Here is a 72,089-nt window from a genome sequence, read left to right as displayed (position 1 = left end):
CAGAGTGTACCAGAGCTATTTTAAGAAAGGCGGTTCCTAGAGGCCAAAAACAAAGAAAAGATCACCTGTGTTCTTGCTGCAGAAAACAGACAACACAGACCAAAACAATTGTTAGCTACCTTTGGCATACTTCAGGAAACATCAGGAGACTTTCATGACATGTTAAGAACTGACTAATTTACTTTGTCAGAGGTTTTGTAAGAAAGCATCTGCTCTGTCAGATGAAGAGAGGACAGAGAAGAGTGTGGATCGGGAGGCACCTTGTAGGAGAGCCAACCCAAGTTGGCATTGGATTTGCTTGTCCAGCTTATGTAACTTGTCATATGCCTCTGGTTATTCTGTATAGAAAGGGTGCCCTAGGTCAAGAATCATCCTCTTTTTAATTTTGCAGGGTTACTAAGCAATATCACAGTTTGAGTTTAATGCGCTTTGGAAATTATTCAAGAAATGAATCCAGCATCCTGTGAAGATGCTGGATTCAGAAAGCTCAGACCACTCATCTTACCGGTGCAAGCCTGGAGTGTGTCCTCATTTGGGTTAATTTGACTGTGTGAACATTTCACCTGCAGCTTCACTGCAGGAGTAACATTTCCGCAGAACCAGAGGATTCGTTTTTCTCGTCCTTCAGCTCCATGATTGTGACATCACTTCCATGACAATTATATTTTAGTATGCAGCAGCACAGCCGACATCATGTCTTTCCATTCCCCATACAAGACCACTGATTTTAGCATGTTGGCTACAAACCTGGGATCTTCTGCTTGCAAGGCGTGTGGTTCTGCCCTTGATCTGTGAAATAAAATCCTCCTGAAAAGACATGGGTACATTTTGAGAATTTTCCTTGTCAGCTCTGCCCTCCCTAATGGGACTCTGAGTGGGACTTCTTTTGACAACGGAAAATGTTCCCCAGCTGTTTCCGGCTATGATTTGTTCCAATGGTTTGGTAGCTCTTGGGAAAAGGAAGGCGCAGGCAACTCCTGTTAGGTGGCTCAGATGGAAACTTCTGAGGGAAGTGTTGGAGGTCGCCAAAGAGCTGATGGGAGGAAGTGTTTCCTTTTCTTGGGCTTCCTGTGTACTTACTGACCAAAGTGGGAACTTACACAACTCTCCTGTGATGTGATGTGTGATTTCTAGATGCAGGTATAGCTCATGTGTATTGCCACAGCAATGATACACACTCACTTTTTATAGGAAAACATAAAGAGTATCTACTTCTCTCCACCCCATTGGTGTAATAAGTGGTGTAAGCAGCTGTTTCTCTTTTAATTCTATTACCAGCCTTTCCTTCATTTGCTGTACCTTAAGTACTGGTTTATTTCTGGTTCCCCTCCCCCCCCCCCGATTTTGTTTAGATCCTCAAGCTGACTCTTGTCCAAGCCAGACTTGATGTTAATATTATACTTTGATCTCACAGTGCAAAGATTCCTTATCTCTACCCCACAAATCTGTTACTAGTTAGAGACACTCTATGAAAGCAAGAAGCCACTGTTTTATGATTCAGAAAAAGGGAGGAAGATTTTTACACATAAACCCCAAACTACCAGGCTAGTGCCTATTCAGAACAGCTGCCTTTTCGGTCCTGGCACTTCAGCTGTGGCTTTGGGGTTAAGAGACCTTGAACATTCTCCTCATCCTACAGTAGAGCATGAGGAGCAAGCCCTGTCAGAGGTGTGACTTTGGACAATGTGGATATAGGTGACATTACTACCTTTGCTCCAGCCAGATGTCTTGTAGAAGACAAGATGAATAAACAGACAAGATGTCAGGTTTCAAAATTAGAAAAGGATGTCCTTTAAGAGTAAAAAGGACCCCAATTTCTTTTGGATCAGGAAGTTTTGCAACTCCTCATGTTAAAATTAGCTTACTTTTATTTGATGACGGTGCTTGGTTACAAACACAAGATTCATTTGTTCAGAAAGAGAAGCCTGATAGAAATGCTTCCTTTGAGACAGAATATTTTGAAGCCAGTCAGCTTGTGTCTGAAGTGAAAGGCTTTTGCCAGTGATCAGAGCTGCAAAATTTTATGTGACACAACCAGTAACCAGTGCTCTGATCCGGTAGCTAGAATTCATGACTTCACATGGACCGAAGGGCCATTTTTTCCCAGGCAAACAAGGTTATGATAATGGGGATTCCTTGCCATTCCTTGTTGCAAATGGCTTGCCTCACTTGTTACTTTTTAAAAAACAAAATGTCTGTGTTATCTGTGGCTATTTATTTCTTTTTAGTCTATCTTCCCAGCCCCTGCTTGTGTCATCTGAAGAGGCAATCCATAGCTCAGGGGCATAACCACATACTTTGTGTGCAAAAGGTCCCAAGTTCAGCCTATCTTGACATCTCCAGGCAGGACCAGGAGCGAATATGGTCTGAAACATGGAGGCCTCCACCATTCAGTGGAGGCATGGAGGAGCGGGTGGCCTGGCTCTGCTTTTTTGTCTTGCATAATTTGATAATGATGGGGGCCGATGTGCTAGGCAGTTGGCTAGGGTGGTCTTTTGGTTTCCAGATGATACCAGTTCTGATAATCTCCGATAATCATGTTTGGTTTGGTTTTACTATAAGGAAGACTTCCTAGCTTTTGTTTGTTTGTTTTTGTTTTGTTTGTGTGTGTTTGCAAGGGCCTGGGTGGCTCAGATGCAGAAGCTGGCCTAGCATGGAGCATTTCAGTTCAACCTGCTTGTCTCAGAGGTCTTGTAAGCTTCTGAGTTTCATACAGCTATTACATGGCAGTTGGACGGAAGGCATGCTTCTTAATATATTCTTTTTGGTTCACGTAGGAGTCGGAGGGGGCAGGAGGGACAAAGCATTGGTTCTAGCAATTTGCTATAGAATATTGGAACCAGATGCTCTTAAACCATAATTCCATGCAATTTGCCAGAATTATGTATCTACTTTAATCATTTGAGTCAGAATTAAGCAATGCATGGTTTGCATTACTTGTAGATATAAACAAAAAATGTGATGCGATTACAGCTAATATGAGGCAGATAATGACTAACAGGCATGATTTTGCTAACTGCCATCCTAGATGGAGGAAATCCATAGCTCTCTTTGCTAACATGGACTAGTCTGTCATAGAAGAGTCTTCAAAATGAGGCAGTCCACATGAAGAATTTTCTAATAATCCTATTATTCATTGGTCTGCTTTTAAAAAGTGCTGGGATTCATCAGTCTTTTGTTCCAGTTTTCAAGGGTAATAAAGACTGTACTTATGTTACTAAAAGGGTAACAAAGACTGTACTTATGTCACTTTAGACACAAATAGGCCTATATAGGGCTTGTCTGTGGAAGTGGGAGGAGACAGGAGGGGTAATGAAGGGATTTTTGTTTGCTTTTCTCTCAAAGGGAAAGAGAAAGCAAACTAAAATATCTCTTGCTGTCCCCTACTGTCTCCACCTTCTTTAATGAGGAAGCTTTCCATTTGTCTTTTATTTTTGAAGTGGTCCAGAACATCTGCACTGACCTCAATACACTTTAATTTTCCCCCACCTGTTCTGCCTGAGGAAGTATTTAATTTGCCAATATCATGAAGTGACTCTTCTTAAGCCACTTTATTATTTATTTATTTATTTATTATATTTCTATCCTGCCCATCTAGTCATTTCGACTACTCTGGGACTACACTTTGTGATATGGCAGATTCAAAGAGGAAGGCCCACTTTGGTTCATTTCCAGTGATTGCACATGCTGGAAATGAACCAAAATGGAGCGATCCTCCATGCACCAAAAAAGTAGAAGCCCCTGACAGTGGCCAGAAAGGTGTGGGTATGTTATTCCTTACTGCTATCACCAATACAATAGTTACTGTTTGGACGCAGAGTTCACCTGTCTTATAGACTGATCCCACAAGATACCTATACTGGACTAGCTATGAATAGTTCACTTCCTGTGACAGCTGCTAGTTTTCAGCAGCTTAAATGTTGAGGCTGGTTTGCTCCAGCAGAGTTGTTGTCTGATTGCGAGCTTTAGGAGCATATCAGCCCATCCCTACATTGGACCAAATGCCCATATAGTCACCCTCATATTCTACCTTGAATATCTCTAATTTTCACTTTAGACATTATAAATGTGTGTATGTGTGTTATGTATTTTAAAAAGACATGGGGGGGGGGGAGTTGCATGCACTTGAATGAATGGAGATGTGCTGTATATGCATTTGTATGTGAAAGAAAGTGTAGGATGACACACATCATTTTAACTGAGCATAGTTTTATTTAGTGTGTGCATACCTACCTCAAGCAGGAAGTCCCTAGGAGGTCATCCCTAATGAAATTTGGCTCTTGGACCACACCTCTTATCTAAAGAAATGGAAGAGGAAATTTGGAAGACTTGGAAAGTGTCCTGGTAATTAAATGACCCATAAACATAATGCTTGTGGCTATCCTATTACATGGCGATCCAGTTTTAGCAAATTATCAGCTATCTAGCCTGGCACAGGATAGGAAACAAAAATGCACCCTGGAATGATACGGTGGCAACAGGTGATTGCTACTTGTATGATATGGTAACCATAGAGACATCTGCTGTATAGCAATTGTACCCATCTATGCTATAGCACAGGATGCTGTGACATGATAAAGTAAGGGTGAAAGCAAGTGTACCATTTTCAGAACAGTAAGCAGGCTACCCCTGTTCATTCCAAACTTTGCTTTCCAGATTCAAGCTTGGATTTGGAATCAGCTGTGCATGGTGCTGATGGGCTGCCCCATTTGTGATGTCTCCAAAGAAGGCTCTATATTCTATTAGAACAAATTTGAACACTACAAAGAAGTTTGCAGGTAGAAGGCAAATAGGTAGGGCTCTGTCCTCCAGTCAGTGACATCTCAGTTGAACATAGGAGGTTTCAATAACTAATTGATTTAAATCTACCTGATTTTCTATATGCAGAAAACTAAAATGAAAAGAAAGTCTTCACTTGATACCCACATGTGTAAATCGAGGTGAGATTAAAAGAGGTATCTTTACCAGAGAAGGAGAGGGAGGGAGGGAGAGGGAGAGAGAGTGGGAGAGAGCGACGGAGAGAGCGCTGGTGGCTAGACCTGAAAGAATTTTTTCATTTAAGTTATCCTAGCCCAAGTCCAAATCAGATAAGATAATCATCAAGCAATCCCAGTAAAAAAACAAAATTAAGCTTATTAGTATTTCAGACAAAATTGAGAGTTAAATTAATCTGCATCCCACCCCTGATCATCTCAAATTAGTACAGTCCCATTTATAATTATATACAAAAGACTGGGTGCCAGGTTTTTCTTGAGACTTTTTGTACTTACTTCTAAGAAATGAAAGCTTTTCACCAAAAGGGAATTTCAGGCTTTTGACATCACAAAAGCAAGTTAATCAGAATGCTCACCAGTTTCCAATTCTCACTCATATCCTGCTCTAAAATGCAATTTTTTTTCAGCAGGATAATCATTTTTGTTTTGATTGATTAGCAATTTCCATTAACCACATTTGTCCCATAAATAAAATTTGGAATGAAATGGTGCATACTTCTGCCTCTGGGTGTGTGGGGAGAAAACACAGAGGGTGCAGTGAGAGAAGTGGGGCAGTGTAGGAAGAGTGAAGGGGACAAAGAAGTGTCAGATAAGCAAAGGGAATACAGTGGGTAGTTGGAAGGAAGACGACATATTTGTGGGTAAGGGAGAACAGCATACAGTTTAAGCAATTGCCAATGTCAAATAAGCACAGGGGGGATAAAACTTTCCATTGGTCCTACTTGAAGTTGCCACCTTAATCACAGTTGTCCTGGGATGGTGATTTCAGGGGCTGGGGATAATTGCACTCCAGTTTTTCTTTCATGGCATTTATTAAAAGGGCTCCAACTGCAACCAAAGGAGCTTCTACGCCCTGCCCCCCCCCCCCGGCACAGGAACTGCAGGGGAGCAAATAAGGCAAAATTTTGAATAAGTTGGTAAGTTTCCTAAGATTTCATGAAATCTCATAGAAATCAGAGGAGTCCTCTAGAAGGCTATTCTCCACGTGACCCCCACCTCTTTGTGCCAACAACTGCTGCCCAGTGGGGTTCTAGTTATGGGATGCTGGGCAGGTTCTCTGTCAACTGAAGTCCATACAACCATAATGAAATGAGAAATTAGTCAATTTATTTGTTGGGTCACCCACTCGGATGAGCAGGGGGATATTAAGGACTTTTCCTCTTTCATCCACAAACTGCAGCCTTATCTTCACACAAAGATAACTTTCCTCAACCTCTTGGCCTGACTGAAGAAATCTGGATGGGCTGCCTTCTCCCCCACCGGTCACTGAGAGCGGTCTTAGTTTCCATGGACACATATCACCTGAACATTGTGGCTAGCTCTCTGTGTGGCTAGTCAGGTGTTGCTTCAGGTCATCTTACACTCAGAGAAAACCCTTTCACAAAAATCTGATAGAAAACCCATAATATTGACAGCTCACATTGAGGAAATGTTGCCACGGGTACAGCAGGAGCGGAATAACATTAAAAGACAAGGAAAACACATTCTTTGAAGAAATAGGTAATCCTTGGATAGATAATTGAATGTGGCAGGACCAAAGGGCCATTGAAACCCATTCGGTTTGGCATACAGAATAATACATGCTTCAGGACTGACAAATAAGCTGTGTTGATGGGTACCAGTGAATCAATGTGCCAGAGGTCTGAGTTATAGCAGGCCCAGTCAACAACTAGGAACATTCAGAAAATTATTCTTTTAGACCTTTTATTTTATAAATAAATTCGTTATGCAAAAAGACAAGATATGTCCAAAACCCAAGAAAAATAGTCTTAATTTTCATTATGCTTTTAATATAGGGTCACAGCATTTTACAGCAATATTAAATATCATCGTCGTTTAGTCGTTTAGTCGTGTCCGACTCTTCGTGACTCCATGGACCAGAGCACGCCAGGCCCTCCTGTCTTCCACTGCCTCCCGGAATTGTGTGAAATTCATGTTGGTTGCTTCAATGACACTGTTCAACCATCTCATCCTCTGTTGTCCCCTTCTCCTCTTGCACTTTATAAGTGTATATAAAATGTTCAGCATAAAAAAGGATGTGTATACAGTATGTTTAAATGATTAAATTCCGTGTGGGATTGGATGTGAATGAAAAAAATGAGGCTCAATAACTGGGATTACCGCCTGTTCTGAATGGCGTTGTACTCCATGTGAAGGATGTTTGCTTGGGGGCACTCCTGGATTCAACATCACTCCTTGGATACCAGGAAGTTGCCCTTCCTAGGGAAGCAGCTATGGCCATTCTAATCTATGTGTAAAGTACTTTCTGACTATTGAAATGTGCTGTATGTAGAACGGTTTTAGAAATGTGTCTGAAAACTATAGCAAATGCAAAATGTGACAGGAAGACTATTGTCTCTAATGGCTTTAGAGTCCATATGCTAGCTTTTAATTTGCTTTTGAACTCAATTCAAGCAGTGCTGGCTTGTGATTTATTTATTTGATTTTTATACCACCCATCTGGCCACCCTGGGCTGTTTACAAATTCCATCATTATAAAACAACAATACAAAGAATAACCAATTAACAACTTAAAACAAAATGCAACGATAATGAAAAGAAAATGATTAAAATAATGAAAGGTATGGTGGAGGGTTGAAGGTGTACTTGTTAAAAGCACCGCTGTATCAAGATGTTCTAAAGTCCGGCAAGGCTTTTATAAATCCCTTGGTATACAGCGTTTCTGAAAGATTGCTTCTTCCTGTGCATAATACCTAAACTAAACTTTACAGATTAAGCATCTTCTGCTTGGAATTCCTCCTCCCCCCCCTTTAAATGGTACCAGTGAAAATGAGTAAGGAAATAATAAGACCATGCCTTTGGATACGAACCAGGGAAATTATGCAATCCAGAAAGAATGATCTTTATGTAGAAGCTGGTTTCTTTGACTCAGCCCTCAACTATGTGCAGAAGGGATGCCACAATGAGAGAGATCTCTAGCCTTCAGCAGCCTGGCTCATAGATGCAGATCTGTGGATTTCATCTGTGCTTCCATTGGTGAACCTCTCCAGGCAGCTCATGCTTGGAGTAGTGGGGAACTCTGTGCCCACATTTGGCCATGAGTCTACCAGCTGATCTCATGAATCAACCCATGACAGTTCAGTGGGCAAAATCCAAGTTTGCTGTGCGGTCCAAACCCCTTCAGTGAGAGATCATCAGATAGGAAATTGAATTCTAGAATGTCTCTGGAAAACTATTTCTGTTTCGCCTCCATGTGCTAACTTTACAGGGAGGATATCAGAAAATGTTTCTTGCTGATGCGTAATTCTAATCAAATTAGTGTAAATGTATGGAATTTGTAGTTGTAATTGTTGGAGAAACTTTGGTTTAAAGGATATTGTCAGGTATATGCGACTCCTAATTTATTTTACTGCTGTGTGAGAATTCATAGAGAGTGCAATGAACTTAAGGACGGTCTGCTTTAAGTTTAACATCATCATTTGAGAACTGCAGAGATAGCAAGGACCCTATGGATCATTGAGTCCAGCCCCTGTCAAGGAGGTACGGGGGTGGGGAGAAGGATTAAGCTCACAACCTCTGGCTTAGAAGCCCGATACCTAAGCCACTGAGTGGGAGTTTTAAGCATGTGTATATGCTCAATTGCTTCCAATCAAATCAATGGGAGTTAACCATACTCAGATTGGGTTAGCTTGTACTCAGAATGGCTGGAATTTTGTATAAGCCATAGAGTACCACTTCATTAGTTACCCTGCTGGGTTTGTTAATGAATAGCATTCATATAACCAAGTGGTGACTGATTTATCAGAAATAGTCTGTTTGCTAAAATTCCTTTGGTATTGAAAAAAACAAGATGGATTCTGGAACCATAGCTTGAAAATATTTGATTATGTGATACTAATGGACTTTTCCATATGAACTATGGCATTATGAATATTAAAATGTATTTTGTTTATTATAGGGCATACAGATGTCTCTCCCAAAGGGGAATTCTTCGCATGTCACTGAGCAGATCTGAAACTCCTTTTGTCCAAGTCAGTGGTGTGTCAGTTGTAATGGTGAATTCTGTTCTTGAGGATGGGCAAATCTATCTGTTTTGCATTGTTTCATATTCAGGTTTTTCTTTTAAAACCCAAATTCATTCCATTCCAGATACGAAGTTTGCAAATCTCTACCAAGCCTTCAAAAATGAACCACAACAAAATGCTTTCTTTCCACCAGTCATCACTTGGAGCTTGCTTCCAATACTGACCACAAACTCATGGGCACGGAGGTCTCCTACTCCTTAACTCCTTTACACCCGTTCATCCACCAAAGCCTTTTGCAGAGCATCTGGCTCTGACTGATGGATCTCAAAGTTCTAGTGAAAAACTAAGTAGATCTCATGTACATTTTGAATGCTAGTGGCCATGGCTACTTGGAAAGTGTTGATTAAAACAAATGTAAATACTCAGGAGATTATATTTGGCAGTAAAAAGTAAAATAAAACGGAGAGGTAGGATTATTGGCACGGAGGATCTTAGCTGTACTTTCAGTGTATCATTTCATAGGCATCATATTTCTGATAATCCTGAGGCGTAAATTGAACTTATGACAGATGGTTCAGGACAGAGGTGAGCCAGCTCAGGGGGTGGGGTGAAACATAGGGAATGAAAGCGGACAAAGCAAGCTGGCTGGTCTTGTAGACTTCACTGTTGACCTTTCTCAGGTCTTCCCTTTGCATTTTCTTCATACTGGTCTCCAGACTCCTTATACTGTATGTGGACTGATTATTTTGCTGAGCTATGCCTGTTCTCTGCTACTCCTGTGAAGTTCTCCCTAAGCTAAAAATCCTGTTACTTTATGAAAGCTCAGATCAGCTAACATTCCTTCCTTTTATCTGATATGAGAAGCATTACATGTTAACAATAACCTGCCTCTTGCTTCCATATCTAGAAAACAGATAGGCTAAAGCAGTGTAATCGTGTTCGTTAGAAATTGGAAGCAGCTGCTCTCTTTTGGTGGGAAATGACAACTGAGCCTCTTTTGAAATAATAAAAGATTTATTTGGTTTAACATTTGGTGATTCCACAACAACTTCTATGGGTTCATAACAAGTGAGATCTGGCAACTGTCCGAAGTGTGAAGATGGGAACTCTGTCTATAAATTGGCAAGATTCATTGAGGGGCTGGTCCAAAATGTTCCCAGTCAGAGGGTTTCCTCATGGGAGCACTATGAACCTCGTAATTTGTCCCATAACAAGGGTATCTGACCCAATCTCCCTCCGGTAGTGGTTGGCTAAAGGATTGGTCTGATCGGATCACCTTCCTCAAATGACCTGGTCCCCACGGTAAGACAACAACTGTCCATTCTAGCGGCGCTGTCGATGTTCCCTTTTCCTTTGACAAGTCGGAGTCAGGTAGTAATCCTCCTACCTTCAGATTAGGGAAATCTTCTAATAACCTTCACGATCTTTCATATCTCTGTTCACCTTTTTCTCTCTCTATCTCTCTCTACTTTTCTCCTCTTTCCTTCTCTCTCCCCTGGATATACTAAAAACTATCCTCCCCATTTCAGCTTTTATATCCTTTTCCCATGCTGGTATAATTAACTCCTCCTTTTCTTCTTCTCCTTCCTCCAGCAGACAGATTTCAGCTTTCTCTTTCTTCTACAATCAACTCTTCCCGTTCTATTATTTCCCTCTCTCCTGTCTCCGACATCTTTATTTGTGAGGACGGCTCACACTGTTCCTTCTCTCTTTTTCCTATCTCTCCTTCACAAGCAGATATGATGATAATTCCTGTAAGAAAACGGCTGTTCCAGCAAGGTAAAACATCTCACTGCCACCTCTACCTCACATCATACATACAGCCTCGGAACATTGGAGGTTTTTGGATGTATTGTTACAAATCATGACTATGGGTTAGTAGCCTTTTCATTTTTAATTTTACTCATGCTTCAGTTTAACTTCACAAAGCTAACCACCTTTGTTCTTCATCATCCTCTCAGAACTGCAGAGCTGGAAGGGACCCAATGGATCATCGAGTCCAGCCCCTTTCAAGGAGGCACACTGGGGAATTAAATTCCCAACCTCTGGCAACACAGCCAAATTACCTAAACCACTGAGCTATCCAGCAGTTCTTTACTTTGCCAGGATGCAACTTGGAGAACTAACTCTCCCTCCCTCTCCCTCCCTCCCTCCTCCCTCCCTCCCTCATTCTGTTTTGTTTTTGTACAGGACAAAGTCACAGAACACTAAAAAATTGCCTACTTTGAAAGGCACTTGTTGTGGCCTAAGTGGCAAGGAGGCAGGGCAGGGAGACCGGATTTGCCAGGAAATGTCCCTTGCTCAGTCCATGATCTGCCTGTGTCTCTGAACATATGCAGAGTGTATTCCTCTTATAGCAAGCACCATATTCCAACCTGTACCCTCTCAGACCACTGCTCTAGGGCAAACGGCACCTTTTGCATGCAGGCATGTGTGGAAGTTTTCTCTTTTAATAATGAAATGATACAGCATCCATACTCCCCTTACCAGACTGCTGTACAAAACAGAAAATGCAGTATTTCTCCATCCAGGAAATCTCCTGTTTCCAACAATACAGGCTACATAGATGCCTTTTCCTAACAGCTCTCCATTTTAGCCTGGTAGCAGCAAATATGATAATTACTGTCAGTTTTACACCCAGTTTTGCATACGGCTTGGGAGAAGTCTTTTTCTTGTTGAACTAAAGATTCCTAGAATCCCACAGGCAGCTAGTTGTTGTCCCCCCCACCTCACAAAAAGAAAAAAAGGGAAAAGTATCTCTTCCAGGTTTGGTGTACTGTAATAGAGCACAGAGTAGTTAGTGCCACTGTTGGTTTAATCAATTGGTGTTTTCCCAAAATACGGCTGCAGAGATCCACCCAACTCACCTGTTTGTGATTATTGCAGCAGAATTCAATTTCAAAAGTTTTTGAACTGATGTGATGACAGAAGCATTGGGGTTAGTAGTACTGGAAAACTTTTCCAGTGAATGGATTTCAGAGTAACAGTTTATTGAATATATATATCATTCCTGAGCTATGAATAATGTGTTCAGGAAATCTAGGAGGCACTTCTCAGAAGGATCTTGACAGTGTCTGACACCTTGCTTGAGATGGTTTTAGTGGAATAGGAAACCACATGGTTTTGCAGTGTTTCTGCCTTTGCATTATTTCCTCGCATTCATGTTTTCTGTACTGATCATTGCATACAGATGTGACACCCTAACCTGTCTCTCTTGATAAGCTCCTGTCATGTTTGGTTAGCTCTCTCATAGTCATGCTGTGCAGATTATGCTTACTCATCAGACTCTGAAAGGAGGATAGTCTGATGGAAAGACACATCACAAAATTGTGCATCTAATGTGGAATGGATTTGGGGGAGAAGGTCTTCACATTACAGTGCCTCACACATAATCACACAATTGGGTTAATCAAATCTGTACTCTACATTTTGTGCTCCTAATGCGAAATATAGATATGTATCAACTGTGCATTGAGGGAGAAATGATTTTGTGCCTCTTAGTACACAGATACAAGTTCACTTAGTCTTATCTATTAATGCCTTCATACTCTTAACATCCCATTGAAGACTGCAGGCCTGACTTTCCACATGTTCCAGACATGCTTTTGATAAACTGTGTTGTTCACTGTGCTAGTAGAGATTTTTAACACTGAACCTGAAGGTGCTGGATGTCTGCCCTGGATTAATTCAAGTGTTGAAGAAATGGTCTCTGGTATTCTCCCTCCTCCCATACCTGCAGCAACGCCTGGTTTTCTTTTGTTTTTAAATACTGTATAGCAATAATCACCTTTATGCATGACATACTGCATTTCACTTATTTCCAGACATCCTATTTACTGCAAGACTTTACTGTCCTATTTATGCGTGTGAAATTGACAAACGCCTCAGAAGGCGAGCGGAGCGGGGAGGGGGAAGGGGGCGCGAGGGGGAACCACCTTTTGATCCAAACGCGGAGAAAGAAAAGCGAGTGATTTGCAGTCTTGCGCGGATGATCCCCGTTAAGACGTCAGCAATAACCGCAGACCCTGTGGAGTCTCGGTATCTGTCCCCCCCCCCTCTCTCTCTCACACACACACACACCGAGCGAGCCAGCCCCTTCCCCTCCCCCTCCCCCCCTTTTTTTTAACCAGGCCATTCCGTTCCCCAAGGGGGTGGGGAGGCATGAGATTGTCTGCATCGCACAGCTACCCCTTCCCCCACTGGCTCCCATGGAAGCCGATCGCCTTGACAGAGCACGTACCACACGTGCGGCTGCCAAGACAGAGAAAGGGGCCGGAACCGGCGGGGGTCTCTCTGTCAAAGGCAGATCATACAATGGCGCGAGCACGTGTGTGCCCGGGACAAGCCCTCGCCTCCCCCAATCCCCACGTTCCCTTTTTTCCCCCCCTCTTCCTCTTCGCCACGCTGGCCACGCCCCTTATGGCAACACACCCCTCGGGCCTAGCCAATAGGGAGGCGGAGACGTGCCGCGGCTTGGCCACACAATGCCACGCTTTCTTTCGGGCGGCGGTGCAGATCAGGAGCAGGTGCTGCAGGAGGGGGGCGGGCCCGGGGGGAAGGGTTAGGGTTGCTCGCTTGGCGACGGCTCCGGGCGGGGAGCGGCTTGGGTGGCGAGCGCATGTTTCTGGGGCGGGGGCGGGGGATTCAGAAAACCCGTCTCCAGACCGCGAAAGAGTTTGCGCCAAGGCGGCAGTGGCCCTCGCGGATGCCAAACCGTAGCCCGGGAGTCGAGCGCGCCACGAGCATACCTAAGCTGTAAACAAGGCCGAGTCACTTGGCAATGTCAAGGATGGCGTGGAAGACACTACGGTGCGCTTTGTGTGTGTGTGCGCCCGCGCCCTGTGTTGTCAAGACGGAACTGACTTACAGTCACCCTAACAGGACTTTCATGGGTGAGCTTTTGAAGGAGTGGTCTTACCTTTTCCACTCGTCCACCCTGTGAATTTCCCTGGCAGAGCAAGGATTTGAACCCAGGCCTCCCGAGGTCTGGTCTGTCGCTGTAACCACTACATCACTCTTGAGTGTCCAATGCACGGTGTTTGAGCATTTCCAAAGGACTACATGACCTAAGATGAGATGGGTTGAGTCAATAAAGGAAGCCACTGGTCTTTACCTTGCAGGAGCTGAGCAGGGCTGCTAATCCTAAGATTTTTTCTGGAGGTCCATTAAATCAGTAGTTCTTAACCTTTTTGAAAGAAACGCCCCCTTGAGCCATTGAGGAAGTTATCATCTCCCCCCTCCCCACGGTGATGATATCTTTTATTTATTTATTTATTTGTTTATGTATGTATGTATGTATGTATGTATTTATTTATTTATTTATTTATTTATTTATTTATGACACTTAAATCCAATGACCCCTGAAAACAAAATTAAATTCCAATAAAATGAAATGCCCCCCAAAATGTAACATTTAATGATTTAGTTGCAAGTGAATTTTAAGACGCAAGATGAAATATAAAAAGGGCATAAAAACAAATGCAGGAACTAAAAAATTCAAGACAAAAAGTCTGAAACTAAATTAAAATTGCAGGAAAATATATATTCATGCACACTGTAAAAAGGCTGCAGCCATCTTCACAGGTTTGGCTTGCTCCAGCGCCCCCCTACCGCCCCCCTTCTGCTCCAGTGCCCCCACGCCGCCCCTTTTCGTTCTACCGCCCCCCTGAAAAATGAAATCGCCCCCTGGGGGCCATTATCGCCCACGTTAAGAACCACTGCATTAAATCATAAGTCTCTCTCTCTCTCTCTCTCTCTCTGCATTTGCAATTTTAGGCTGAAATCCAGTAGTTAGTTACAACTAAAGTAGGCCCATTGAATCAATGGAAATTACATAGAAATTGACTCCTCAAATCCCTTCTAAATTGTGACTTGCAACTGGATTTATAATACTACTACTGCTAATAATCTTAGAACTGCAGAGCTGGAAATGACCCTATGGATCATAGAATCCAGCTCCTGCGAGGGAGGCACAGTGGGAACTGAATTCCCAACCTCTGAAAACAGATACCTAAACCACAGAGCTATTTCAGCCTTCATTTCCAATAATCCAACTGCCACTCTTTGAATGTTGATGTGAGTCTGGAGTTCCCTTGCCATCTTAACCTTTAAGAGGAAAGACACAATTGGTTTGAGTTCTGGGATATGAATCATGATTAAGTACCATTTTAAAATAAGGAAATGAGTACGTTTTCAATCAGAAAACAAATCCAGATGGAATAGTTGACCAATAGGAAGAACATGAAGCACCACAATAAGTGTTGCTGAGTCATTTCTTGTTGGGTGGGGGGTTTACTAGAACATTGATTACAGTCAACTCTTTCCATCTTTATAAGGATAAATAAAATGCATCAGAAAAGAAAAAAGAGAAGGTGAATACCAGTGGTGCCTTGACTTACGAACTTAATCTGTATTGGAACGGTGGCCGTAAGTCAAAACATTTGTAAGTCAAAGCACCATTTCCCATAGGAATGCATTGAAAACCGATCAATCTGCTCCGGCTGTTTTTTGTCCTTATGTCAAGGCATGGTTCGTAAGTCAAAGCATTAGTAATGCAAAGACGGTTAATCTGTACTCTGCCACTAGGGGGAGGATTTTTTTTCTTTTAACCTAAGATGAACTTAGGCCAAAAAAAGGGCAGACTTTTTTTTTGTTCATAAGTCAAAGCTCCGTTCGTAACTCAAGGCAATATTTCGCATCCGGACATGTTCGTAACTCAAAATGTTTGTAGGTTGGGGCGTTCGTAAGCCAAGGCACCACTGTAGTTGCATGCCACACTTTAAAATAGGATTGTAATTGGGTTCTCATGAAATTGGTGACGGTTCCTTCGTTTTGGCGGGAATGAGAAACGGAGGCAATTTGAACTGTTCAACAACCTTAACTTTATTCTCATCAGCTTCTTGATTAGCAAGGTTAAACGGATCAAAACTGCTTAACTCTAGCATCATTCCATAACTCAGTATCTTTTGCTCTGACATAAGTATTCCACCTCTCACACTGCAGCTGGACCAAAGCGCTCGCGGTCTGTCATCTGTCGCATCGGGGTACTCCTCACAGCACATACTGTCCCACAGCACGGATGCCTCAGCCAGTCCCCCTCCAAGGTTGGGATGTTGCACGTGGGACCAGGATGGATTACCTTCCTCCCTCCACTTTGGTTGCGGGGGTAAACCACGACCCTTCATTCTAGTGGCTTCATCACCCTCCCGCCACCCCTGAGAGAAGAAGAGAACCCTCCTCCCGTCTTGAAGTTTGGGAACTCTCTCAGCAGGTCACAGACCTTGTTAGCTTGCTCGTCCACACAGTCTGTTTGCACCACACTGTCTCTCCTGCTTCTTTCTTTCATGCCTGCTTCCACTCTTCCCCTTTTATAACCTCCTCCCATAATATTAGATCTTGCTCCTCCCCTTTGTCTTCCTCCTTATCTTCCGCCAAGCACATCTCTATCGCCTTCTCGCCCTTCACTTCATCCTCCTCTATCTTTATAAGTTCTCCCTCTACACATCCGGATGTCTTTTCCTGTCTATCCTCTGCTGAGGACGGCACACTAGCCCTTTGTCCTTCGCAAGGATGGAACTGGGTAGGGAGAACCCAGTAAGGCTCTTCCAGATGGTGGAAAGAATCACCACTTTTCTCTTCACCCTTAAAGTTACACAAATGTGCACCACCAATGTCCAGTGCCTGACTTCTGAATTGTCTTTATCCTCTAGCTGTGTAAGTTTTGAAGCAGAATGTATTTAAGGAAAAGAAATCCCTCCTACCAGGTTACAAGTAAAAAGAAAACAGAAGGGAGCGGAATAAAGGAAGACATGGTTTTTTTTTTGATGCTGTAGAGAAGGGGGCTGCTGTTGAGAGGAAGGGAACAGGAAAAGAAAAGGAGCAGCAAAAATAGAGAGGATGAAGGCATGAAATAGAAGTCACACAAGGGAACTCCCACTCCTAAGAAGAAAACATGAACGTGAGAGGATGGATAGAGAAAAAGAAAAAATACAGAGATAATAGAATGCAAAGAACTAAGAGGCATAAAATCAAAAGAAATTACAACTTTAACTAGCAAAGGAAGGGAATGTAACAAAGGACAACTGTGGGCAAAATGCGATATTGGGTTTGGTGATGGGTAGAATGAACAAGGTGGTTAAGACCAGAGTAGAGAGGGTGCATTTGACAAACAGGCAAATCAGAAAGAAAAGGATTGCTGTAGTCAGATCGGAAACTGTACAATGTCTTTCCAGAAGAATGTAACGGATAATTTAAAATGCTTGATCTCCACACAGCCCTTGCTTCAGAAAAAAAGAGGAAAAGAGGGGATAAGATATGGCCCTGAGGCTTCATATATACAGAAAACCATTAGCCAGGACTGTGAGAGAAGGCAATTAATAAAACTTCAAATAAACAAAGATCCAGATTAACAGAAGCTTGTTCTAATCTAGAGGAAAGAGGCCACAAATGGGAAAGTGTGGTTCCTGATGTTAGCTCTTTTGGCTTTTTAAGGTGTCACAATTTTTAACGACACAGACAGTGAGGAGTGGGTGGGATGGGTAGCTGTTTTGTGAAAGAGACATTCAAACAAGTACTGTTAAGGGCTCTTATAGGTCATGACCAGCACCTTGAATTAGGCATGGAAAGTGACAGGGAGCCAGTGAAGATGTGCCAAGACTGGGGGCATATGTTCATATTTGCTGGTACCCATGATCAGTCTGACAGCTGCATTTGGACACATTTGTCAAGAGACAAATTTGTTAAGAGATGACTCCTTGATGTAATTTACAATTCTTGTATAAGTGATAGTGACTTGACTTAACTTTTAAATTCCCTGGAGAAAAGGGAAAGAAAGCACACACCCAGGAATGGACATCAAAAGATCAAAGCGATTCCAGGCTTGCAAAGCTGATATTCTCACCATTATGATACAGTATGTTAATCAGGCTAAAAGGGACAGTTGAGGAAGTTGAGCTGGCTCAATGGCCTGAAGGAACAACTGACACCTTAGCAACTCAAAGGATCTGTAGCTCCTAAATTTGGCAGGCTCAATCCCTGTTTTAGTTGATTTTTCTTAATTTTCTTTAATAAAGCTTTTAGTTACACTCTTTGGTCTGAAGATTGTTTTTAAAGAGAAACTCAGGTTAACTAAATCATGTAAGCTTGCCAAGACTCGACTGTCTGGGGCATGCCTACTACCTACCCTCTAGGGCATGCATAGAATTATTTTGTGCTTTTCTATTATGTTTTAATTTGTGGGGCTGTTGGCAATCCTACTGAGATAATCCTGTAATTCCTGCTCTGGAGCTTCACTGGGGCTTAAATTCTAGACCTTGATGCTTTCCAAAAGTTTCCCCACCTTGGAGGGATAAGAGCGAGTCCCTGAGAGATTCACCGGGAAATAGTTCAGAGGGAGTGTTCCATGACAACACTTCACTATGAATAACATATTTTGTTACAGAATAGGTAACAATTTTTTTTTTGGGGGGGGGGAATTACTTTTTTTCCAAAGAGCAAACAAAAACTCCTCAGAATCTTCTAACCCCCCATGGCAAGTGGCAGAACTGTGCATCAACATCCCTGACTAAATTTCGAGAAGTAAAAAGGTAAGGGAATAAATCTAATGCTATGCTGAAAATAGTGGCAGAAATTTCTTCCACATTTTCTCACCAGCTCTGTGTGGTAGGACACCATCCCCCCACCCGCTTTCTACTTCTGGAAGCTATTGGATCGAGAGAGAAAAAAATACACTGCTAGATAATGTACAAAATATTGGTATCTTGTACATTCGCGAAGGCTTTCACGGCCAGAATCTAATGGTTGTTGTGGGTTTTTGGGGCTCTTTGGCCGTATTCTGAAGGTTGTTCTTCCTAACGTTTTGCCAGTCTCTGTGGCCGGCATCTTCAGTGGACAGCAACCTGGAGAGGGTACCAGAGCACAGAGTGCTGTCCTCTGAAGATGCCAGCCACAGAGATGGGCGAAACATTAGGAAGAACAACCTTCAGAACACGGCCAAAGAGCCCCAAAAACCCACAACAACTATTGGTATCTTGTTTTACTTGACAGTGTTTTCGCAAGGGAACTCCCACCATTTATGTTCTACTTTTTTCAGTGCTCTTGAGGTGACCTACAAGATTTCCCTCCTTGTATCCATATGACAACTTTGTGAAGTGGGCTAGGATAAAAGGAAGGTAGTGATTGGCCCAGTATGAGCTTCATAGATGATTGTGGATTGCACTTAACAATGCCATCTGTCACACCACCAGCAGGTTATGAGAATTCTGGTAATATGCGTTGTTCATTTTCTTTCCTGGCATTGTCACACAGAATATGAAGTCAGACCTCAGGACGGGCCTGCAAGGAATTACAGATGGACACCAATCACTGCTTTTGTGTTGCACTGTAGCTGTAACATTCTATTACCTTATATATCAAGCACTTTCTGCTTTGCTGCTTACGTATGAAAACAGCCTGTTTGTTCAACAGCTCAATTTTATCTTTGACAAAACAAATTAGCGAATAAATTCAAATGCTCCAAGTGTCTTGAGGCTCTGCTTTCTTCTCAGTCGTCCCTCTGCCCGAGCAAGGTGAGGATAACAGAGGGCTGGAGGCCCATGTCCTCTTGTCTTGAAGGAATCTTGGCTTCATGAGGCTTACAGTCACTTCCTTCACAAGAAGATGGAGGACCGAAAAGATGAGCCAGAGGCAATAAGGAATGGGAAGTGTGTGCTTTAGTGGGATGTGGCTGGTAATCTGTATTTAATGGCTTTTTACCGGAGGGTCTGTTTGACTGTTCCAGATTTTTTTTCCTTTTCCTTCTTGGTTCTCATTTTTATAAGCTATCTAATGCGTGGAAACATCAGTTCTGGGCATATGTTCATGTCCCTGGAGTCTTGTTCAGACATTTAGTGGAACATTTTCTAATTCAAAAGATAAACACTTTTGTTGGACTTGTGGAGCGGAAATTGTTTTTGTCACAGCAGGTGTTGCCCATTAGTTCTACTCGAACTGGACACCCTAAGCTGGGCTTTCAACGGGATGCATAATCAAGACCTGACGTCACTATTGGATGAACTGTCCTTTTTAGCCACTTTCCTGCCGACCCTGTGCCTTCTCCATGAAACATCCTGTTTTCCAGCCCTCTAAATTTTCCGTGTCCTGCATGGCATTAGGGATTGCATCACCTCCTGGGCACATGGACTTTGCTTTCTGGAGAGAGCTTGAGGGGGCATTATCCCCCACCATCTCAATCCATATTTTGTCTAGACTGAATATTTTGTTATAAGAATATGAGTGACGTCATTTGTCTGTTCTTGTCGATTACTGTGTTGTCAGGTCATGATCATTTGCAGCGTCTGTAATCTGTAATGTGCCATCTGTACAGTGGTGCCTCGCAAGACAAATGCCTCGCAGTAAGAAAAAAAACTTGCAAGACAAATGGTTTTGGCAAGGGGAGTTGATGTACAATGTATTTCCAGTAGAATGTAAGGGATAATTTAAAAGGCTTGATCTCCACACACCCCTTGCTTCAGAAAAGAAGAGGAAAAGAGGGGATAAGATATGGCTCTGAGGCTTCATATATACAGAAAACTATTAGCAAGACAAATGTTTCCTGTGGCCATGCTTCGCAAAAAGAATGTTTTCCATTTTTTGTTCCTGCCTCATGTTTGCTGATTTTTAAATGTTTTTCTATGATGTCTAAAAAGTTAGGTTTTTGACTTAATTTTTTAAAATCATCTGCACAATATGTATGGTTTTAAAGAGCACTTAATAAACCCTTTGTAAACCAAATTTGACTTTGTTCTGACTTTTTTTGCCCATAGGAACGCATTAATTAGATTTCAATGCATTCCTATGGGAAAACGTGTTTCGCAAGACAATTTTTTTTTTTTGAAATACAACATTAACCATGGAACGAATTAAATTTGTCTTGCGAGGCACCACTGTACATAGACAGCACATGAAAGAGGAGTGTGGACCTGAGTGGTGTCCCAGATGTCACTGGAGCACAGTTCTCATCAGCCCAAAGTAAAATAGCCCAAGGAAACTGGAGCCCAACCATTCCTGGAGAGCCATACATTTTCTGTGAATGTAGTCTTGGGTTTACACAAAGTCAGTCTCCCTGTGACCATGCAAACAAAAACACTTGCACATGTGATTTCAATCTAGAAATTAGAGCTTGGAGAGTGATGCAAGTAATATAGTTACCTATATCAAACCATTTTTTCTTAAAATAACACCATGTATTTTAGATGCTAACAAGTGGAAATTAATAGCCAAGAGTCTTATGGCACCTTAAAGATTAACTTGAGTTATTTATCACAAACTTTTGTGCACTGTAGTGATCCTGCCCTCTGTTGACCCCCAGTTCTCCTTTTATGGTTCATTGTGAAGCTGGTGGGCTTTTTAAACTGTTCCATAGCATTAGCAGAAACGGGCAGTTTCCTAAAGATCTCATAACTTCCACATACACACACAAGGTAAAAATATAGTAGTCTGCTCTAGTTTGTCGGAGTTGTTTCTATTCCATATCATCTTTTATCTTTGGTTCATGCAGAGGTGATCTAATGCCAAACTCAGTTTAATTAAAAAAAAAATACGTTGAAGTGACTAGAGAGAAATATCTCAGGGGTGGCTGTTCAAAACATAATGCTCAGCTTTGTAAGTCAGCAGAATGCCACCCAAACTCCCCACATCCTCTTGTAGAACAAAGCAAGTGACCACATGGGGAAAACACCATTCAGATTGCTCCAGTGTGAAAAAAGTAGAAGCTCTCAGTGGCAAGGGAAAATGCTTTGCTTTGGAAGCAAGAAAGGCCTGGGCTGATTCAAATTGGCCTTTGCATCATTAAAAAACCCTGAATACATCTGTTTTACTTCCACAGCAAATCCTGTACTATTTGCCTATGTAGTCACAGCCTGAAATGCTAAAAAGGTCATGAATCAGAGAGTGTGATCACATGAGGAAATAGACTGCATTTTGGACTGCTTCTGGAGTGAGCCAGCGTAATCTATTTCCCAGTGATCACACAATGTGCAGGAAATTATGCTCCAGACGGACTTCAATCTGTCCCCAAACTGGACCTTTTGGTCCAGCGATAGGGCTGCTACAGTGTGCAATGATTGATTGTTTGCTCAGTAGAACTGGCTTTAGGCATCCATTAAGGATTCTACAGCTTTCATTGAGTGCTATGTCTACCTGTTTTGCATGGATTCAAGTGTACCACACCAAAGTTACAGTTCTTAAGTGTTTGTGCTAGAATTGTTTCCTTAAAGCTTTTTAAAATTATTGTTCCTTGTGCAGATCTTGTGCAGACCTTTTGCTTCATGTTTTCATAGCGTTTCCTGTTAGAATATGATCCAAAGCAACACCTAGGTATCTGGGGGCAAAATAAGGATCTATTTGGATGCTCTTTCAGGTAGCATGAAGGTTCTGAAATGGCTGCTTATTTCTCAGATGAAGGGTGCATATTTGAATCTTAGCAGGGTTGGGTTTAATGTACACCAAGTTCTTCTAATGTATTTATTAAGAGATGTTTGGCTGTCTGAAAACTGTCTGAGCAGCAAATGTGAGATTGCCAGCATAAATAAAACTTATGGTGCCTTGGTGGTTGATCATAGGTGTAAATGTTAAAAAAATTAGGAATCAATATACTGCCTAGGGATAAGTCATCACAGTCTGCCATTGGCTGCATTGTCCTAGAAAATTAACAAAAAGTCTGATTTTGCAAAAGGGTTGCTATTACTTTAGTTAGCTTGTAAGGCCTAGTTAGATTATAGAACTTGTGCAGTATTTGTGATGATGAAGCACAGGCGGCCAAGAGGTCAACCAAAGCTATCCCTGTGGTCTTCCTAGTTTCAAAACTATCCTCAGTACATTGCGCTACATGTAGGATAAGTGCTGTGCAGTTCGTCCGAGGTCTAAAACCAATCTCTTGCCGGATGAGGAGTGGTTCCATTAGACGGTTGTGAATCATTCTTTCTATTCAAACTTTGGAATTTTGGGGGGGGATCTGTGTGGGTTCTTTGCCATTTCACGTTAGTAATCTCTTGGACTTTCTCAAAATTTGGGGGATCATGAGAGAGTGAAGAGAGTTATCAAAAAAACTAAGAAGCCACTTGTTTATTACTGTGCTAAAATGCTTTATACGTTCTACACACCACAGGTTCCCAACCCCGGGTTGTGATCCTCAGAGGGAATTGTGAAACATTTTCTGGGTGGGTGGTGGGGGTCACTGCAGTTATGTTTAATTGCAATTATTTTTTTATTATATTAAATATGGCATAAACAATGCTGTTGTATTTTAATCCTCTTGGATCACAGAGAGATACATTTAATTTGAACTGGAATTGCAGGCAATCTAGAGTTCTTAGTTATTTCTGTATTCCTTTGGGCAGATTTCCCTTCCAAAAGAGCTCATTTCTCTCAAAGGCCTTTGGAGGACTGGTATCAGTCCTTTGGACTGAAGCATCAGCCCAGCTCAAAGAAACCTAAATGAGGTGAGTGTGCGGTGTACTCTGGGAACAATGACGCCCAAGATGGCAGCAGAATTGAAAAGTTGTTGCTCTGGCAGTGGCACTGCATTTTGCTCTGCCTGAATCTCCCAGTCTTCCAGGTGCAGCAATGGTGGTGCAGTGAAGGGAGAGGGGACTTGGGCAGGGAGATGCCTCTGGGCCCTGTATGAGTCATGGAGGAGGAGAGCGAGAAGGGCAGCTGAATGTGCTCACATCTCTCACGTTCTTCAGGGAGGCTTCTTACAGGTCTCCCAGCAGCTTAAATAACAACATTTGATAGTACTGCAGCAAAGGATTTCTCACAGCATGAATGTATCCTGCAATGCAAGGCTATTTCACTAGCTAATTAGCTGGCTACCTATGTTAACTAGTCCAACCAACCAACCAGCCAGTTGGGCATTGTGAATTGTAACTCTTTGTTCGACTAATGCCTGATAAGAAGCTGAGTGAGCATTCTAGCAGTAACATTTCTCCCTTCCTTTGCACAAAAGTGGGTGTTGTTTGGACATGCCTAGGGGAGGGCTACGGCTGGCTGCACGTAAACTGGCTTGGCAAGAGGTGCTTCAGGCACACAAGACCTAATAATCACCCAGCAGGACTGGGTGCTTTCTGCTTGCCAGGAACAGCAGGTGATCCTTAAGAAAACATTTTATTTTGGATTGCGCTCCCCAGTCTTAATGCTTCAGGGCAAAAACCCATCTGTATCTCATGTTATAAAGAGATTTAGGTATATATACAAAGTATATGTGTGTGTGTCTGTATAGTGTTGCACAATTTTGCATTGTTGTGGCATGACATTGCTCAACTGGCCACGTGCAGGATGCTGAAGATTGCCCAATTCTTCCCACAAGTATCAGACTTGAAACAAATGCCTTACTTTAAGGCATCAATTACTGGACAGAAGATGAGACTGAGGTGGATCATTAGGTCTGCTCTTGTGGCTGATTCTTTGATTGATTCCAAGGTGCTATAGACAGCACATGATGCCAATGAAAGACTCTTCTTGACAACCTGTGGCAAACAATGTGATACTTTGCCCATGGTCCAAACAGCTCACCTACAGAAAACCAGGCACCTGCTAAACTGCCTTTATGTTCCTCTGGTGTCAGAGGTCTTACAAAAAGCCATGCTTGCAAACAGCCTTCCTCTGTGCCCTCACCCCCTTTTTAAAAAGTAACTTTCCAGTGGAATCAGCTTAAATTTGCACATGAACAATGAACAGCACTACTTTCACAGCGATTTCAGTAGGGTTGAAAGATTTTCCCCTCTGTACTACAGTCACCATCACTGCAATGATAGAGTCTGCATGTTTGAAATACCAAGATCCTAGATTAATTCCACACACGCACCCTCATGTGCTTATGTTATAATGGTCGATTCAGGGGCAGAAATCCTGTTGAACAACTTATGCTGTGTAAGGCTGATGGCGGTGTCAGCCATGGTGATTTTTTAAGAAAAAAAAATATCCCCCCTCATGTTTTTAAGCTCCCTCAGGATACCTTTTGTCATGGAGAAGCTGTTGGGAGCTGCAGGATAGGGAAAGTCTTTAATTTGCAAAAAAAAAACTGATGCAGCTAACAATGCCATCAAAGTTATGTGGTGTAAGATGAAGCAAAAGGATTTCAGTCTGTATGTTTAAGAATCAACACCAAGATCTTAAATAAATTCACTTCTAGGAAATGTCTTCGTATTTCTCATACAGAAATGAGAAGACATTTGGTGTCTTCTTCTTGCAGCATTCTTAACCTCTGAATATGTGTTTTAGCATTCACCAAACCTGTGATTTGAAGATGTCAGCTCTGCCTCGTGGTTAAACCGCTGTACTGCAGCCAAAACTGTGCTCATGACCTGGGGTTCAATCCTAGGTAGCTGGCTCAAGGTTGACTCAGTCTTCTATCCTTCTGAGGTCGGTAAAATGAGTACCCAGCTCGCTTGGGGGGGGGGCAATGTGTAGCCTGCATAATTAACTTGTAAACCGCCCAGAGAGTGCTTGAAACGCTATGGGGAGGTATATAAGCAGCACACTTTGCTTTTTTTTTTTTTGCTTCATTCCTGAAGACCCAGTTGTTGTTTAGTTGTTAAGTCATGTCCGACTCTTTGTGACCCCATGGACCAGAGCACGTCAGGCTCTCCTGTCTTCCACTGCTTCCCGGAGTTGGGTCAAATTCATGTTGGTTGCTTCGATGACACTGTCCAACCATCTCATCCTCTGTCATCTCCTTCTCCTCTTGTTTTCACACTTTCCTAACATCAGGGTCTTTTCCAAGGAGTCTTCTCATGAGATGGCCAAAGTATCGGAGCCTCAGCTTCAGGACCTGCAAAGACCCACTGGATACACATAAATAACTAAGAAAGAGCTTTCTTCCCTGTTTCTCCTAGACACTTAACAGACTCTTCTAGGGTTGGGGTGAGATACACTTGTGCCATTTAGGGACCAAAAACAAAACATTACAGAACATTTAGAAATGGCTGCTGCATGAAATCTAGGTCCTAGCCCAGGCCTGAAGAATTATAGTCATCCTTTCATATAGGATAGGTTTTAAAAATTTGATTCTATGGCTTAATTTGTTTTTACTTGAAAATTTTTATTATGTTTTATGGTATTTATAAGCTACATTGAGCACTTCCTAGAAGTGGAAAAGAAGTTAAATGAAGGTATGGCTGAAATGCAGTGATGATATTATGATGATTCTCTAGTTACTAGGGAGCTTATGCCAGATGCCTCATGGGACAGTGGAATTTATACCCCTTAAATATTATTGGACTGTATCTCCCATTAGTCCCAGCTAGCACAACTATTGGTGAAGTAAAACACCATAAGAGCCACATGCTCCCCATCCTGGCAATCTCAGGATCAGGTTGTGTTGGTGTGTGTACACTTCATTCCTGTTCTCCATTTTTCTTTACAGCCTTCTCAATAGTCACAAATTTGCAAAGTAAGTTTGGAATAAATGCCTTTTTAATCAGTTACATTGAGGGAGCCAACCTCCCACCACAAAAAGGGAGCTTGAAGGTAATATTCTAGATAACACTTTAATCTTTACTCGTTACTTTTTCAAGGAACAAGAGGTAATAACACTGTTTTTTAAGTGACAGGCTAGCTCTCTGAAACATTCCTTTTTTGGGCATGCAGCAAGTAATGTCATCATTGTGTTATTGTTATTGGTAACATTTTATTGGCCAAAATTCTGTTGCTTATTGTACTAAATCACACTAGAGTAGGCCTATTGAATCCACAGGGATTCCGTGAGTTGGCTCCTTTGTAAGGTCCATTGATTCAAATGGGTGCACTCTAAATGTACCTTAGAGCACATCCAAACAGGAGAAATTGGAGATGTTGCACTTAAAAGGTTCTTATCTTTAGTGTGATCTATTTTACCTTTCACTTGAGCCCTCCATTCCCACTGATCAATGTTTTTTCTTCCACAAGAAGGGTCCAGATAGGTCTTTGGATCACCACAACTTGTCTCTCTTTAATGACATTCCTCTTCACACTCCCTTTCCCATCTTTTCCTGCAGCTGTCATTCAGCAGGCTTCAGCCTTTCCTCTATTATATATATGGTAAGTACGTGACATAGCAAAACAGCAATGCATCTACCCAGCATGGTACACATAAAATATCTTGTTTATCTAGAATAGTGCTGCATCAATAGGAGGGAGTCCTCCACTGTCTATTTCAGTGCCACAACCCACAAATACATCACAGGGTTGTCACCTCAGATAACATCACCCACAGGTCTACTTTGATATGGACTAAACATCCACAGAGGCTAGTAAACAGATTAATTAGAAGTGCTCATAATCATGCCCACCCCCCCCCATAACCACTGTGCCAAAGCACAACATAAGAGCTCTTAAAAAAGGTGGGATGGAACGCTGTAAGTCAAAACACATGTGGACACCATATACCAATCAGCACCAAAAGCAATTCAAATAATGCTATTCTGCCAGTGCAGACTTGCCCTTGCTTTAGCATAGGACGTTGCAGTTAAGAGTTGGTCAATTTGAATCAATGGGACTGACAAAGGAGTTGGCAATCCCTATTGAGTCATTGGGGCTTCCTTTAGTGCAATTTACAATGCTAGGCAACAGGATTTTGCCTGATGTGGAAAATAATCCAGGGACTGCTCTGTTCTACTTTTAAAGGAAAAAAAATTAAATAGGAAATAAGGATCTGACACTAGTTGCAGGAGCAGTGCTGAGCCCCTTTCTGCCCCAAGAACTAAACTGTCTAGGAAGCATTAGAAGCCTTGTTACCACAACATCCTGAAGTGCCTACAGCATGGTGATGGCAGAGTAAAAGAATGCTCCAGGCACTCCGGGAAGTTATGGGCAGTTGTCTCTTTCACTTCCTGGACTGTGTAACTGCCACAGAAGGGACAGGATTTCATTTTGCTCTGATCAGCATGGAGCCCCTTTTTTTAAAAAAAAATTACAAACAGAAAAGAACGCACTCCTCCTGCCCACTTTACATAATTGATGCTCAACAGTAATGCAAAAAGTAACTTTTAAAACCAAGACTACATTCAAAATAAGTTGCCTTCGGAGGTGATTAACAAGCAACCCATGACTTATTTTTGCAAAGGAACATTCTGAGTTCTGGATAGTGAGAGACCTTCTAAAGTAATTTTAAAAAAATTGAAATTCTGTAGGCCACAGGTAGTTAAACTAGAAATTGCTAATAATTATTGAAATTTAACTTTCACTAGGTAAAGCTCAGTTAGCAGGATAGATACACACCTCATTTACCATGCAGTGGCTAGTAATAATGAGTTTCCTGTTACACCAGTTGATAGGAGAGCATAAAGTATAATTAATGGAAATATTTATTTAAATCACAGCAGATAAAACAGAGATAAGATCTGTGAAATGAAAGTGCAATATAAAAGAGAGTAAAAGGAAACAACAAGAGACGTATAGTGTCTCCCAGAATTACTCTACCTCATTGTAAAAATTGAAGCTTTTCCCAGAATCAAAGCAAGCTAAGGCCCCAGAGCAATCAAAATCTGCAAAAGTAAAAATTACATGAGGAAAAGTAAACTGAGAAGCATCTCCATGCGAATGAATGTGATTCTGAGTCTGAGGCCCAATCAACAATGGTTTCTTGCTCCACTGATGCCCCTGATTCTCTTGCATTCTGGCTGGCATCTTTACCTAAAATTCATTTCTGTGTTGGTAGATGGCAATCTGGGAGAAAAAAAAAACTGCTTTGGACCACTTTTATTTATTCCCAGAAAGTAAATCACCCCTTTGTCCTGTGGTATATGATGTGACCGTAACATCTTATCACTCTGGGCCTGGAGCCACTGGAAAGTATTCCATCTTGTAGCCTGTCCATATTGTTCCATTGTCTTCCAGCTCAGCCGGAGCCTTGTTGCTACAGTAATCATGTATCTGTCTGTCTCTGTTTGTTCATTCCATCATGCAAAAGTCCAGGCTGGAATGAATCCTCAGCCCTTTTTGCCAACAGGAAACAGTCAGCTGTGCTGTAGATGAAGCAAACCAAAGACTGCCTCAATGCCATTCCATAGGCAGGCTGTTCCACAGGTCAGTAGGCCATTCCATAGGCCATATATCTGTAACCTAGTTCAGTCCATATGTCCACAGGCCTTATATCCAGTGTACCCTGGTGCCATAAAAGTAGGACCAGATTAACAGAGGTTATTACATTACCAAACATTTTGGACTTACATTCTAAAGCACTCTGCTGCATCGACTCAAAGCAGAAAATTGCTGGAAGTCAGGAGGGTAGCAGCTTGCCTGTTTATTTTAACTCAAAGAAAACAATTGACTCTTCAGAATTAATTTCAATATGACTGGAAACAGATGGCTTGAGAGATGCTTCCCAGCCCCGAAGCATCAGGATAGTTATGAATTCCTGGGGGCTTATGTTATGCTTGCTTGCCTGGAGTATTAGAAAGGAGACACTTCCAAGTGGGCACAAGGAAGAGCTCCAATAGGCTTGCATTCCCCGGTGCTGATTTGCCAAGGAAAGCTGTACAGCAAGCATGCTCCTATACTTGGATGTTCCTTTCCACTGGAAAACGAATGAAAGAAATCTGTCAAGGCCTCTATGACAGCCTTCCCTAACCTGGTGTCTTCCAAACATGAAGTGGTGATGGCTAGGGATGATGGGGATTGTATCCAAGATATCTGGGAGACACCAAGCCGAGGAAGGTTGGGGATGAGTCCTACCTTGCTCAGCATCCAGGGGCCCCATTCTCAACACACACAGAGGGCGGAAAGCCCCAGAGATCCTCTAGCAAATTCGGATGTCATTTGCAACAATTTCCGAAAGGGATAGCTAGCCTAACATGAGATGAGTTGATTGAATAATGGAAACCACTTTGCAAAACCTGAGCAAGCCTGTTAATTATATTACATTTTAGAAGTAGTTGAGTCATAGAGTCACTATAAGTCAGAAAGGATTTGATGGTACATAAAGCTGGCTGAATAGCTCAGTGGTTTAGCTATCTGACTGCAGAACTAGAGTTCGATTCCCCACAGTGGCTTCTGTGAGTAGAGCCAGCCTGTGTGGCCTTGGGCAAGCTGCAAATGGCCCAGAATGCCCCCCAGATAAAAGGGAATGGTGAACCACTTCCGAATATTCTCTACTTAGAAAACCTTGATTTTTAGATTAGATTAGGCATCCTTCAGTCTCGAGAGACTATGGTAACGTGCTCTGTATGGAGGACTTGGAACAGCGTCTAGTGTGGCTGAGAAGGGCCATTCAAGAGTGACAGTCCCTTCCACACTGAAGACAGATGCAGTCTGTCCCCTGTCCAGCTCCCTGATTTTGCTGGTTTCAGGACTGCCTCTTTGCCTTGGCCTGCTGGACAGCAGAAAACCCTGAAAAGGGTTGCCATAAATCAAAATTGACTTGACAGCTCATGAGTGAGTAAGAGCAAATATGCTGTAGGATGGAACCAAAATAAGACCCCTCTTAGAGTGGGTGGATGAGCGTGAACTATGAAATTGTTATGTGCATTGTCAGTGGCAACTTTCTCCCCTAGCAGGTCTTCCATTCACTTTTCAGACTAGAAGGATAACACATAGATCAGGTTTCCAGTGTAGAAAGTGTATGATTTTGTAGCTTGAATTGGGAAAAGACTGAGGAATAACGAAAAATAGTCATATGAAATCTGGACTAACCTTATCTGTTCTGTGTTTCCTAGTGTCCAGGAATGAGTGGCTTAAGACTGTCTTTGCACTTTAGGTAGGCAGGTTTTCATCCTTCCAGCAGCACATTTTTGTCTGATCCAGATTTTCAGTGCCCTCAATGAAAGGCATAGTCACTCAATGCTTTATTGATACATGATCAATTTCAAGCAAAAATAACCCCTAAAAGATTATGTTCATTCTTGGCGTTTATGAGGTGGCAGTGGTCATGGCTTAAGATATGCAGATGACACCATTTTACTGGCAGAAAGCAGCAATGATGTGAAAAAACTTTTAATGAAAGTGAAAAAGTGTGAAAGCAGGACTGCAGTTGGGCAAAAATCATGACTAAAGAAGAACTACACATCTTTAATGCTGTCCATAAAGAAATTGAAATAGTGAAAGATTTTGTATACCTTGGTTCAGTCATCAATCCAAATGGAGGTTGCATCCAAGAAATCACAAGAAGACTGAGACTTGGAAGGGCAGCAATTAGAAAAGGTAATCAAATATAAGAATGTGTTGCTGAGACGGAGACCAAGATCATCCACACTCTTGGATTTCTTATCACCAGGTATAGGTGTGAAAGCTGGACAGGAAAGAAAGCTGACAGAGAGAAAAATGATTTGTTTGACTTACCGTGTTGGGGGAGAATGTTGTGGATACCCTGGACTGCCAGAAAGACAAACAAGTGGGTCCTAGATCAAATCAAGCCTGAACTATCTCTAGAGGCAAAAATGTTGAGAGTGAGGCTTTCCTACTTTGGACACATCTTGAGAAGGCAAGATCGTCTGGAAAAAGAAAATAATGCTTGGAAAGGCTGAAGGCAGCAGGAAAAGAGGAAGACCAGATATATGTGATGAATTGGTTCCCTGAAGGAACCACAGGCTAGAGTTTACAGGAGCTGAGCAGGGCAGTTGAGGACAGGGCATTTTAGAATGAGATTGCTCATTCATAGGGTCACTATAAGTTGGGGAACAAGTTGGCAGCACATAACAAGAGAGGTCCTGGAGAGCAGCCCCATGCAGTGAGACTGATGATTGCTGTAAAAGGAACCCTTTCAAGGTCAGTTTCATATATTAAAATTGAGAGGAAAATGACCTTGTGGTGAGTTTTCTATCTCAGAAATAGCTGCATGAGTTTACTGTAAGGGTGGGCAGAGGGGAAGATGTGGCAAATGTATTAGACACCTGTGGAGCCCCAGAGCACAGTTAAGCATTGAGCTTCGTGTCTTTTAATCCAGCAAAGACTTCACAAAGTTTTGAAACTTTAGATATGGCTTGTGTTTGGACTTGTTTATCCTCATCTATAAGGTTATGAAACTTCCCTCCCTTATATGCAATGTATTAGTTTGATTTAATAATAGCATTGAGGCTTCCTAAAGTATATTTCCAGGAAAACATTATCCTCCACAAGAGCTAAATGCTATTCAATATCTATCATCCTGATTTCCCCTTTCACCTTATCCTTGTCCCTTGAACATACCATACTCATATGCAAGCACGCTTCTTGGCATGTCCTGTTGCTAATGTATGTCATAGGACTGTATTGGATCAGCTCTTAAATGAGTCACCAAGGTGCCTACTAGGATTGTTGGTTGATATTTCTTTCCACAAGAAGCTGCAACATTTCACATTATGGCTGTTCACAATTACTCATATTTACTGGGGAACTAGACATGTAAATACTTATCTCCTTTTCCTCTTCTTTTTCTTCACTGAATACCACCAGATAGAATGTCTAGACCAATTAAAACCACAGAGAACAATTGTTTGAATATATAGTTGCTGCAAGCTTTCAAATTAGGGTGTGTTGCTGAAACCCATTTGAATAAATCAAGATAGTGAATTAATCAGAACAATTTGCTTTGTTGTAATTTGAGTCACAGCCTGCATTGCATTGGAAATCACAGTCAGTGCTCACACAGGGGCTATGGATTGATTTGGAAATTCATCCTTTATACATGATGAGATGTGAATCACATTCCAGCCCACAACCCCCTCTTCCTTCCTTCCTCTGGTCCCACCTCTGCTGATCCTTTTGTGAGATGTAAATGTGGGAAATAATAATAACCTGGCCCCCAGTAAAAAGATGACAGGATCATTTAGCGCTAACCTCATATACATAAGATTTTTTGATAAAATTCAGAGGTTGATCACGAGAGAGGAAAGAATGTGAGAGGGGGGTCTCCCTTGACCTGAACAACATGTTCCAACTGCCTCCAGACACACAAGAATGTATCACAACTAGCCAAATGGGAAAAGGCTTGTTCAAGTCATTTCAGATTGAAAAAAGTAGAAGCCCCCACAGCAGCAGAGAAAAGATGCTGCTTTGGGAACAAAAAAAGAGGGACGGACTGTTTCAAATCAGCCTTTGGTTCATGCAGTCAGTAAGAAATACTTTGAATTCACCCACTTTATAAGTGGAGCAATCCTGCAGTATTTGACTATGTAGTCACACTCTCATTCTTATTATTGAACACTATTGGACTTGATTTAATTTGATTTAATTCATTTGGGTTTTGCCCAATATACAAAGCGGTACAGGGAGGATAATAGAGAGCAACATTGCTCCATATTGTAAAGCAGAGTGTATGCCATATATTAGGTATGGCTTGTGTGCAATATACAAAAGAGTTTGGTATTTAAAAACACATGATTTATGATTGATTGATCTACTTGCTTTCTTTCAACACTTTTATCCCTTCTTTCTATTTAAAAAATGTCCAAGGTGGCAAACAATGTTGGAAAGAATTAAAACAAGATGATATAATAAAAACCTGTGAGATTAAACTAAGAGAACAGCAAAAATCAAAACCAGTGTGAGGGACCAGCAATCAATGAAAGAACTTCAATAGTTAACATTTGGGGTGGGGGAAAAAGATGTTTGTCTTTACCCCTTGTTAAAAGGTGCACAGTGATAACACAAGCCAAACTTCCACTGGCAAGGTTATGTTGGCATAACCACTAATAAGGCCTAATTCCTTATATCCATCCACCAAAGTTAAGGTGGTGGAAGAGTATGGAGCAGGAATTCAGTAGATGATCTATGAGTGTTCTGAATTAAATACTTATTTATCAGTTGTATTTATATTTAACCTTTCCTCCAATGAACTCAATATACCTGGCTGTTCTCATTTTACAGCCTCTTTTGTTTTGCTATCTTATGGTTTCACTGGGGAGTAGCTGTTTATATTGATTTCTGTTGTTAAATGTTCACAGCCATCTTGTGTGTATATTTGCACAGACAGAAAGGTCTATGTTTAATGCATACATAACTAAATAAAAGTGCACACTCCCTAAAAGTCATACAGATAAAAAAATTAGAAAGAGTTGTATGCCATTCATAGGGCAGAAGACACAGATACTAAGATATTCTGGGTATGAGTTATTTATGTCTTTAAAATTCAAGATTAAAAAAGGGTGTAGAGTAGAGACATTAGAATGGTTCCTTTCTCCCTTCAGCAGAGCTGCTCGACAACTTCATGTATCTGTTCTTTGAGGTCCTGCAGTATTAAATAAATGGAGAAGAAAGACAAAATGTTACTGGACTGACTGAAAATGAATTAAGAAACATGGCACACAACAGTGGAAGAGTTATGCTTTTTGTTATAGGACTGAAGTTTGCTCATGCAAAAAGTTGGATATTTTCCTGCTGTGAAATCAGGCAAGAGATAAACAGTTCACAATTGGTGGAGTTTGCTGTTGTAAATTGCTATATTGCTGTCTTAGGATGATGGACTTGTCATACTTTCTCTCTTCAGCTTGCTCTCTTTTTTTAAAAGGTCATTTTCTGTTTTATGACATGATATAAATTGATAATGCCATCTAACAGCCTCGGAAGTGACCTGAGAGTCTATTTGTTGTCTTTAACCATTGTGTCTTATTGAATTATTGAGTCTAAAGTGACGTCCTTGGTGTAAACATGGACTTTTGAACCTCCTGTACATGGAGTCCATTACATAGCAGTGCTAAGCTGAGAAACCAGTGGGAAAAATAAATGACTGGCTCTGATCCAGAGAGCAGCTTGCCATGCAGCTCTACCTGCTGATAAATGGTGCATCACACATAAGCTCATGTTGTGGAGAATTTCCTGTGAAATAAGGTGAGAAGTATTGTTCTCTCTGGGGGGGCACGACACAGCTGCTTCATGCATTTCCTCCTGCCTGCTTACCCAGATGCCTAGGGTTTTTCAGAAGATGCACAACCAAACACAATGGTGAGCTCAATGTGTATATTATCCTTCAACCACAAGAGTTCACCTTGACTTTAGGCCTTAGAAATAAAATTCAGTACCTTAATCCAATTATTGGTCCCAACTAGAATAGACACATTAAACTAAAGGGAAGTGCTGACTTATTAAGCAGTAGATTCACAAGGACTATTCCATATGAGAGCAATTTGATTTAGGCCAGTCTCTTATACTTGGATTGGACTAAGATTTTTTTCATCACGATAGATGTAATGAATCCACTTCTGTATACCAAGATTTTCTCTTTGTCCTGCTACTTGTAAGATCAATGATCAAAATTTCTACACTTTGAGGTTTAGTTCTTCCTTTCCCACTCTACCAAGTGTATAGCATTTGCTAACAGGGAGCCCTTTGTGCAGGTGACAGCATGGGCTGTAGTTTGTAAAAGCTTGGATCAACTAAAGCGCCTTAGAATGCAGCTCCAATTCTCTATAGATGTGCTGATTGTAGAAAGTTCAGACTAGCTAGAAGCCTCTTCTGCTGGCAGAAGTGCTCTTGTGCTGGCAAAACCTTCTTCTGACAGTGGCTTGCGCAGCCAGAATGGCTCTGCTGGATAGGAAATCCCAGCAGAATAGAAAAAACCAAACCAGGACAAGTAAACAAAAAGGGGTGGAGGAGGGGTGGGTTAAGGGAAAATTCAAATTATGCCAGATGTAAACCTCTCCCAGCCAGGGACGCAGCTGCTGTGCTGGCACAAAGTTAGGACAGGACAAGGGTAGTCCTAAATAATTTTGAGTATCTCTCAGCTGGAGAGAGTTTAGATTCAACACAGATTCAGCGACCCTAGCTAGTTGTTTAAGAAGATGCTCTTAATATTTAAGGTGCCATGAGATTCTCTGTTGCCTACATGTATCAATCAGTTGCATTTATATACCACTTTCTTTCCAATCACCTGAAGTTAGCTTGACTGGAATGGCTATCCCCTTGTCCTTTATCCTCATAGCAATCCTGAAAGGTAAGTCAGGCTGGGGGGGGGGGGAGGGAGAGAGAGAGAGAGAGAGATTGGTCCACATTGTATTATAGTAAAGGTATCACAAAGTCTGACCTCCTATTGGGACACAAGGTCTACAGAAAACCCACCCAAACAGACCGGTACCTACACAAAAACTCCAATCACCACCCACGACAGAAAAGAGGCATAATCAAAACACTGGTAGACCGTGCAAATCGGAACTGTGAAGCTCAATTTCTTAACTCAACCATCTGAATTGGGCCCTTCAGGCAAATGGCTATTCCAAGAATGAAATCACAAGAGCCATCAAACCAAGAAAACAACACCAAACTGAAGAGGAAAAACAGCCACCTACAAATAAAGCATTTCTGCCATACATCAAAGGGGTCACAGACTGCATGGGAAAACATTTGAAAAAATACAACCTACAAACAGTATTCAAGACCACCACAAAAATACAAGAAATGCTATGGTCAGCAAAGGACAAAAGAGACCCCCTCACCACTGCAGGAGTTTACCAGATACCTTGCAGTTGTGGACAGGTATATATTGGAACCACAAAATGCAGCATCCACACCAGAATCAAAGAACACGAGAGACACTGCAGAGTAAAACAACTGGAAAAAATTGGCAGTAGCTGAACATGCCCTGAAACAAGCTGGACATGAAATTCTATTTCAAAATACTGAAGTACTGGACAACACCAGCAATCATTATGTTAGACTGCGCAGGGAAACCATAGAAATCCACAAACACCAGCAGAGCTTCAACAAAAAAAAGAAGAAAGTCTAAAACTCAACAAAGCCTGGCTCCTAGCACTGAAAAATACAGCCTGCAAAAGGTCAGCAAACTCTACCCAGCCACAAGGACAAGTGACCACTGCACACAAAAGACCAGCTAACGACACCCATCAAATACCGTGACAGATCATCTCTCCCCTTATCACAACAATTCACTCACAACAACAACAACAACAAAAACACGCTGATCACCATAATCACCCAATCTCCTGAAAAGGACGAAAAGCTATACAGTAAATACTCAGCTATCCCACAAACTGTACCAGAGCACAGAGTTTTGATTCCTGTCTTCTGAAGATGCCGGCCACAGAGACTGATGAAATGTTAGGAAGAAAAACCTTAAGAACACGGCCAAACAGCCTGAAAAACCTATAACAACTATCACAAAGTCATCAATTAAAAATCAATGCAGCTTCAAAAGATTCAAGTACACTGTAGCGATCAGCCCTGCCTTCACCTGTCCGTCACAGCTGAACAGTACAGAAGGAGCCTATGAGTGGCCGGAAGGCGGAGCCAAGAGGGGGAGGGGGCTGGATATAAGGGCTGGTGTATGGAGTATGAGGAGAGATTCTGTGAGTGAGAGACGGTGTGAAACTTAAGAGAAATCTTAGAGTGAGTTAGAGGCCTGTAAGAACACTGAATGGAACAGAGAGTTGATAGAGTTTTAAAGTTAAAGTAGGATTGACTTAGATACAAGTGATTAGCAACCTGTGATTTACCTATTGAATATAAATCACATGATAACTTCCCTGATCTAATAAATAAGTTAAGTTTTAAAAGTACACTTGTCTCCTCGATTAAAATGGTATCGAAGCAGCAATACCTGGTGGCAGCGGGGGGGAAAAAGGAAGAGCGAGAACCTCATGAAGACCTGAGGGAATAGGGGCTTCAAAGGGGATCACCACATAAGTGGTGACCAGCACGTGGGATACGAATTTAATCTAGTAATGCCTGGAAACAGAAAGGTTCCCAGAGCAGAAGAATATATTTTAGTCAGGGAATCTGAGTGGAAGGAATAGGTAACTTCCTAGGGCTTTTTCAAGGGGAAAAAGCTTAATGGGAAGGCTCCTAAACTCAGATTGGGGGGCTAAGATAGGGACAGGCTCTGAGGAAACCATTTCTGGTAGGAGTTTACCTCCAGCAGAAACTAGGACCAGTTGGCTAGCTTGTCCTGAGCTCAAAGGACAGAGTTCTGAGGGGACAAAGGAGAGTCCAAGGGCAGAGAAGCTGAGGTGACTCAAATCAGTAAAAACTGGAAAGAGTTAAAGCTGATATTTCTGTTTATTTGGTGCCTAGAGGCAGGGAGAGACACTTTGGCTCAGGAAGAAGGCCTGGCTAGGAGCCAGAGGCCTAAATACTGTATCTTAACAGTGGATGGTCACTGGGGGAAGCAACTTTATTACAGACTCTAACTCACAAAAAAGAGGGGGAAAAGTGTATGTTTTAAATTTTAGGCTTGTAAATTGAAGGAGGAGCCTACATAAATAAACATGCCTTCTATGCGGAGGAAAAAGGTGGCAGAGGTGCCTCCTGAGGTGGCAGTTGGCTCAGATCAGGAGGGGGAAAGATATTCAGGGAGGAATTACCTCAGAGGGTAAAATGAAGACCTCAAGTAGGAAAAACCTCCTAGAATTTCAAAAGTTCCAAAAATGGAAGTTACAAATGGGATTGAAATTGGAAGCAATGGTGATCTATGATGGGCAGGAGGCTAGTCAACTGTCCTGTGAGCAGAAAGAAAGAAAATTAGAATTGGAAAAGTGGAAAGCGGAACAGAGATTTGAGTATAAGCAGGTGGAGCTATACCTTAAGAAGAAATGGAAAATAGGTGATGGGGCTGAGGAAAAAGTTTTACAGCCCAAAGCTGAAGCAGAAAAGTGTAAGGATTCTGGAAGAAAGATAAGGCCCAAAGACATTCAGGAAGCTGGAGGGTTTGCAGATTTTATTTCCCGCATTCGAAACAAAATTTTTCTGAGGTAGAAGTAGGGAGAAAAACCTGGGAGGACAGCAAAAGGGAGCCCAAGGTTTGCTTCAAGAACCAGCAGGCAAGTGGCGGCCATTTTGTAGGCAAGCCCACAGAACTGAGCCAGCCAAAATACAAGCACGGGGAGTGGAAGGGAGATAAGACCCTTAACCCAGAACAGAGAAACTTCAGATCTTGCTTTGAAGGCGAAGAGAAAGACCATTTAATTTCACAAAGTGCTAAGGCCAGAGATGGGGGTCAAAAGGCTAATTTACCCAAGCCCAAGTCAGTGTATTGTGTACAGCAAAACAACGTTACCTCAGAGAATAGCAAAACAGTAATGGATAAAGCAGAAGAACTTGCAGAAATCAGTTTCAGTCTGTGGATTGTGTTACTTGGATCAAGACCAGACACAAAGTACACTCAATTTTCTTCACTACGTCATGTTGCCCATAGCAAACTGTTTGACAAATTTCAGTGGGTAGACTCTCCATCTTGCAAGTACAGGCTGTACCAATACTTCTAGTTCCTGTCACCAAATGCACATGTATTCTTTCAATCCCTTGCCCCCATATCATGGTCATCAGCACCACCAGGCATCTGACTAGAACACCAATCCACTGGCAAGTATACTTGTCAAAGTCTCCCTCTGGCTGCCACAGGACACAGCAGACTGGCAAAATAAGGTCAAGAAGCACATGAATATACTGGCTCATGGAAAGGCAAACGAGCCAGGAAAGGAATGATAGATGGATGCCAAGGTGTGATAGTCTTCCAAGTCACAAGTACAGAGCAGACATGAGGAAGTCCCATTGCTCAGTGACAAAGCACATGCTTTGCAGGGAAATGGTCTCAAATTCAATCATGGGCATGTCCTGATAGGGTTGGAAGGCACTCTTTTCTGTAACCATGGAAAGACAGTATGGCATTGGCAGATGGTTTGGGAACCTGCTTTCTACATCTCTGAAGTCCACGTTCCTGAGCAGTTATATCTGTTCCCAACTTCATAATTTGTGTGCAAAACTAAAAACCCAACTGAGGGTATGAGTGATATTGGTCTGCACAGTGAACAAGAGGTAGACTTGGTAGATCTGTGGATTAATGGAGGATTTATGGCAAGGCTTGAGTGGGAATTGTACCAGATGAGATGGAATAGTTGCAGTTTGTTGCAGTTGAAGGGCTTGCATTGATTATGTTAAGGATCTTCAAGGTAAATCTTCTGATCACCCCCTCCCCTCCATTCCTTTTGGAATCTTAAGGAGAAGAAAAATGGTTAAAGCATGTGTTGAAAACTTATTGGCTAGTCTTAACAACTCTTTTATTAGGTCAACTTCAGAGATTTCTTGTGAAGACAAAGTTAGGAAAGTGGACACCACCTGGAATTTATTGACGAAAGGGCAGGGTATTGATGTAACAAGTAAATGAACAGCTATTTTTACATATAATATTTATCTTCCTGTTCTATTCTCTGGTTTGAAAAATAATTTGTTATTGACTGTTGTTTCCAAAGCTCAAGCTGAATTATAAGTATCGTAGTACCATCAGAATTATTTTGGACACAATGAATGGTCGGCCTGTGGCCCAGAGGGCACTTTCAAAGGAGAAGCAAGAGACAGCTGTTATGAACTTTGGCAGACATACATCGTACCAATAAGTAAAGAGAGATCAAAGCTGGGGGAGGATAACAGACACTTGTGCCCTCAAGTGAACCACACAGAATCCATACAGAATGCAGTTCTGCAACTCATCTGCACACTCTCACATTGTCCTAGTAGTGTAATCAACTAAGATTTAAGGAAGGAAGGAAGGAAGGAAGGAAGGAAGGAAGGAAGGAAGGAAGGAAGGAAGGAAGGAAGGAAGGAAGGAAGGAAGGAAGGAAGGAAGGAGGGAGGGAGGGAGGGAGGGAGGAAGGAAGGAAGGAAGGAAGGAAGGAAGGAAGGAAGGAAGGAAGGAAGGAAGGAAGGAAGGAAGGAAGGAAGGAAGGAAGGAAGGAAGGAAGGAAGGAAGGAAGGAAGGAAGGAAGGAAGGAAAGTATTGGTCTCTACCTTTGGGGCCAGCACAGAATTTTCTGAATTAGGTATTGATACCTTCATTTCTCCTTTCCCTGTTTTTAGTTGCATACCTTTTTTAAAAAAAAAAATTACAGTAACATTTTAACACCCAAAAATGCTAGAGGGCCTGGTGAAATGCCAGTCCATTCTGTGAGTGGCCTGAGCTCCTTGCTCTGCCTGCAGATTACCTCAGAAACACACAAATATTCCAGGTTGAGTCCATACTTACATATTTGTCTAAAAACAGTGCACATCTCTAATGTAAATTTTTGTTGCTGTCATTTTTAAACATGCAAAGTCAGACCCCATGGTGATCTATTGCAGAACATCCAGGTCCAGTAGTAAACTCAATGTATCTTCTTCCATTCCCTGTTTTCAGTAAACATGTAGCACTGGAGGCCAACATATTCATGAGATTGTCTATTGCATGTAGCAGAGTAAACAGCTGCTTTGAGCCAGGCATGGTCATGCTTAGAGCAGACACACTGAAACAAAGGTGAGTTAAAGTTAATCATTACTTGATTTCAGTTGATGTGCTCCTGCCTTCTTTAGTGGGAGATTATAAAACTTGCAGTCTGGAGGACATCAGGTTGGGGAAAGAGGGTCTGCTGTAAACATGACTAGAAATGGGCACAACTCTCTCTCTCTCTCTCTCTCTCTCTGCACCAGTTCATAGTTCATTTCATGGGCAGTTTGGAGAATCATGCTTTCATGAAGCAAAATAAAATTCTGAACTTTTTCATCATTGCTCCTTTGCTTTGCCCCCCAAAAAATTTTCCTTCATGGACCCCACCATCTACCTTACTCACTCTGGTCCTCCTCCTCCTCTCCACTACCCTACTTAGGACCGGAGGCTGTCTGGGGCCTACTTTCTGCCCCACTGCTTCCCTGGAGGCTTAGATTATTGCTGGCCATTGGGCTATATTTAGAGAACCCTCAAAGAACCATATGTACTTCCCACAATACCCTAAGCCTCCCAAGGAAACACTGAGGCAGGAAGTAGGCCCCAGACAGCCTGCCATCCTACTCAGCTGGGCAGCCCAGCAGTGGCGGGGGGGGGGGAGGAGAAGAAGCCCCGAGCAAGTAAGGTCGGGGCTGGGGTTCCACGAAGCATAGCTACATAGAAAGCCCACCTTTTATTTATTTATTTATTTATTTATTTATTTATTTATTTATTCATTCATTCATTCATTCATTCATTCATTCATTCATTCATTTATTCATTCATTCATTTATTTATTTATTTATTTATTTATTTATTTATTTATTTCTACCCCGCCCCTCTAGACAATGTCTACTCGGGGCGGCTTACATATCTTAAAACATATTAAAACAGCTTATAAACATATGTAGTGCAATTATTATAATTAATGGTATCCAAGATGGCAAAAACTCAAAAAGAAAAAGAAAAAGAAAGAAAAAATCACTTAATTGACTGGAGGGAAGGCCTGTTTAAATAACCAAGTTTTTAGTTGGCTTTTGAAAACACCCAGCGAGGGTGCCAGCCGAATTTCAGTGGGGAGTGTGTTCCACAGCTGAGGGGCGACCGGCAAGAAAGCCCGGTTTCTTGTTTTCTCCTTCCGGGCCTCCCTCGGCGTCAGTCCCCTCAGCCATCCCTGCTGGCTATGTCGGGTGATTCGGGTAGATCTGGGCGGGAGGAGGCGATCTGCCAAATATTGAGGTCCCAAACTGTTTAGGGCTTTATATGTAATCATTAACACTTTGAAGTCGATGTGGAAACGAATAGGTAACCAGTGCAGTGCAGCCAGATGGGCCCTGAACCAAACGAACCATTAAACAGTTTGTTTTTTAAAAAATTCAGCATGGTTTGTGGACCTTGACAAACCATGACCCATCACAAACTGCCATTGTGCTGGCTCCTGCCCATTTCTAAACATGATAAAGACCATATCGAATCCAACATGATATCTGGATAGCTTGTCCATTCTATACTTTTCTCTAGGTCCCACCACCCACACAGATGTGTTTGGTGGGGACATGGGAGCCTTTGTTTCTGCTCCCAGACTTCGGAGCGCCCCCCCCCACAGAAGTCCAGACCAGCTCCATTTTTTCTCTCCTTCCGCAAGCAAGATCTTTCTCTTCAGACAGGCTTTTCGTCAGTTTCTGGCAGTCTGAGAGGGTTTTGTGCTCTCTTGCTTTTAAATCTGTTTTTAGTATTGGCTTTATTTGCCATTTTTAATATGATACTTCTTTAATTCTTTTTAAATTTTGTACACTTACTGTTTTTAAATACTGTTTTTAATGATGTAAGCCAATTTGGGTCCTTTTAAGGAGAAAGGCAGGATTAAACAAACAAACAAACAAATAAGCAAACAAACAATTAATTTAAGCTAGCCTTCTGTTGAAAAATCCCAGAATTCCTCAGAAAACAGTTTAAAACTGCTCCAGATAGTGTTCATTCATCTCCTTTGCTGCATGAGTCACCATGATCAGCTGGACAAGTGGTTGTTTAATGACAAGGTAAGTGATGTGACTACAATTAAACTCTGTTTGAAATCTTGTAAGGCTTTTTAATAGGTTGTTTCATTTCTTGGGAATGGCTATCTATAAATGTTAAATAGTTAAGAAGTCGACTTTTCAGCTGCTAAGTGGCTTTAAAAAGGAAATATGTTTTAAGAAAAGTATTGTGGGAAGTTGATCCATCAGCTAAATCCCAGATGGTAACAAAAATTGCGTTTTCCAGCCACTAAGTCTTTTAAATGCTAAAAGTATTTATTTAATTTTATTTTTACTAGAAGCTTTATTTTCAGCTGTTGAACAGATCAACACCTAAACTCCTTTTCAACCTCGGTTTCCTCAGATGCTTTTTATATTTAATTTTCAATGCCTTTTTTTTAAAAAAGAAATTTTTGTTTAATGGCTTGCCTGTCTTTCTAAAAATACTTTAGAAGCTAAACTTCTCAAAGGTTTGTTATTGCTGATGTTCCGCTTGTACAGGATACTTCTGTTCCTCTACTGCCAATTATATGATATTCTGGTGAGTAAAGTCTGGTGAAGACAGGGAGGGGAGTGAAGGGTGTTTACAACTGGAGTGTCATTCGGCAGCAAAGGAGTTAATTTGCACACCGCCTTTGAAATAGCTTCTGGCACATGTTATCTTGGTGCAAATTCATATTTCAGTCACTGGAATGAAGACAAGCCAGACTGGACTCTGAATTAAAGACAACTGTGTGCTTTCATATTTTCCTAGTGATCATGAATGTAATAAAGGCAACAGCACAATCCAGCACAATTGTGAAATACTTCATAGCAGAATTAAATCTTTTGAGAAAACTTAACAGACCATAAACTGTGCTCACACTATCAATCTTACTACCCTTCAGATAACCTTTTATTCAACCCGCTCTCCATTGCCAGTCTTGAAATAACTGCCAAATGAATCCATGTGCTTTCCTGTTCTGGAATTGCATACGTGGACGTTTTATTCCCTCTCTTTTCTGTGACTTGAACTTGCACAAGTGTACCAACACATCTGTGTACGCATGTAGTTGATTTGATTCAGTGTTCTTCTGATAGTAGATGAAGTTAGCAAGCGCTCAATATCAGAACTAGCCAGTCAGTCAAATGTCAGAGTCAAAGGTGGCCAACTGGCCACCACTCTCATGACTCAACTAGCTTCCTCTTAGTTTCCTCCCCTCTCCCATCCCACAGTGCACTACCTGGAAGGGTGCCCTCCCACATATTCTTTACAATTTGAAATTTCATTTGACATTTTATTTGAAAGCTTTCAAACAGCTTTCAGATAGTTTCCATGCAACTAGGAATTGCTCATGGCACTCATGAGTTTCTACAGCAATGAAATGGTCAAGCAGGAAATAGAAAGGGATGCTATTTAATGTAGGATGAGACAATATGGTTGAAATATTTGTTATTAACAGGTGGTGTACAACTTTCCAATACTAATAACTTACCCTTGCCTTGTAAAAGTTTATGGGCTCTTGCTCAGCATCATTTAAAACACTTTCAGAAGCTTTAGAACAACAAACACGGAAGACGAGATCAGCACCCATTGAGGTTCTGGTCCCTGTGAGCTTATAAATGATGCATGTCTGAGAGCTACCCTGTAAGAGGGTTGAAAATGGACAGAGGTGGGTTATAACAACCATCTGTTTTAAAAACATTCAACTTATTGTATGATATATGAAGTTTCTGGGCTGTGACTGTGTTGCACTCAGCAGATATTGCCACACCTTTGTTGGGTAAGCTCAAGGTAGGAATCCGCCTTAAATCACTGGCAAGCACAAAAGGAATTTCACAAAATGTCAGTTGTCTGTCTTTCCTGTAAGCAGATTCTACTTTAAGTAACAACATGGTGTCATTTCCCTTTTCCACCTCTGCTCTTATGTCTGTGCCACAAGAAATGTACCAAGGGTGAGGTACCTCTTTCAGCATTAGGCTGAATTCAATTTCAGAGGTGCTCTTGTGGCTCACATTCCAGTACAGATTGGTGAAAGGCAAAAAGGAGAGACACAAAAATGGCATCGTAATTTTGGCTTAGGGCTTGATCCCACGGACAAGAAGGCTCTCCCTTGTACCAGGTTCCCTTAAAAATGACACAAATAGTGTACACACGACAAATGTGCACATGAACGACTGTGCAAGGGGAGGTAGTTATTCTGCTCCCCTGCCAGAGGCCCATTTATTTTGGGGCAGATATAGAATTGATTCCACAAATGTGAATGCCCCTTCCCTAATTTTAAAAATTCCTGCTGATAGATAGCAGGAATTAAAAATAAAATAAAATAAAATTGCCTCCCATCGCTCACCAGCCCTCAATCACCTGTCTGTGCAGCCTTTCACATGTTACCTCTTGCTTTTCCATCTCTTTCCCTTTGATCCTCTTTCCCCTCTGTTCTCCCCCTTGCCACCTGATTGACCCCTGCCTATAACTAACCTTGTTTCGTACACAAAGAGAAAAAAGGAATACTAGGGCAGTAAAACCTAAATACAAGTAAACAAGATGGAGAATGAAACTGGGATCTTCTCAGTGAACATTAATGGTCTGAATGCACCAAGAAAAAGAAATCATGTTTTTTCAAAACTACAAAAAACCAAAGCAGATATAATTTGTCTTCAAGAAACACACATCAAACAGCAGCATTACAAATATCTTACCTACCTGAAGATTGGGAAGCTCTACTACTCAGCTGCACAACAAAAGAAAAGAGGGGTAGCTTTGTATGTGAAGGAAAAGTTAAACTCTAAACATATCTACTCTGATGAAGAAGGGAGAATCTTAATGGTAGAAATAACAATAAATCAAAAAAAGGTCTTAATGATAGCACTATATGCATCTAATAGTAAACAAGAAAAATTCTATTGTAAGCTATATAAAACAATATTGGAAAAAGAATACCAAAATATTTGCATATTAGGTGACTTTAATGCAATTGTAGATGAGAGACTTGATTATAAAAATGGCAAAAAAGGGGAAAAGGGAAGGAGAAGACTGCCAAACGTTTTCTTTCAGATGGCAGAAGAACTAGGACTACAAGATATATGGAAAGAAACAAATACTAAAAGCTCTCAATTTACCTTCTACTCAAATAGACATAAATCCTGGTCAAGAATAGATATGATCTGGCTATTTCCGGAATGAAAAACTGAAATACAGGAAGTAGAAATAGAAACCAATATTTGGGCAGACCATAATCCAATGAAAATGCGGTGGAAAGGAGAGAGAAAAGAAAAGACAAGATGGACTTTAAATCAGGAAATTTTGAAGGATGAAGAATTTGTTGAAAGAACTAAAAAAGAAATGGAACTCTTCTTCAAAGAGAATAAAAAAGAGGAAACATCCCTGCAAACAATCTGGGACACAGCTAAAGCATACTTCAGAGGATTGGCCATATCATATATAGCCAAGAGGAATAAAAGAAAAAACCAACAACTTACAAAACTGAAAGAAGAACTCAAAAAACTGGAGCTAGAGCTACAAAAAGAACCGCAAAAGAAAACTCTTAAAAACCAGATGGAGATAGTGAAACATAAATTAAACTTAATAGTATCAGAAGAATTAGCTCAACAAGTCAAAAGAGCTAAACAAAATTTCTTTGAGAATGCCAACAAACCTGGAAGATGGCTATCCTATAGATTGAAAAAAGAAAAACAAAAAAGACTGATAAAGAAGCTACAAGATCAAAACGGAGACCTCCAAAATGAAAAAGAGCAAATAAAAAAATAATTAAAGAATATTATGCTAATCTCTATGACACTCAAGAAGTTTCTCTTGAAAAGATAATACAATATATTAAAAAAGCAAATCTCCCTAAAGTACCAGAAAACATTAAAAATCTCCTGAATGAGAAAATAACAATGATGGAAGTAACGGATCAATTAAAAAAAAAATGATAAGATTCCAGGACCAGACGGATTACCAGTGGAATTTTATAAATCCTTCCAAGATATAATAAGCTTACCAATAAAAGAGGTCTGCAATGAAGTCCTACTAGAAGCTAAAATACCCAAGACATGGTTAGAGGCATATATCACGTTAATACCAAAAGAAGTTACGGACTCCACACATATAAAAAATTTTAGACCAATATCACTGTTGAATGTGGACTATAAAATCTTTGCAGTAATTATAGCAGAAAGATTGAAAAAGTTTTTAATGGAGTTCATCCATTCAGATCAAAATGGATTTTTTTCCAAAAAGACAACTAAGGTATAACCTAAGGATAATCTTGGACATATTAGAATATTATGAGGTACACTCAGAGAAGCAAATGGCATTAATCTTCTTGGATGCCCAAAAAGCCTTTGATAATGTGAACTGGCAATTTATGATACAGCAAATAAAAGCTATGGATTTTGGCAAAAATTTTACAAATGTAATTGAGACAATCTACAATGAACAAATAGCTAAAGTAATTGTAAATGGTGAACTGACGGATAATATTAATATAAAAAAGGCACAAGACAAGGATGTCCGCTCTCTCCATTGCTATTTATATTAACTCTGGAGGTATTAAATAGGAATGTGAGGAATGACCCAGAGATTAAAGGTACCAAAATAAAGGACAAGAGCTTCAAACTACAAGCATTTGTAGACGACTTGGTGTTTATATTGGAAGACCCACTGGAAACAACATTGAGACTACTGGACAAAATTGATGAATTTGGGAAAGTAGCAGGATTGAAGATAAATAAAGAAAAAACTAAAGTTATAGTGAAAAACTTAACAGCCAAGCAAAAAAATCAACTCTCAGATTTACAAATAGTTAAAAAAGTTAAGTACCTTGGAATATATTTAACTGCTAGATGTGTAACTATAAAAGAAGATAATTATATGAAACTACTTAACCAAATAAAAATAGACCTAGAAAAATGGAAAAGCCTACAACTATCACTATTAGGAAGAATTGCAACAATCAAAATGAACATTTTGCCAAAGCTACTTTTTTGTTCCAAACAGTGCCAGTGAAAATAGAGAAGAAATATTCTGACGATCTAAACAAAGTGATATTACAATATATTTGGCAAGGGAAGAAAGCCAGAATCAAACTAAAAATGCTCCAAGAATCCAAGGAAAACGGAGGATTTGGTTTACCGGACTGGACCTTATACTACCAATCATCTGCTCTAACTTGGCTGAAAGAATGGATTAGCCTGAAAAACAAAAGACTTCTGTATTTAGAAGGACATGATCTACAGTTGGGTTGGCATGCCTTTTTATGGTATCAGAAAGCCAAAACTCATAGGTATTTTCAAAACCATTATATTAGAAACTCCCTGTATATAATATGGGAAAAAATAAAAATGAAAATGTACACGAAAATACCAGGATGGGTTTCACCCATAGAAGCATTTGTTCATCCCAACCTTTTGAATGTTAGAAAAATTTTGACTTATACAGATATCTTAGACATAGATAGGAGATTAAAGCCAAAACAAGATCTTATAGACCAGGGGTTAGATGCATCGTGGTGGTCTATAATGCAAATACAATCAAGATATGAACGGGACCTAAAAATGTATGATTTTCATAAAGAACAGACAACTTTTGACCAAATAATGTTAACATCAGATGATAAATTAATTAGGAAAGTATATAAATTCCTTTTAAATTGGAAAATGGAGGATGAACAGGTCAAAGAAACGATGGTTCAATGGGCAAAAAAATTTGGGTATAATATTGACTTAGAAAAATGGCAAGAGCTGTGGTCTAGAAACTATAAGATGATAATGGCAACATCTTATAAAGAGAATCTATATAAAATGTTTTATAGATGGCATTTACCTTCTGATAGATTGGCTAAGATGTATTCTAATAGGTCAAGTAAATGTTGGAAATGTCATAAAAAACTGGAACCTCTGGTGGACTTGTGATAAAGCAAAAAAATTTTTGGAACAAAATACATACATGGCTTGTTAAAATAATCAAAAAGCATGTAGATTTTAGGCCAGAGCTCTTTCTGTTAGGTATAATACCAGAAAGTGTTGACAGACAAAATGTATAGTTAATACTGCATATTCTAACAGCTGCGAGGATTATTTATGCACAGTACTGGAAAAATGAAGGAACACCTACGGATCAAGAAATAATTAAAAAGATATTGGACTGCGCCGAAATGGACAGACTAACACTGAAAATCAAAGGAAAAGAAGATACAAAATATTATCAAACATGGGACTTATTCTATCAATGGTTAGAAGGATGTTGTATAGATTAGGAGCGTAATGTGTGTAGTAGTTGTTTTACAAATGATTATAAGCTGTACCCTGGTGGCACGATGTTATCAGTATGGATGGATTTATATAATAAAAAGAAAATTAAAAAAACTAACCTTGTTTTGTCAGGCAGTGGTGGCAGCATGGGCCTCTTCCCAGCTGGGGGATTACCTGCGTAACTTCTTCCAAACAGTCGGAGGGCTGACCATCAGCTGATTGGTGCTGTGCCTGGAAGCTGCAAGAAGCTGTGGAAGCAAATCCCACAGCTGGACTTGCAGAGAGAAGGTCTCTTCTCAGCTGGGGTTCCTTTGCTTCTCCAACTTCCTGGGCAGTGCTAATCAGCTGATGGTTGGCCCTGCCCATGAGAGTGTGAACAGTGTCAAGTGGTTTTTCAATAGCTGCTATTTGCATCTTTGCATACAGCAATGCAAGTGAACAATGTCGGCTTGTTCTCAGTTATTGCTGGGAGCTAATTGTTCATGCAGTCATTTTGGCATACTGGAATGGAGGAAAATCCATCCAGACACCAGGAAATCACTAACAGTGATGTCACCATGTTGAAGGGAATAAGACCATCTGTGGAAACATGGAGGGGTTGGGGGTTGGATGGGCAGATTTTCCACTGGGCTTGAGATTCGCCAGCCCTTGTGTCATAAAGTTCTCCTTTTACTCCATTTTCTCTCTCTCATCAGCAGAGCTTTACTTTCTCCTGTCTAGTTCACGCACATGGTAAATTTGCATCATTGCCCCCATACAGCCATTTGCTTATCTAGATATTTCATTTATTTAGATCAGTGATTCCCAGTTTTGGGTAACTTAGGTTCTTGGACTGCAGTTCCCTTCCAAGAAGTGTTTTTGTTTGGGAAATCTCTCCTCTCCCCAGTTCTGAAAGCACAATATATGGGGAAACCTTGTCCTTTCCTTGATGCCATAGCTGTAGCTGCCTCTTCAGAGCATCGCTTGTTAATACAGTCTGCAGGGGCAAGTCTTGTACAGCTGACATGGGTATAGTGAGAGTTTTAGTCCAACACAAATGAAGAACAAAAAGATGCGGAGCTGTCTTAGAATGAGATTGGCTTCTACACACGTCTGGAGCTCCACAGCAACTCTGAAAGAAATGTTCTGTTTTTCACATTCTTTGCTAACAATAAACTTGACATGTTTCAGGGAAAGCATCAGAAAAGGCAAAAGATTCAGGCTTGCACAAGCATTTTCAAGACCAGGTCTGTTAACATGTTCTGCATGTCAAACAAATCTTTTAGAGCAACTGTACTTTCAGAATGAGAGGGAAGAACAATTCCTAGCAGAACAAACATCATGCCCTTTACTCTGTTGTTGCACTGGGAACAGGGTGAGAGGGAGAGGTTACCTTTTAAAAACAACTCCCACTGACGACAAGGATTGTATAGGCTTGCAGCAGTTCTTGTGTCAGGGAAACAAAGAGGCTTTGGATAAGGTATATCCAGATCCTCATCCCCCACTCCCTATCCAAACTCTGCTCCACCAGCAGAACATCTTACCCTTTCTGCTATTCCACGTGTATGTGTCTGCTGATGCATTTATGTTGAGAAGTCCATGAGTGTTTCTTCCCAACGCTGCATCTTTGGGCTGGCTCATCCACACTGTTGTGCTGTCCCTGGTCATTCTGAGGTTGCTTTGGGTTGTTCTGGTATATTTTTTTGTTGATTTGAATATATCACCTGCCCATGAGGAGGGGATGGACTGGGATACACTGGGTCCTCCTGGAACCACCTGCCTACACACTTTCAGAACTGTTCCCTGAGGTATCTTTCTCAATGCAGGTTGCCCTCCCCCTTTGCCTTCCTTCTCTACCTTTCCTTGACTACACTCTTGCTCCTCTTCTCTCCTTGTTTTGTTACTCACCATTCTCAAACTATGTATTTGCAGAATGTTTCTATATTTTTAATGTTTTGTTTTCACATTTGTGCTATGGTACCAAAGGAATGACGACGACGACAACGACAACAAGAAGCAGAATAGAGGAACAGCTCATAACCCATAAAACTAAACAGGAACAGCAGTACAGGGTAGAGGGGTGGAAATTCACTTGCAGAAATTCACTCATAAGGAGAGGCCTTAGATGACACATACCTCCCAAATGCATAGATCAGCAGCACTCATCAACATGGTACAGGAGTCCACATGAGCAGGTTGTGCACTACAGCAAATTGGAGCAAAATAGAACACAAATACACAATTACACAGCAGTATTATGAAAATAAACAACAACTTGGAAATCAAGGTTTCTTCTTTAGCTAAAAAAATGAAGTATCATCTCCCTCTTTCCCATTGTCCTTTTGTCTGCCTGTTTCTCTTTCTGGTAGCTCTTCTCTGGTCTCCCTCCCCCCTCCCTCCCTTAGTATGGTCCCCTCATTCTCTTCCCCACCACAGGGCTCCTCTCTCTGTGTGTTTATTTGTTCAAAATCCTGTGGTACATCTGAAGTCTCAGTCTACCATCTTGCCCAGAGTTAATCTAAATTAATCTCAGACCCAATGAGTTCCTTAACTACTACTGTCAAGACATTTTCCCGATTTCCCCAGAATGCTTCAAAAAACATGTGCAGCTAGAGTGTATGAGCATTTTCCTGTGCAAAATAAAAATCTTTAAGGTCCTATATCTTCCAAATAATAGGATAGATCACCTTTAAAAAATATGAAGAATAATTTACTTTTCAGCAACCAGTGGCAGTCATTTGACAAAGAATTGCCAAATTTGCTACAAGGTGTGGAAAAAAAATTGTGGCAAAATGGGATCATGAATGGGAAGGGTTAAAAAAAAGTAATCAAAACTTTAAAAGTAATTGTCCAACTTTCTCCAAGTTTAGCTCAGAGTAAGCTGATATCAACTGCTGGACAGCTGAGTGGTTTAGATGTTGGGTTGCAGAACCAGAAGTTAGGAGTTCAATTCCCCACTGTGCCTCCTGGGAGAAAAGCCAGCTTGTGTGTCTCCGTGGGCAAGTTACACAGTCCCAGGGTGCCACCAGAAGAAGGGAATTGCAAACAACTTCTGTGTGTTCTTTACTTAGAAAACCCTGGGAAAGGTCGCTGTAAGTCAGAATCCAGTAGACAGCTCATGATTATTGTTACTAAGCCAATGTCATTTACAAATAAGTCTTGATTGAAAGCCTATTCAAAAGATAGTTAGCCCTTTATAATCAATAATGGCTTACAGAGTACTGTTTCAACTGGCCATGCAATATGAGAGGTATACTTCTGTGCATTTTAAATCTACCTCAAGTGGTTATTGTGAGACAAAAGGTAAGAGGGAGGGGAGCCATGCTCACCACCTTGAGGAAGCCAGGATATAAATGTAACTGAAAAATACACAAAGAGGTAAAATCCTACACTGGTTCTTAAGAGAAAATAAAATAAAGATCAAGGCTTTGTTCTTGGAAAGACTGTGTACAACAGCCACGTTTTCCTGGTAGTTGTGTATGGGTGTCACCAGATACATTTCTGTGATGGCAGTGAGAAGACCCTTTTAACAGAAAGTTGCAAAGTATCCTGATTTAATAACAGGCCTTTTGCTTAGTTTGTTGCTAACAATGTGTGCAACAGCTGAATTCAAATATTGGTGAAACACAGGTAGGACACCATTTATGATGGTGGGATCACATGGTTTGCATGTCATTGTGGGAGTATAAGAGTACCAAGTTACAGCTCCAGTGGCTTCCTCAGATGGATCTTCTAGAGGAAACTGCTGCATTGGAGCACATGGATTGCATCTGCCATGATTTGTTCTGAATGTATGAAGTTACAGAAACCTGTTCTTCCTTAACTCTGGTAAGTGCTTTGCATAACTGTTCCATCTCTCCTACACAGATATGCAGAGCAGGCTTTCTAAACTGGCTGCAGGATCACTTGTATTTCTATACGGAGACAAATGCAGACAACTGAAAAGCCAAGAGCTGCAAGACAGCACAAGAACTGGCTCTTTTTGGGGGGGGGGGGGTTAAGAATTTATTTATTTATTTATTTATTTATTTATTTATTTATTTATTTATTTATTTATTTATTTATTTATTTATTTATTTATTTATTTATTTATTTAATATCCCGCCTATCTGGTCAGTTATGACCACTCTAGGCGGCTTACAACGTGAAGATCAGATGATTTCTACACTATTTCCTTTTTTCTCTTTTAATTGGCCTTTCGGGATGCCACTACTGTCATCGTCTGAGCCAAGGTGGTTCTAAAATGAAAGATACCGTACTGACAAAACTCATTTTGCTGTTACATTGGAAGATGAGCTAAGATGTATGTTATTATTCTGTCCTACTGGGTACTGTTGCTTTTAAAAACAAAACAAGCTATTAATACAGGAATTGTTTCCTTTTATTTTGATGAATATGTGTGAGTAGATCTCTAGGAGGGATAATATAGCAGCAGTGTGTGTCTTTCTTGGGAGAGCTAAATCAATTATACTTTGCTTGAAAAATATTATTGGCTCAGTTCCTTGAAGAAGGCAGCAATTAAGACTTATGAGTGTCCCATAGAGTTGTGATAATGATTCTGATAATCAATATATATGACTTTGGATATTAAAAGTACTAGCAATTGTTACTTAGTTGTTTTTTAAAATCTGGTTGGCACATACTGTCTTCCTTTCACACACACACTGGTCTTCACTCATCCTCCCAAAAGGAGATTAAAATTCAGTTTAAATGATGGCATGAGTGTTTTGAGGGTTCTGAGAATTCTTTCTTAGGCTGGGAGTCCCCTCCAACTCCCCACAAAAATTATGTACTAGAAGGGAAATATTTCTATGCAAGGGATTAGAGTTGCAAGTCTGTCTCTCATTTCAGATTTAAGATTCACTCAGGCCACATGCAGCCAAGGGCATCCATAGAAATAATCTGTGTGTTTGTGTGCAAAATCTATTAATAATACCTGTGGATTGTTGACCTGACTGCAACTTTTATCTCTTTAGGTACGTTTAAAGAAATAGAGAGTTTAAGATTCAGGGGCAGAGTGCTTCCTGCTTTCCTGAGGACACTTATGTATGCAGCCTTTGGAGCCCAGCCCATCCTGCACAGGATCCCTCTTCCGTGCTCAGAGTTCTTCTTTGAAAGAGGCCATGGTCCCTGTTTAAATCAAAGTTCCAGTGAGTCATCACCTGATCTTGGATGAGGTGGTATGAGCATGACTGGGGAGGAGACAGTCAAGTTTCCCCTTCATGTGTACATCCCCTCTGAGCATGTGTGTGCATATCCGTGCATGCACACATGTTTATGAGGGAAAATTGGGACAATTCTGGCCCTGGCCCCACCCACCAGCTGAAGTGCCACCCACTACCAGTTCCAATGGCCCCCATCAGCATGTAGCCCCAAAATGCCCATCTTCTGCTACAGGTGGCCCTTGGGGAGCAAACACCTCGCTCTCCCTGACTTAAAATGGCAATAAAGGAAGCCCTTTGCTGGAAATATCTTGGGCAAATGTGTCAGGGAAAATCGAGGCAGGCTGGGAAATAGATTATGAAGACCATATTTACTTCCCAAGAATCAATTACAAATTGTTTTGATTCTGAAGATGTATAACATATATACAGACTAGTGCTGCCCAATGGCATTGTCCCCCTCAGTAACATAAGCATGTAAAAACTATGTGGGAGTCAGTGGGACGGTATTGGAAGGGGCTCCCCAGGAATCAAAGAATAGTGAAGTTGGAAGGAGCCTATAAGGCCATCAAGTCCACCCCCTGCTCGATGTAGGAATATAAATCAAAGGATATCTCCCAGGTGGTTGTCTACATTTCTCTTGAATGCCTCCAGTGTTTGAGCACTCACCACTTCTCAAGGTAATTGGTTCCACTGCCTTACTGCTCTAACAGTTGGGAAGTTTTTCTTGATATTCAGCCGAAATCTGGCTTCCTGTAACTTGAGCCCATTGCTGCATGTCCTGCACTCTGGGATGATCGAGAACAGATCCTGCCCCTCCTCTGTATGACAGCCTTTCAAGTATATGAAAACTGTTATCGTATTACCCCTCTGTTTTCTTTTCTCAAGGCTAAACATGCCCAATTCTTTCCGTCTTTCCTCCTAGGGTTTAGTTTCCAGGCCCCTGATCATCCTTGTTGCCCTCCTCTGAACTTGTTCTAATTTGTCATCATCCTTCCTTCTTGGTGTCCAGAATTGGACACAATACTCAAGGTGAGGACTAACCAGTGCTGAATAGAGGGGAACTAGCATTTTGCGGGATTTGGAAACTATACTTCTGATAATGCAGCCTAAAATAGCATTTGCCTTTTTTGTAGCCACATAACACTCTTGGCTTGTACTCAGCTTCTGATCTACAATAACACCGTAACCATGCCCCATAATACCGCAAAGCCTTCCTCTGTGACATCATACATGCTCACCCCCCCCATACCAGGATTGGGTCCTGAACTACGTGGAATGTGCTTCTGCTGGCTTAGCAACTCGACTGAGAATCAGTGTAATCAATACAGAACTAAATGGGTCAAGAAATGGGTGTTTCCCACTATCAGGAATGGCAATGGGTACAAGTAGGGTGGTAATGGCAGGTATGCTGCTGAATTACTTCCTCATTCCACTTCCTCTTATTGTTTACTTTGTTTAACTCTGAAAAACATGATCTCACAGTGCTGAAGGGTGCCAATATTTTGTCAATGCTTTTGTGAAGGTAACTTGGAGGCATCACTTTTCCAGCACTTAACAGCATGTATCTTCTAGGATGAGTAGAAGAATAGAAATAAGGCTGGATAGAAGATGAACATATCGGCAACATCTGTCTCAACAAGAGGTAAAAGCTTCTTTTTGTTGTGTTACATAATTTAGAAAAATGCTCTGATTCAGCATATTCAGTTCTAGGCATGTTCAGTAGCACAAACAGCTGGAAAGCAGGCAAAATATGGAAAAGCAGAGAGTGAAGCAAAAGCCAATCTAGTTCAAACCCAACACAACCCACTAATACAACCCCCCCACTCCCAAAAAATGAAACATGCCCTCTTTAGGAAACGATGAAATTAGCTGGGGGGTTAATTTCGGGCTATTAAGATAATTCACTGTTATTTCACAGTGCATGCCATATTACTTTCCTGACTGTTCTACAACTTCTTCCTAATCCTGGGCTTGACATTTGTTTGCTTTTAAAAAATTAAAATTCCTCTAGGAATACAGGAGAATGTTTGCTTTAAATTCCAGCCTCATCTTCCTTGCTTACTTTGGCCCATGTTATCCGACGTTAAGAAACCTACAAAGTTAGAGGGCTGTGTTTTGAGCCACCCTATTTGGCGTTCTTAAGTCCAGAGCTTCTCTATTCTCTTTTAAAAAAAAGGGAAAAAAGAGCCCAAGAAGGTGATGCCATTTAATGCTTAATTGTAGACTCCAAAAAGCCTGCAGCACAAAGGGCAGTGAAAAGTCTTCAAGAGAGACAAGGTTCCTCTAAATCACATTACTGGCTGATAACCAAATAATTTGGGCCCACAAGCAAAAATCTCCTTTGGAAGAGGGATCTTTTACATGTCACGGAGACAGCGGCCAAGCCAAGATCTTGGAACATATTGTCTGTAAACATGATTAAAATACCAAGGCTTTGAAATGTGGTCTTGTAAGAGCAAATGCTGTTTTAAGAGATGGAGTGCAAAGGGTGGTAAAGGAAGAAGAACACCTGCAGCCACACAAGAATAAAGGTGACATCTGAGATTTCCAAGGTCAGGAACAGCTCTGCTTTCTTCGTCAGCTAAGTAGCTCAGGCAATTATAAGAGCTTAGACAGCATTGTTTTTTCAGTACAAGGAACCTCATCCTTTGGCCATGTGACCATCCAGTAAGAACTTCCGTTTTCCTTTGATCGTGGCCTTCTCTCCTAGGAGGGAAGTGGACTACAGTTTTTGAAAGTACTGATGGTTTGTCAAAAACATTGTTTCCACTAATATGCAGTATTATCTCTTTTATGCCTCTTATGGTCTCTCGTCAAATTTTCTTTGCTTTTGAACCCTGCACCCCACATACCTGCAAAACCTGTGAACGGAAGTGATCCCATGCAGTGTTCCTGTGTTGCATTCCTGCCATCAGTGATGAAGAAGACAGTGCTCAGGGATGAGATGCATGCACAAAATAAGGGTTGGCCTTGTGTATGCATGCATGAACATGTGTTTGAACACATATATTGTTTCACTATATATATATATATATGTCTCCAAAGTATCATTCAGTATTAAAGTAGCCTCTCTGGTGGCACATCTTTTCTCTGCAGTGGCACTTTGTTTATGAAAGTAATTCCTAAGCAATGCTTGGCTGGTTTCCTTCACTTTGCCAACCCTTGCTTTAGACATCCTTCTAAAACCTTCTACCCTCCAACACAGGAGACCTGGTGTAATTTAGCTTGATTTCTTTGGGAACTCAGCTACTCCAGCTTAGGTTTAGGAGGGACCATAGCAAAATTTGAACTCTAGTGGGCAGACCAAATTGTGTTGTTCTAAAAGGCCTTTGGCCTTTAAGATTGGTTTTGAAATTGTCATTTAGAAAATGTTTCAAATCCACCTTTAAAGATAAGTTTAAATCTGTTTCTTTAAGTAGTGTTTTTAATTATATTAATCTACTGATTTGAGGACCATGATAAGCAAGAAAAGTGATAAACAACAATATCAACCACCACCCTTCCTATAAGAGGCTGGACACCATCTATGCCAGTGGTTCCCAACCCTGGGTAAGGCCAGATGTTGGACTACAACTCCCAGAAATCCCAGCCAGCACATCCGGTGGTATAGGCTTCTGGGAACTGCAGTCCATGAACACCAGGGTTACCAAGGTTGGGAACAACTTTTCAATGCTATTCTGACTTTAGATGCAGCAGCTTTGTACTGTCATACTGTGGTGCATTCAAACTAGTGTCCTATACAGTATATCGTATCACCTGGTTTAACCCCTTAGGAAGCGCAAAGGGTGGCTCTGGGCAAGTAGTATTATCTTGGCTCCAAAAGGCAAATTAATGCCAGTCTATTAAAAAGAGAAACATATTTGAAAAAGAGAGCAACAAGGCATATGTGAGTGGAATGGGACTTGACCCACTTTAAAAGGTGCGCTCTTAGTCCCCCAGTAGCACTCATTATTAGGATTGCCAGGTCTTGGGGCACTAACTTTCTCTCTTTATTTGTATCAGGGGCACCATAATACAATTAATAAGAGGCAGTATTTTAAAAAGTTTAGATATGTACATTACATCATTTTTACCTAACTATGGGCAACATCAAGCGCATTTGGGGCAGCTAGCATCAAATATTCATTGAAGGGAAGAGAATACACTTACATAGATACATAACTGCCTGTTCTTCTCTGCAGTCACAATGGACTGTGTAAGTGCAAAAGCCATTTTCATAGATTCATTTTGGTTCTGCCAATTCCAGTCCGTAGTGTCTTAAGTGACTTCCAAGTGACCCAGTTCTCTGTGTGACCAGGAGCTAAACCTTTCTGGGATTCCATCCATTTAAGGAGGTGTTTTTTTTCTTTCCAGACTATAGTTGTGATATGGTTCACCGTTTCTTCAAGATTCACACATGTTCTTGAAGAGAAAAACACCCTTTGTCTTGAATTTAATCTGGGAGGGGTAGGATGGTAGCTGATGATCAAACTAGGTACAAACAGATTATTGTGTGCTGGTATCCACCAAAGGGAGCTATTCAGAATTCTCTCCTTTTTGTAGTTGTTACACGTGTGCTAGCCCAAAAGTGAAGTATAGCAAATTAATCTTTGATCTTTGCTATTTCCCCTTTGCATTCTCTTAAATCCTGTGGATAACTGGCACTCTCATCTCAATAGTCAAACAAAAGGCTTGTCCAGTAGCATTTCAAGCAACAGATAAAACTGAGCTACTCATACAGTGTGAGAATATAACCTTTTCCAATTGGGTTGTGAGTTTCCATGAGCCCATCTGTCCAATAGAATCTGCGTGAATAGTTTACACTCTCTAAACTTAATCCGTCATATAATAGCGTAGCTGGATGGGCTATCACAGATAGGGTGCATCTGTTTAAGGATTGGTTGGAAACCAATGTTCCTAGAGCAAATAAAATTGCAACAATCTACTAAATGGCAAATGTTTATGCCAATAAAATCGGTTCACTCAAATGAATGTTGGTGGAGCATGATCATGGGCAGAACTAATCCATTCAGAACTTACAGGAACATTCGCAGCACTGCTTATTCTTTTGCTCTTCATTCAGACTTCTGAGAATGAATGTGTGCGTGTGTTTAAAAAATGACAAAACCAGAACCAATTCAGAAAATAAAAATGCCAAGTTTAAAACAATAATTATTATTATGTAGAAAAGCCACCTTCATTTCAAAGTGGAACATAAATAATTCTGGTTACGTCTGGCTAGTAAATTCCTCCTTCCCTGAAAGGACTGACAATGCAGTGTCCTGACAATCATACATCTTTTAGCTCTTAAAGAGTTTCTAATGATGGAATGTGTCTTCATTTTCACCACAGAAACAATGGACAAATGTGTCCCCTGACTTCCAAGAAGGATACACTTCAGGCCCATCAGCCTCTGCTCCAGCTCTTTCTGTCTCTTTCAGCAGTGTAGATATTTATTCTAGCTATCAAATCTCCACAAAACTGAGTCGTCCAGTGAAATGACCATGAGGGCTTCATTTGCGGCCCAGTTAGTCCCAGCAGTCATCCTCCATGGCCTTGTGCTCCTCCTTTCCAGGCTGTATTGTGCCTGGGGAGGGTGATGTCAGGGAGCAAAAGGGAGCAGTCAATAAGGGGCAGGTTGAGGTGGGAGGGAATGAAGTCTTCCCTGGCAGACTGGAAAGTAGAAGTTTCTACTCTAGTCAGTCAGGGAAGTCTAACAGCAGGCTTGGGGCATGGCTCTAGCAGTCTGGTTTCAATCTGCACCCACCTACCTACCCGCCACCTTGCTTCTATTGCATACTATAATGTTAACTGTTGATTGGTGCTGTTGAGAGAGAGAAGTGAAGTTCTATTTGTTTATTGTATAATCTCAAGTTTCTCACGGCATCATTGGTTGCAGCAAAGTGGCAGTTTACTACCTAGGAGCAGATTCTTTGTTAGCAAAGAGTGCTCCTTATACCGCCCCATCGTGCTTCAAGCACTCTCTGGGTGGTTTACAAGTTAATTATGCAGGCTACGATCAACCCCCACCCCCAACCCGAGCTGGATACTCATTTTACTGACCTCGGAAGGATAGAAGGCTTGAGCCGGCTACCTGGGATTGAACCCTGGGTCGTGAGCACAGTTTTGGCTGCAGTACAGCAGTTTAACCACTGCGCCACGAGGTGCTTGATAGAGTTGCCTATCCAAGACAAGAGATCCCCTCTGATGGGATCAAGGACTGGGGGGGCTGACAGAGGAATAACCAGCTTGGAAAGGCCACTACAGTCCCCCGTAGCAGGTGCTAGTGGGTTGCCCCCTAGTGGCCTTGCACCCAGAGAGTACTCATACCCACATTGGATGTCATCTTTGCATGCCCAGCAGGGGCTGGGAGGGTGGCATCAGCTGGCAGACATGTCACCTGATACTGAGATCTGCTCCTTATGCTTCACCAGTACTATTCTACTGTAAGTAAGCCAAGCTTTGGCCTTTTATTATCTATCTATAACCCTCAGTGAGTTAGGTACATGGCAGTGGAGCCAGAGGTTGGGAATTTGATTTCCAACTGTGCCTCTGAGGAGAAGAGCCAGCCTGTGTGGCCATGGGCAAGCAGCACAGTCCCAGGGCACCCCCAGAAGAAGGGAATGGTAAATCACTTCTGAGTACTCCCTATATAGAAAACCCTGAAAAGGCTCACCATAAAGATTGTCAAATCAGAATTGACTTGATATTATTATTATTATTACTATTACTATTATTACTATTATTACTATTATTACTATTATTACTATTACTATTACTATTACTATTACTATTATTATTATTATTATTATTATTATTATTATTATTATTATTATTATTATTATTATTATTATTATTATTATTATTATTATTATTATTATTATTATTATTATTATTATTATTATTATTAAACACCAGGCACAGTCAAAATTATAAAAACATTAACTGGCATTTTATAACATACAAGTTTTAACCAAAAACCTAAGTATTTGTTAAATATCAGCACAGTATGTATGCTGTTCCTAATATTGCTGGGTTTTTTGGAGCTCTGATGATGTGATTTCTGAGATCTGCATCTGCTTATAGTACTGTGTAAAATTTATTGATATTGTTCCCAAACCCCAATAACTACAGGGGCCACTGATGCTAGATTAGATCATTCAACTAAGACATGATGAATTGTTTCTTTAGATTTATGACAGGTCCTGCATATATCACTTACATCTTGCTTCATATTTATTTTATGACAATATCTACTGGTCTTGGATTGCACATATGAATCCCTCAGTTTCAGCCTGAAGATGGTTTAATTTACAGGTTTGATTGTTACTTATCGATATTATCAACCACAGGGTAATTGGGATGCTGTACATGTGATGGTTACTCAAGCCATTTATCCCTGCATCCCTGCATTGTGAGGCTTTCGTTAATAAAGGTTGGTTCTCACTCACAAATTGTAATACTGTTAATCCTTTATCTTTTTCTATGATAAAGTGGAACCGTGCTCACATGGAACTGGTTTTGAAGGTGCATCATCATCATTATCATAATTATGATGATGATGATGATGATTACACTTCCTGCAATAAAGTTGTTAATTGATAACTACATGTTGGTGTGTATTCCTGGCAGGTTGATGGGAAGGAGAATTCAAGTTCATCTCTTTGGATTCCACAAAAGGTGGTGTATTTGTATGGGTAGTATTATATCCAAAGTAGGATTTCCTGGAAGATGGAAAGTAAGACTTCAGTGTTTTTTTTTAAAAGGCACATTAAAGAAGGTGCTGTCATAGTCTTCCAAGATGTCCTGTTTTTGAAATTAATGGAACCATGAAAAATAAAAGGAAAATCCTTAGAAATGTCATCAACTGCCTGGCTTTGATGTTTCATGTCCTTTCCTAGTACCCACCTAAGGCTTTCCAAGTGATCTCTTTTGGAACCACACCTTTTCCCATGCCAGTCTGGGAACTGAAAATTCTGTATTTTGGGTGGGTGATCAGCAAAAGAAATTGCATCCTGATTAGGAAAACCCTCTGTAGGCAAACAATTCTAAAGACAATACTTTAAAAAAAAAGAGTGGAGAAAATCCAACTAGACTCCAGACTTGGTGGCTCTTTTCTCACCTGCAGTTTTGACAACCTAATGTCAGCTCACAACAGAGACAACTTTAATTTTGTACCTGCTACGATGATGATGGCAGCTCTTTAGAATAAATCACATTTAATTAAAAGCAGGCCTCCCCAGTCTGTCACACTGGAAGTTGGGCCAGGGCTGTCTGATTTCATGTCTGAGGAAGAATGTAACTTGAGTCTCTTGCCAGTTTATACCATTCTCCATGTCCAGCCATAGATAATTTCTCATGGGCCCAAATTTACCCCAACAATACTCCATTATGTCTCATGACTCATAAAATGGGTTGTTGCCCATGGAAAGCCATGCATCTTAGGGCAGGCTGTACTGCTCCCTCCAGCATGTTTGAACGGGTTGCGTAGTTTGGTTTATTATTTTCATGGCTTGTGTACTTTCTCTTTGCTTTCGGTAAGAACATATTGCATCAGAAGAGGAAATAAAATTAAAGGCTCCGATGTTTTTCTGGGAACTTGATTACTCAGTAAAATATGCTACAAGTAAACATCAAAGAAGGGATGGGGCTAGGATGCAAAACTGGAAACCTTTTTATACTAGGAGACCCACCCACCCCCTGAAACGGTGAAGTGAGGGGCCATAGAAGAGTGTATGATCAATCCTGCCAGCTTACTATCTTCACTTCTGTTTTGTTTCTCTATACCCTGCTCTCCCTCACCATGATTAGAGCTTAGAAAAGTTACTTTTTGGACTATAAAAATGAATCTGGAAGTGTAGACCAAAAGGTAACTTCTATAGGCTTTGATAATTATTAGTATACATAAATATTGACCCACAATAAATTAAGAAAATTTGGTGGCACTTTCAGACTTTACAATTTTGGATACAAAGATGAAAAAAGAGTAATACCTGCAGGGATTGCAGTAGCAATTCCCACAGGAAATAATATGTCATCATAATTGTAATTGTGGCATATATGCATGTTATTCCTAGGAGCAAATAATTACAAATAATTTGAATATAAGTACTATTTATACTATAAGAGTACTATAAGTACTATAAGAGCCTCGTGGCGCAGTGGTTAAATTGCTGTACTACAGCCAAACCTGTGCTCACGACCTGGGGTTCAATCCCAGGTAGCGGCTCAAGGTTGACTCAGCCTTCTATCCTTCCGAGGTCGGTAAAATGAGTACCCAGCTTCCTGGGGGGGGGGGCAATGTGTAGCCTGCATAATTAAATTGTAAACCGCCCAGAGAGTGCTTGAAGCGCTATGGGGCGGTATATAAGCAGCACGCTTTTTGCGCTTTATTTTATACTGAATGACTGGGATTTTTAGTTTGTAACTTAGCATCCAAATTTGCATTAAATCATGCAGTGACTATAAATTATTCATGGTTTAGGCCACTTAATTTAATTTACGTTTTTTTGACTGAATCTGTGCATTTTAGTGCAATATAGACCAGTTACAGTTGTGTTCAAAATTATTCAACCCCCACTGAAATTGAATGTTTTGGCCATTTTGACATTGATTTTGATCATTCAGTCATCTTGCTTACATTTACATGAAAGAGGCACTTGTAGGTCAGAGAAATATAACCTTAAGTTTATAATGAAATAACCACAAATGTCTTTTCTGTGCTCACATCATTATTAGTTTTTATTCAACCCCCAAGTGACATTCAATCTTAGTACTTAGTACAACATCCTTTTACAGTTATAACAGCTTTTAAACGTGAAGCATAGCTTGACACAAGTGTCTTGCAGCGATCTACGGGTATCTTCGCCCATTCTTCATGGGCAAAAGCCTCCAGTTCAGTCAAATTCTTAGGCTTGCGCACTGCAACTGCTTTCTTTAAGTCCCACCAGAGGTTCTCAATCGGATTTAAGTCTGGTGACCGCGATGGCCACTCTAAAATGTTCCAGCCTTTCCTCTGCAACCATGCTCTAGTGGACTTGGAGGTATGCTTGAGATCATTGTCCTGTTGAAAGGTCCAACGTCTCCCAAGCCTCAGGTGTGTGACGGACTGCATCACATTTTCATCCAATATCTCCTGGTACTGAAGAGAATTCATGGTACCTTGTACACGCTGATGCTTCCCTGTACCTGCAGAAGCAAAACAGCCCCAAAGCATTATTGACCCTCCGCCATGCTTCACAGTAGGCAAGGTGTTCTTTTCGTCATATGCCTTGTTCTTCCTCCTCCAAACATAGCACTGATCCATGGGCCCAAACAGTTCTAATTTTGTTTCATCAGTCCACAGAACACTATCCCACAACTTTTGTGGTTTGCCCACATGACTTTTGGCATACTGCAGTCGACTCTTCTTATTCTTGGGAGACAGCAAGGGGGTGCGCCTGGGGGTTCTGGCATGGAGACCTTCATTACGCAGTGTGCGCCTTATTGTCTGAGCTGAAACTTCTATACCCACATCTGACAAATCTTTTTTCAGTTCCTCAGCAGTCACACGGGGACTTTTCACCACTCTACGCTTTAGGTAGCGCACAGCAGTCGAAGTCAGCATCTTCTTTCTTCCACGACCAGGTAGCATTTCAACAGTGCCCTTTGCCTTGAATTTGTGAATGATGCTTCCTATGGTGTCTCTTGGTACGTTTAACTTCTTTGCAATCTTCTTATAGCCATTGCCCTTCCTTTGAAGACAAATCACCTCTTCTCTTGTCTTCCTGGACCATTCTCTTGACTTCACCATGTTTGTAACCACACCAGTAAATGTCTAGAAGGAGCTGAGTATCACAGTCATTTTAAAGCTGCCTAATTGGTGCTTATTATGCTTGATTGGTGCTCGGTGACATCCACAGGTGTTTTCAATACCTGATCGAAAACACCTGAATGAACCTCTCTTCTTCAGAGTGGTAGTCTTTAAGGGGTTGAATAATTGTGGCAATGAAGAAACCACAAAAGAAACATTTACTACTGTATTACATAAACAATTGATGTTATTTTAGTTGCATTTGGTTCTTTAAAATGTCCTTGTAGGATTTCATTCTGAATACAATTCCAAATGTACACTAAAGTCCCTAAACCCCTTTACAGCATTGGGGGTTGAATAATTTTGAACACAACTGTATTTTTAAATGGGCCCCTTTGATCAAGTATGATGCATTAATACATTCCCTTAAACAATAATATGTAAGATGTGCAGTCAGATTTGGAAATATTCAGAATTAACTGAATAATGCCATATTCGGATAGTTCCGAATCTATCCAAATCTGAACTTCATTGTTCCAAATATCTGTTATAATAATAATTCCTCACATTCAGAATCCCATTTAGTCCTATACATTAGGAAGGAAAAGGCTAGATTTCTGTTTGCTAGAGGAAGAAGTGACAGTGAAAGCTTTTTCTAGATGTTCTGGCATGATTTCTTGAGACATAAAACTTAAAGACACTCTGGTACCAAAGACAGTGGGAGCAGAGAACTCTGTCTCCTGATTGCGGTTGCCATGGGTTTCCTAAGGGAAGCGGACTGGGATAAAAGTAAAACCTGGGAGTAGGAAGAGACCAAGGGAACTCGGACACTATTTCTGAAGCATGTGGCACTGAAATCACCCCCCTGCCCATCCAACTGTACTTGCCCCACCAGTTGTAGGAACTAATAGTGATGACAAGTTACCAATTCCTTGTAAGAACATGCAGTCAAAAACTGGAGGTCTCAAGAAGTCAATAATCTGGAAGCATTTTCAACAGTGTGCAACAGATACTGTACTTGCATGGCTGAGTGCATGCACTGCAAGTAAAGCGGGGTCAGGACTTGGGCTATCTCTCCAACAGTAGCATGCTTGGCCACCTGATGACTTAGTCCAGGGTATTGCTGCTGGCAAATGAAGGGGGTACTGTGGGGGCAACTGACTTTTTTATAGTGAAGGGTCAGAGTCATCAGAGGACAGAGATGGAGCCAACTACTGTACCCAGGAAAGCTGAGAGGTAGGTGGGCAAATAGCAAAGGAATGTAGACCTGAGAAATAGCAGTTGTAAGTATAAAGAAGAAAACAACACAGTAGATTCTAATCCTGTAAAGTTTACAGGAGTAAAGCACTGGCAGATCTGTTGTGATAAAGCATAATTAATCTCCTTACCTTTGGTTAATGATTACATGGAAAATTATTACTCCAGGCAAACGAGGAGAAAAATCATTGCAGTACAAAACAGGCTCATGTACTTTTCAGAGCACTGATCCGTAGAAGCCAGTTGTTGGCTTGTCCACATTGCCTGGAGGTGATAACTCTGTAAGCTTATAAATAAGACGGGCCAGAAGCTCACTTTATTTTTATTCTTTTTCATACAACAACTAACTGAGGCTAAAACAAAGTGAAACAATAGTTTATAATCCCACTGGAAGAAATGGCACAATAAAATGCTATTTCTGAGTGAAATTATACAAATCTGTAGTTAGGCAATAGGTATTTAGGATATTGATGCCTTTGAATTGAGGTGCTGGAGGAGGCTCTTGAGAGTCCCCTGGACTGCAAGGAGAACAAACCTATCAATTCTAAAGGAAATCAACCCCGAGTGCTCACTGGAAGGACAGATCCTGAAGCTGAGGCTCCAGTACTTTGGCCATCTCATGAGAAGAGAAGACTCCTTGGAAAAGACCTTGATGTTGGGAAAGTGTGACGGCAAGAGGAGAAGGGGACAATCGAGGATGAGATGGTTGGACAGTGTCATTGAAGCAACCAACATGAATTTGACACAACTCCAGGAGGCAGTGGGAGATAGGAGAGCCTAGCGTGCCCTGGTCCATGGGGTCACGAAGAGTCAGACATGACTAAACGACAACGACGATTTAGGATCCATCACAATGTCATAAAATAGTGAACAAGATTTTGAGTTGTCCAGGACTCTTCAAGAGGCTAAGGAGGAGGAGGCAAAACAAAAATTTAGGCCATGCATTCAACTGTAAGGCTTGTTTTTAAGTCTAGTCTTGACATGAAGGCAGCAGGCTGGATGGATTAGAAACTAAGTGCTGGGATGTTCAGATTTCATGGACCAAGTCCCATCAGTCTCCATTCTACAAATTGTACCTCACATACCTTAGAGACACCTACATGTTGCTCACCTGGGTCAAAGGCCACACCTGAGGTTGAGCTCAGCCTAGCTCCACATAAGTTTCCTGTTCAGAAAGAAAATTCCCAGCTAGCACTGGGCATTAGATAATTCTGCAGAAAAAGACTGAAAGAAAGGGATTTTTAGCTTTTGGCTGAAGGAGATTTTGTAGGATGTTTCTGAAAGCAGCTCCTGCTCTGTCATTTTGCTGCTGAGTGGAACTAAGGGGGCGTCTATTTATGTAGTATCCCGTGTGTGTTATTGTTTTGTTTTTGTTACTTGATTAAAGTTTAGAAGTCCTTGCAAACTATGTTTATATTTATTTAAAGAGACATCTGCATAGCACCGAGAATTTATATTTATATTAGCAAAGCTGGAGGTTAATTGAAAATAATGTACTGGGTAAAATAGTTTGTGCTACCAAATTGAAGCCAAATTGTGCAGTATTACTTTATTGGTTGGTGGTAGCAGAACCCTCAAAATAAAAAGTTAACTCTTCAGGTAATAGAAAATAATGGCTGTAATCCAGTTATATATTTCTGCTGGTGTAATGCCAGAGGTGTAACTTTTAGCAGCAAACTGATGCATGTTAAGAAGTCAAAGCAGGCATTTCTTGTTGCCAAGTTTTACAATTTTAGTCAAATCCCTTTAGAAGTGCAATGATTCACAGAGCAGAATAGCTTCAGATTTCCCAGATAGTCCACCACTTTTCTCGTCAACTGACACTTACAGTCACTCTGAGACATTAGTAGGAGAAAGAATAAAAAATGATCCATTTACTTACAGTTGAACAGATCAAACAGCAAATTGATAAAAATAACTGACTGCTTTAACAGACTCCAACGGACTCTAGAGAGGGAAAAAGCTCTTAGCAAAGAAGTGGGGTCTCTCTTTGAAACCAGAGGCAGGAAGGAACAATTGGTTAGTGCTGGATAGATTGACAGATCCCAGCCCAGAAAGGTACTGAGATTTGTCAGTATCCCTTCCAGCCAAACCTACTAAAGGCGGCATCCAAGGTTGCGAAAACTCCAACATTTCCTGTTGCATAGTGTGACACAATTGGTGCGCAAAAGGAAATACCTACTTAGTTTTCATCAATTCATCACTAGACGTTACCCTATTGACATTCTGTTGACAGGTGTAACTAAGAAGCTTCTGACAAATCCTCCTCTCATGATAGTTAATAGTATTTGCCAGCATACATCTCATAACCATGAATTCATGCATTTTGTTTAAATCTTGAGACAAATCTGAGTAATGTATATCTAATATTTTAAAAAATGCAACTCAGGCTCAGCATCTTCACCCCAGAATCCTAGATTCATACTTAGCAGCACTTAGCAAATGACATACTCCATACTCAGACTCCATTTTGTGACCCTGTGGCTACAACATCTGACCTAAAATTTGTACTTTTAACTGTACCATTCAGCTAGACCCAATTACTTATTTATCTACATGCTTTGAAATGTAAACACTGTTCTAGAAAAGCAATCTAGAGAACACAATAACTTGTAGTCTATTTTGCAAGATTAATTGTTCCTTAAAGAGGTATTTCTGTGACTTAGTAATTTTTTTCTTACAGGCTGCTATGGCTACACTTCCTTTTCATCTATATGGAAACTTTCCATGTGCACCTGAATTTGTTGAAATTGAAAAGCCTTATTGTACAAACATATCACATATTGTTATATCTAATCAACAGTAATTAATATTATAAAGTTCAGCTCTTTCTGTCCGTTTCCTGCCATCTTCTCTGGCTTTCCTGTACCACTGTATACAGTATATTAAAGCAATCTTTTCAGCTAGCACACACACAGGCTCAGTCCTCCTGAGATAACTGTCTAATTTGTTATATGGTTGGGTCAGCCAAACTATGAAGTTATTGTTTAAGGCTAGTATATTTGTATGGGGGCAGGGGAGGAGAGAAAAGAAAAAGAAACAGGTTTTATTTTCAGTCTGCTCTCTGTGGTAGATTGACCACTCCTGTTAAAGGGTTGCTATACTTTTAAGGAAGCATTTCCAGTTGGGAGAGCAGGACTCAAGAAAGGTAGCTCAGGGGGTGCCTCTGAAAGAAAGCAACATGCCGGCTTTCTTGTTCCTCTTCTTCATTGATCCTTCAGTCTCCAAATAAATACCGTAAACACTTTAGCCAGAATCACAGTTTCCCACTCTGAACTATTAGGACAGCACGGGGAGATTTAAACCTCCTATGCTTTTCTTAATGTCCATCCACACAACCTCTCCTCCCCAGGTGTTGGAATGGGGACAGGTTCTGCAATATGCATTTAGAATGTCGATGTGAGCCAGAACCTTCCATAGCCTGAGTCACACAGGAGACCTGTTTTACCCAAGTGCAGAAAGCTTAAGCAGTGCCTTTGAAAGAAGACAAGCTACCCCTCAAGTTTTTTGACAACCGTGGGGCTGGATGGTGAGGTGTGAGGAAAGGAGCAGAACCATCCGGCTCATTGCCATTCTCCCATTCAAAGGCAGGGAGGGGGGAAGACGGACACAACAATCTCTGAATCAGGCTTGTTATGCCTTTTGTTATGAGGTCCATGCAGACCCAACATTCTAGGGGCTCCTTTGTGTGATGGAGAAGCAAGTTTTCTATTGACTGGAGGAATGAATACCCATGAGAATGATGCTACGTCCGTGACATAGTACCATTCCCAGAAACATTCAGGATGGGGGTTGGGGAAGTGGCTGCCCCATAGGAAACCTTTTCTCCTGCCCATGAATACTTCTGGGAATGGCATTGCATCATGATGCAGCATTGTTCCCATGGGGCAGTCTTTCCCAGGGTTGCTGCCAGCCTGAGCGTAGCCAGACCACTGCTTAAATTCATGGCAAGCCTTTTAAAAGGAAAAAAAGGGGGGAAGAGAGAAAAACATTCTCACCTGCCTCATATTTAAAGGCCTCTCTTTTTACCACCCATGCTGTAGCATGCCTGACCCTTGCCCTGCCGTCCTCTTTCCTGTCGGCTGATTCAGTCTTCTGGTAGAATAACATGATGAATCATCTTCTCTCCCATGAGTCTGCCCTCAGTGCACTTTGTAGAGTTGTTGAGAAGACCTTGCTGAAAGGCACAGTTGTTTGGGAAGGTGAGGCAAGGCCTTTCTCAACAAAGGCATCAAGCCTAAAGGTTGCTGTTCCCTTGCAACCTGGCAGATTTTTCCCCTGTTAGCATTTGAGCAAACAATGAAGGCATTCTTATTTCATCATATGTTTGATTTTATATTCCACTCCACGGAGTGTAATAGTATTCAGTGCCATTCCAGTATTTTAGTCTGATGTTTTGTTTTACACTGTGATATCATTCAGACTTTTATTGTATATAATTATAATCTCTATTGTAAGCCAACTTGAATATTCTTGCAGCTAAAAGACAAATCTTTTAAATATATCAGTGGGCTATTTCATAATTGACAAAGGTCAGAATCTTGTTGGTTTTTGTGCAAGGTTTGCATAATATCCAGTGGCTAATTGATGAGGTGCTGGGATGCCTTTAGGGCATGTACTTAGTCATGTGCCCAGTTGCACAACCAAGAGGCACATTGGCATCCCATTGATTAATCACAGTCAGCTGGGGCAAATTACACACACCTTACACTCACATGAATAGGATTCCACCCAAATTAATTCTATGTACTGTATGTCTACCCAGAATTAAGTCCCACTGAGTCTAAGGAGACTTCTAGGTAGTCTCAGCCACATGAGTTGTTATTTAGATTTTATCTGGCTGCAAAGCCAGAGGTTGGGAGTTCAATTCCCCACTGTGCCTTCTATGAATAAAGCCAGCCTGGGTAGCTTTGGGGAAGCTACACAGTCCCAGAGTACCCCCAGAAGAAGAGATTGGTAAACCACTTCTGAGTACCCTCTACCTGGAAAACGGTTGCCATAAATCAGAAATGACCTGATGGCACATCATCATCATCATCATCATCATCATCATCATCATCATCATCATCATCATCATCATCATTATTATTATTATTATTATTATTATTATTATTATTATTATTATTATTATTATTATTATTATTATTATTATTATTATTATTATTCTAACAGAATAGTCACTGTCTAGTTACTCATTTTCCATTTTATTATTTGTCTCCCTTATTTGTTCATCTTCTTTAAACATTTAGCATCCATGCTTAATTATGCTTGGTGCTTCACAGGGAAGCCGGCTCATCTATCTTTCTCTGCATCTGAAAAGAGACAAGGGCAGAGGTCTTTAGAAATGTCTGGTTCCCATGGGCAGTCTTGGGATTCACAACTTGTCCAGGTTTAGGGAACAAACTATTCTTGACTGTGTTTAAAGGCCATGCATATCTGGCAGCTAGTCATTTTGGCTTTTTGGCACCATCTGCTCGCAGAAATCCATAGACTCCATTTTAATATATTCAAGATGTTAGGTTGACCTACCCTGGTAGCCACTGGTGAAACCAGAACAAATTGTTTTATATACTGTTTTGTC

At 41.0% G+C, this 72,089-nt stretch overlaps 1 long non-coding RNA gene across 1 annotated transcript; it reads right to left on the bottom strand.

The window, feature by feature from the left end:
• Positions 1–19,806: 19,806 nt before the first annotated feature.
• On the bottom strand, positions 19,807–54,658 carry LOC144586854 (uncharacterized). Its single transcript, XR_013541914.1, has 2 exons — positions 35,775–54,658; positions 19,807–34,136 (listed from the first exon to the last, which is right to left on the bottom strand). It is a non-coding gene; the product is annotated as an uncharacterized LOC144586854 (long non-coding RNA).
• Positions 54,659–72,089: the final 17,431 nt, after the last annotated feature.

This window comes from Pogona vitticeps, chromosome 2, assembly GCF_051106095.1.
Source record: "Pogona vitticeps strain Pit_001003342236 chromosome 2, PviZW2.1, whole genome shotgun sequence".
Lineage (NCBI taxonomy): Eukaryota > Metazoa > Chordata > Lepidosauria > Squamata > Agamidae > Pogona > Pogona vitticeps.
This window is presented reverse-complemented; position numbering and strand designations above follow the sequence as displayed.